The sequence below is a fragment of the Arctopsyche grandis genome, chromosome 8 (assembly GCF_051622035.1).
Source record: "Arctopsyche grandis isolate Sample6627 chromosome 8, ASM5162203v2, whole genome shotgun sequence".
NCBI classification, from domain to species: domain Eukaryota; kingdom Metazoa; phylum Arthropoda; class Insecta; order Trichoptera; family Hydropsychidae; genus Arctopsyche; species Arctopsyche grandis.
Genome location: NC_135362.1, coordinates 27,307,219 through 27,379,307, shown reverse-complemented (window position 1 = coordinate 27,379,307; position 72,089 = coordinate 27,307,219). Strand labels below are relative to the sequence as shown.

Below are 72,089 nucleotides of genomic sequence, written 5' to 3'. Positions count from 1 at the left end.
AACAAATGAATGTTTATTATTAGATTAGCCACGTTTACGCGGTTTATATTACAAATACGGAGCGAAGCCGGGTAAAACAACTAGTATTATATAAGTTTAGAAAGACTTAATTGATTAATAATTTTCGTACAAAACTTTTTCTGCTCATTAAAACTACTAAATTACTTTTTTTTTGTAAATCTACAACAAATAAAAACCATTTAACTTTATTTTAAAAATTAAATTATGTGACGTTCCATCTCTGAATGTTTTCCGGATTTAATTTGACCTAATTTATTTTTATGGCGTCACTTGAAGGATAAAGTGAATTTAAGTTCATACATACATATACTCGAAATATAAAATAAATACACGCGAAAATGAATTCAAACCGAAATAACTACCCAACATTTTAATATAATATTTCTCATTGAAAACGTGCCTAAAAATGAGACTCATACAAATGTGTATTTATTAGATTGCGTTCTCCTAAAAAATATTTTTTTGACCATCAGAGGACTTTCAAATGGAATTAAAACCGTTGTGTTGGAGAGGAAAATTACATATCCTAAATTCAGATAAGCCTGTTTACCTCTAATTAAATTTAACAAAACATTCATCTTTGAAAGCTTAGACAAACAGCTTTGAAAGCCCATAGGAATATTGCGCCTCCACCACATTCTCACATTCAGAAGGATAATTCTAATAACAAAGCTAAAGTTATGAAAATCAAACGATCCTGAACGATCTTGAGATGAACTATATTTCAAAAAGTAACTTAAGCTCATTTAATTTGTATTGCACTATTTTCAGTCTCAAAACTTTCCAGACCCTTCAATAATCTGTTCTCCATATTTTTTCTTTTAAATATTAGATCAACTCGTGAAGTCAGTTTTTCTACCATTTTTCCTCTTTTGACAGGTGCTAGGTCTTTTGTTATTTTTTTTTTAAATCTACTGATTGTACATATAATGGTTGCATCCCATTCGTCAGGAAATTTCTCTGAAGGAATGGTTTTCCTCTCGGTGATTACAAGAGATCGGTGGTCGAGTTTCTGCTATAAAATAACAATAGGCCTCTCCAATGTCCGAGAAATCGGACATTGGAGAGGTCTATTGTTATTTTAAGGAGACCAAAAAAAATAGAAATTGACAATAGTGAACCATTTTTTTAACCGTCGAGCATTTTGTCCGCCGGTCTTAGTGATTACTAAGGATAGGCGCTCGGGTTCTATTTCCCAAGAAAGAGGGGTTTGCCTGTTATCAGTTTCTATTGTCAACCCTTTTTTTTCCTCTCTAGCTTTGTAGGACAATAGGAATTGGCAATAGGCAATTTCCATGTGCCTATCCTTAGTGATTACTAAAGCCCGGATAACCAGGGTGCCGTTCATTGTTCAAATATTGTAAATGCATTGTTAAAGGTTTGCCAAACCTTTTTTACAAAGCATTTACAACAATTGAACAATGAGCAGCGCGTTTTGGGTCCGTACTATACTTTAGATCGTCGACTTAAGAGTCTTTAGTTAATATTATTAAAATGTATTATGAGCATTTATTTATAAGAATTGTAAATAAGTTTTTGTAAAATATTTAACAAAAACTTATTTACAATTATAGTAAAATATTTAAACACAGACACACATACTAACACACGAGTTCGAATTTTCACATGATAACAAAACTTCATCTATTGTTACTACATAGATAAAGTAAAAAGTATATTTAGAGAAAATGCGTATACATGGAACAATATGTACATCTTTCGGTGTGTCAATGTACTCTTAAGTCTCGCAGACCACATCTGATGATACAACTATGTATGTAGTAACGTCTAGGTTTAAGATAGTTTCACGGCAAACTTCCAAAATGTAAAATCGAGATGCGAGACAAGTTTAGACAACAACCTATGTAGTGTGTCGTACACGAGACACGTTATCGAATTTGATATCGATTCCAAAAATAATTCAAAACTTTCCAAAACATCACACGAAAAAACAATTCATTATTTGAATCGGTCGATACGACTCCATTCGGGCTAATTGTTGATTCGATTACGTACATAACATACATGCGTAAATACATATGTATAATTTGCAAATTTAAGATTCGCCAAACGCTGATTAAATACACGCCGTGAGATGGGTCGAATTTGATTACGCACTAGGATTAATTCGATTTTAAATTTCACCCATGTCTGGTTTTTTGACGTAATTCAATAATCGCAGGTAGCCGAAAATGCAATGCTAAAGTACAATGTTGTTATGTACGTATGTATGATATTAGAGCGTTTATAATTAATCGTTAATAAAATGATGTACATATGTATGTAAGCGCGTAGTAAAATGGTGTTGAGTGGAATTTTATAGTAATCAGTTTCCGTGACACTGAAACTAATTATGCGAGTAAATTTACCGAGTGTAAATTAATAGGAAAATAGTTAATTAAATCCTCCCCTATCTATACTGTGTGTATGTATGTATGTATGTTGCAAAAAGCTTGTCAAAATAACAAATGATTCGACTCGAAAGTATATCACATGCAAGTCATGTAAGGATATAATAAAAATATATATAAAACCGGATATATGTACGTATGTGTATTTTTACATTGACAAATATGGATAAAATAATAAACATTGATTAAAAATACAAACAAAATGGAATGAAATGGGCCATTAACATTATATTTACATTTTTTTATCAATATTTATTAATGACAAGATCACACAACTTACCCACTAGGGAGTCCAATTTATTGTAATAGTCGTTTACCGGTAGTCCGATAATTTTTTTTATCAATTACTAGCTTACCGGTAAATTACCGGATTTTTCAATCTCAAAAGAAACTGCTTTTAACAAGGTTTTTATTTTTTTTATTTTTTTTTTCATATATACCAGGAAAGCCTTACAGGTAAACCCCAATACGCCTTCCTGGCCAATTACAAATTACAATTACAATGCAGCATTTTTATTGCAAGTCGTTGAATTACGAGACACTGAAAACTCGCAAATTAACGAGACATCTATGAATTGTACATAAATTTTATTGTACATTAATCAAATAATGGTGACATAGTAGGTAACGGAAACCGTTTCAACAATGAAATCAGAGAAAATTGGCAAACTCTGATAGGAAACGATCGACCTGGAGTCACAAATATCCAAGTCTGACCTACAGATGTACTCAGAAAAATACTTTTCAATCGAGGTCAGCTCATGGGATTGAACCCGGCGCCTCTCAACGCTAAGCAGAAACTTAACGACCTGGTTTGTTAATCTGACAAACTTCCTACAGTCTTTCGATTGCTTTGAAACTTTGCAATTTTGCGAGGTTTATCCGCCGATAGAGATTTCAATCGGGTCCGTTAATTCGATGTTGAAATATAATCGTAATAAACACGTTTAAGAATCAAAAATTTTGGAGACGGTGACAGCTCACCTAGTGCCAAAACGAGTAAGATTTTTTGTTTGACTTTCACCCCTCACTTGTTTTTTTTCCGACGAGTGTACATAATTAATTGATTAATTGAATAAATGAATAAATAAAATATGTATATAAATATAATGGATGTTAAAATGTTTATATTATAATTTTGATAATTCGATATGCGTGCTATGGCCAACTCTCTAAAAGCTACTTTTTAACGTCTTTCTGCTCAAACTAGTCGATCTTTGTCTTTAACTCTGATTTTGACTTTTTGGTTTGATTTTGGACTGAGAGCGTCTATCTGGAAACGCGATATTTTACGAACTTTATACTATACTATTTTTTATAACCCCACTTTTTATTATTTATTATTTTATATAACAACATTTAATTAGTATTAATACACTTGTTTAATAATTAATATAAACAATATCGAATTCAATGCTAAACATATTATAAAATATGTTTTCAAAAATAAAAACTAACTTTTGATATAATGTTTTGACATTTTGATTTTCATTTCTTTATAGCATAAAAGAAAAATTAAAACTTTTTCGCTTAATAAGAAACTTTTGATAGTTGGCCGTTTTTAGTGCGGATCAATTTCTTATATTCTTTGTATAAATTTGTATAGTAAATCTGAACTTGTTAAATACACAGATGAGCTACTTTATGGCTTAAGCCAAATTGATCGTGGCAAAATCTCAAAAAAGCCGTATTCGTATTAGGCAAGTTAGACTGAAACAGACTAAACTTTCGAGAATTTAAATCGCAACTCATCTCCGCCCCAACTTCAAGCAAAAAAAACTCAACCCCAAGATAATCCAATCCAAATTTTCATACAAAACTTGACATATCTTTACATAATATATATGTATACTTAATAATAAAGAAATTGCATAACGCCAAATCAAATTTGGCGCACTTGAAACATCAACTTGACGGTCACGTCTTAAATTTAGCCGTCAATCAGCCAAAAATAGACACGTTACGGGGCACTTGAAGACATATGAATATTATATATAAATTCGCGCTTGCAACCAAAGCTTCCGGTATGGAACAATATTTTATGGCCCAAAGCATTCCCTAAATTCCTCGCCGACAAAACACCCTCGAAAAACAACCCCTTTGACTCGCACAAGCCCGACTTTTTAATATCTAACACCTTTGTTCTTATTTTCTCTCCAAGTCCTTCCGCCGACGTATTACATATACCGGTGTACATAAATCTCGAGGAAAATATGTTGAGAAGTGAAAGAAAAATTTTCGTATTATGTCGTCGCATAATTAATTTGCAAAGTTTTCACCGTCGACTGTCGAAACTGCTTGGCTTTGTCCTTAACGGAAATTCATTTATCGTTTCAAGTGCCTGATGTGACATAATATTCCACTCTTCGCTGCGTGCTATTATTATAATAATCGTATAGCGAAGTTCCCAATTAGAAAAGTTATATTGGATTGAGTTCACTTTCTATGTATGTGTATATGTATATGTGTACATACATAGCTCGAATTTAAAAGAAAAATTATAAGGAAAAATATAAGGTAAACAATGAATTGGCAGGAGGAAGTTGTCTTGGTTTCAAACACATGCACATGTGCACATGTAGACCGATATGAGCACCAAATACTGTTCCGAGCTGCTGAAGACCGATGCGGATATCTTCAAATGATCGCCAACGTCTGGATGCAGACAATGCATTAAGAAGAAGAAGAAGAATTGAGCTCAATTTCTAAATATGAAAATTTAGTTCAATGCACTTAAAGGTTTCTGAAAAACATATTTAAAAAATATTGGTGTATAAAATTTATAATTTATATTATACATATGTATGTAAAATAAAAAATATAAGGTTATAAAGATTATTATTTCTATCACATGTAAAAAAATTTCAGTCCGATTCAGTTTGAGTTCAGCGGTTTGGGAGATAATTGAATTCAAAAACTTAAATTATACGAATAAAAAATTCTGGACTGTAAAACTAGATGGAACAGATTATTGGCGCTTTAATTGATAAAATTTATACTAAAAAAAAACGCATATAAAAAAAAGTTTTTTAAAAACATACCTCTTCTATACATAATTTATATATAAAATTATTATTTTGAATAAAAATTCCAATAATTTTATTTTACTACTGCCATCTATGTATAAAATTAATGACTACGAGACGTCACCGAGATTAAAAATTTTGTGACTTGTTTCGCTTCTTAAACGATATTTTATCTCTATCGTAATGGCGGAGGATCCATTTGCTTATATTGATGACCAAAATGAGCAATATGGCAAAGCATGAAAACGATCGGATAAGAGGCAAACTTTTTCCTGAATTGTAATCGTAAGTGAAACGTAAAGGAGGTATGTAAAAAAAGGGACACATATAAGGGGAGGTACCATTAATTACTTAAAAAATTGAAAAAAATTTACGTCGTGTCGATAAGGATTTCAGTAACCGATACTAAGCTTCAGATCGATAGGACTAACGGTGTTCAAAAAATCTCAAAAATACACAGGCACACATAATAACACACTAGTATGTAAAAAGTAAAATGGAGAATCTAGGGAAAACATCGTTTGTAGGGTATTCCTAGTTTGAGGAGAATACCAATTGTCAGGGCTGTTCGGACTACTATGTATGTACATGTTCGAACATTCGGTTACCTGATTTTAAAGAGGGACACACGCTGGAATGGTAAGACTCTGGAGCAAACGGAAGTTCCATGTGGATTTCCTAATTCGTAGAATAAAATATCCCAGGCATATAAATATACTGTAACGTGGTAACATGAGAGAGAGTATCCAATGTGTAAGTGCATTTGTGGGTGAACAATACAGGCCTCGGATTAGACTAACGCGACTCAGTAAGTGCCCTGACAAAGGATACGCTGGAGTTCTCACTGACCTGGGCATGTGCATGTGTAAACAAAATACTCGCCAGGGTAGAAATTTAAGTGCCTAGATAATAGACACATTAATGGATCGGGGAAGCTGTGATGGGCAACTTGTCCTTTATAAGGATGTACACCCAGTAGATCAGATTATTCTGAAGTGAGCGGTGGTTACGTGTGGACCTCCTGGATCGTTGAATAAATGCTGTGAAGCAGCGACTTTGGCCTTTCATTTGGATCCTGAACCCACCCCTAGGTAACAATATACTATAAATAAAACATCAGATGAGCAAAGGTATGTATTTCATTTCAATTAATGTATTTTTTATACAAAAAAGACACATGCTATCTATCGCCGCTCTATATATGTATGTAAAAGTATAATTACTATTGATAATCTAGGATTTATATCTATTTTAAACGTATGAATTTTTCATGTAATAGATACATATTTACAGAGGCGACTTAACCTAAGGAGCGCTTATGCGGTGAGCCGTTCATAGAAAATTAACAAATTTATACTAGCAGTAAAATAAACAAAAATCACAAAAAAATGTGTGTGTGTATTTTCAAGTAGCTATCCGTATTATGAAATATATATATATATATATATATATATATATATATATATATATATATATATATATATATATATATATATATATATATATATATATATATATATATATATATATATATATATATATATTATTTTTTTTATTTTTTTGGTGCCATCTTATCGATTCCCGATAAATCATCACCAGCGATATCGTTGCTCTTCAGATCATGTACGGGCACTACGGAATCATCACTCCGTCCCCAAAATTGTGAATTGGGCTTCTGAATCTCTCACATTCAGAACACCAATTCGTGAGGCTTTTTTCGCTTTAAACGCCTCTGCTGGTGAGTTGTGTCCAATAGCTGCAACGCTTCTATGTAGGGTGACGGTGCAGTCTCAACTCGTGCCTCCCGGCGCATTCTCGGATGACTTCTTTTACTTTTTTGATTTTAAGGTCCTTGTGGATCTCTTCATTTGTGACGACGCGATATGCATCGGTGATAATCCTCAAAAACTGGTTTTGACATCTTTGCATTTTTTCGATATTGGATGGCTTACTGCATCCCCACAGTTGTATGCCATATGTCCATATTGGCTTCACGATTGCCTGGTATATCAGTTTTTTGCATTGTAGGTCTAATTTGGAGTGTCTTCCTATTAGCCAATGCATTTCTCTTTGTTTCATTCGAATCTGTTCTATTTTTTTTTAATGTGATGCCTCCACGTAAGCTTTGAGTCAAGATGCAGTCCTAAATATTTGGCTGACAAAGCTTGTGGAACTTGGCTTCCGTTTATGAAAGTCTGAGTGCTGACACTATTTCGTCGCAGTGTAAATGTGACCTGCATTGATTTTAGCTCGTTGAGTTTCATTTTCCAGTCCTTGGTCCATTTGCTGATCTTGTCCAGTGCACGCTGCAGGCGTTCAAATGCTTCCTCCTGCGACTCGCTCGATGACATAATGACTGTGTCATCTGCAAATGTTCCAATGAATGTCTCTTCGCTTGTCGGGATGTCAGCAGTGTATATCAGGTACAGTATAGGCCCTATTACGATTACTATATGAAATATATAGTAGGAAAATATGTACAATTGTCTGCGCCGAGCCTGGTGCGTCAACGATCTGTTTTGTCTGGTGCATTTTGCTCTCCTTCTTCATACAAAAATTCTTCATCAAAAAACCAATGGCAGAGAAAGAGAATCGTCTTTTGAGTGTTCTTTTGAGTGTTGAGAAGTGTTCTTGATACATGAAGCAGATATATTTCCAAACACAAAAAGGCTAATATGAATCAGAGCTCCAAAGTCACGAATTTTTACGATAGTTTCCGAAAGTCACCGATCCGTCTTTCTACAGGTATTTAAATGTCACGTTTGGATGTGAAAGGATCATTTTTAATTTCGTCCTAATTTTTGGAACTAGTGAACTAATCACTGTTATTGTTCACCAGCCGCCACTGCATATATTTACATCCTTACAAACATGCGTAGTTCTAAGTCAACACAATTTTACTAAGACCGAAGTATGGTATCATATATTATGTTTACACGCCAATTATAGAACCGCTTATTTGTTTCATATGTGGAACTCTATTTATAGCAAACCGTACAGAATGTTTACTATTCGCGGTTGCTGTATAATATTTAATAAGACGTCGCTTTGAACAATGCAACGGAAAATATAACATTGTTATCTTTCATCGAAGCGAAAATAGCCCATTATATAATAATATAATATAATATGTAAATTTAGTACCGAGATAGCGTTCGGATTTTTATTTTATTTTATTTACTTTCAATGATTGAAAAATTCGCAATTGAAAAGTTTTGCATGTGTGGGAAAATCTTCGGTCGAATTGTAGGAATGTTTGTGCGTGAAATTTTTTATCTGTATTTCGGCAGATGTGCGCCCGCGCGATTAGGATCAATATTTTCTTTGCGTTCGAAATAAATTCAATGTTTATCAAGTGCTGTTTCCCCTGAAAAATTTCCCTATGAATAAACATTTTAAAAACACTGAACGGCGTGTTATCTCTCCCGTTTATTTAACTCCGCTTTTAGCTGATGAATTTCCGTTTAATCGATCGGCGAGATATTCTAGTACATAAAAAATGGATTTATTTGGTTTCAATTAAAACATTTTCACTGTGAATATTTGCATAAATACAAAATTGATAAACAACACTCCATAAATACATAATATAATATAATTTAATACACATTATAAAGCATCTCGCGTATACATACAGTACATATACAATACAAGGGTATATATATATACGTATCACTAGTTGTTTTACCCGGCTTCGCTCAGTATTTGTAATATAAACAGCTTAAACATGGCGAATCTAATAATAAATATTCATTCGTTTTTTTATTAAATTTATTTGAATCGAAAAAAATATATATCAAATCGTCGTCATAGAAAGTTTTTTTTTTGATTTTCTAACCAAAAATACATACAAAGTCTCTTTCGAAATTATATATTAGATTTACAGCAATTCACCATGAGTCTCTGCTTTGACGCTTCCATAAGTATCTGTTTTGTTCAATTCTCATCCATCTTATTCCACACATTTTTCTGATTTCATCTACCCATCTCCACTGTGGCCTCTCATGGATCCTTTTACATTCTCTCGGGTGCCATTCGAGCACTTCTTTCGTCCGTCTATCGTCCATCCTTCTAAGTAAGTGACCCACCCTTTACCATTACAATTTATTTACTTTCACCATTACATCAATCATCTTTGTCATACGTCTAGCCCACATATTCTACCTCTCCTTGTTATGCCAAGCATAAAGCGTTTCATACTTAAGTGCCCTGGACCTTGTGCAGCATTCTGGTGTTCAGTACCCAAGTTTTACATCATACGTCATCACTGACAAGACACATTAATAGAATATCTTTTTCTTCAGACACATTGGCATTTTATATTTAAATACGGCATTCATATTCACCCATTGCCGTTTCGACCTCTTTACTCCCACCATTACATTAACTTTATTTCTCACCCACGTATTCTGTTTTCTATCTCTCCTCGGTATGCCATGTATACAACGTTCCATACTTCTTTATATTTAATAATTTAAATAAATCTAATATACTATTCACATTTGAAGGGCTAAATTTAAATAATAAATATTAAAGTTATTATAATTATCAATTTTCACTAAATTTTCAAACATTTTATGAATCTTAAACTATGTTAACTTTGCAAAATACGAAAACTTAATAAAACTCTGATAGGCGATGACTGTTTTGCATTATTAATTGCTCTTAAATATTTGCAGCAGCTGTAATAATACTCGAAAATAATGAGGAAATTGCATATACCGTTACGACTCAATAAGAATGCTGCCTTGAATTTTAAAGTATTGATAATACCGAAGAAAAAGCTGAAACACCTCAAAATCGTTTTCCTATCTATGAAAAATATTACATATATTAATATATTATTAATTTATTACATATTTGTGATACATATAAATTTCCATTTAATCCGTACAGTGGTTATAGAGTATAAAATAACAGCATAATATGTAATATAAATTTTTTATCATACACTATATATGTATGTATAATCTATTAGTGAAGTAAAAATATGTATATATGAGAGAAAATAAGAGCTTATAATGCAAATTATATAGGATATGGTGTGAAAAAGATAAAGTTATAGACGTTTAAACAATTAATATCTGACAAAATGAGTTTGGGGCTAAAAATCAAACAAATAAGGCTACCGGACCTTGGTAAACAGTTAGCTGTCACTGACTCCAAATTTTTTGAATTTTTAAACGACTTAGCGGACACAATTTAAATCTCTATGGGGGGCCAAACCTCGCAAAATGGCAAAGTTTCAAAGCAATTGGAAGAGTTTTAGTTAGTTGCACAAGTAAGAATTGCAATATCGGTATACTAGTATACCGGTAAACCGTCAAAAATTTTCCAAATTTCCATGAAAAATCGATGCCAATGCCGTATTGTGGGTTTGGTTGACTGGAATTTGTTCATTTTCAGTATTAAATGTGGAAATTTCAAATTGATATTATATATTCACTGGCAACACAGACTAACCAAATCGTAATAAATCCGATCAAACGGTAATTTATGTAAATTATGCTCGAAACTTTCAGATGGTCAAAACTTTAAATAAACAAATATGATTGGTTAACAATAAAAAATAAAATTTATTTATTATTACGAATTTACTTTCATTCATTTATATGTACGTCGTAATTCCCCTGAGATTTATTTTTAATTATTTACGATTCAATCTAGGTTAACCTTTTTAGGAAAAGTAACCACTAATCTACGAAAAAGATTTATTTTCATTTACCGGTAAATACCGATATTTATTTATTTATTGAAAAATCAACAGGCCTTGGATGTAGAAATTCATAAAAATAAACAATAAATATAACAAAATAACATCTGAGCCCAATTATACATTTTTACAAAATACATAATATGCATATCAAGTACGTATGTATACGTAGACAAACAAATGAAAAAGAAAAGAATAAAAACTAAAATATGACTAAACAGGACAATGCATAATTAAACATTAGGTGTTATAATATAATTGGATAAAGAATATATAATAGAAATAGAAATAAAAATTATGAAATATATATTTACAATATATACCGGTAGTAAGAAAAAATCGGGTCTACGTGACGAGCCAGAATGTTAAATTACAGAAAACGCAAGGCAAAGATCGAAAATCGAAAGATCTTAAGTCGAAAGATCAAAAAAAAGGGTGCATGGTAAACGGTACATACTTACTTAATTTGCGCGAGCAGGATACAACAGGAACAAGAGGAACAGGCTTTTCCTCCCGTATTCTGCGCGCGCACATTAATACGGGAGGAAAAGCCTGTTCCTCTTGTTCCTGTTGTATCCTGCTCGCGCAAATTAAGTGAGTATGTACCGTTTACCATGCACCCTTTTTTTTGATCTTTCGACTTAAGATCTTTCGATTTTCGATCTTTGCCTTGCGTTTTCTGTAATTTAACATTCTGACTCGTCACGGAGACCGGAAAAAATCATATAAATTGACGGTAAATTGCAATCTCTATGCACAAATGGAAATTAATGAGTTATTCGCGAAATACTCATGCATTAAAAACAAAAGCCATATTATTTATATGAGTCTAAATCACGATATATACACAAAGAAAACATTAAAATGATTACACATCGATATCGCTGATGATTTTTTCCAACTCACACTGCAGTGGAACCTAAATCGCACATCCATATAACCATATTATACCTATATATGTATACATATGTATGTATATGTACATAATGTGGGCTTCCTCTCGATTCAATCGCATTAATCCGATTGGTATGTAAACGCTTCGGCGAGCGTGTCACTGGCAACAGAAGTTTGTTTCAATCTGTCAAAGTTAGTCCCACATGCTTCATTGAATACAAAGCCTGAAAACTGTTTCGAATCGGTATTTGCCAACACTTTGAGACACCTCTTAAATTTAAAACGAATGCAGCGCAATGCACTTTATGTAGAAGCGACGGTGTCGAATCAAATCGAATGTATGCAAAAGTTTCATCCATTTTCCATGTACTATTTTTCAACCGAATAACATATTTTAATATTAAAATACATATGTCAACTTTTCACAAATGATGCTCAAAAAGTTTTTCATCTAATCTGCATATGTATATAATAGATTTTTAGAGCTAACATTTAAAATCCAGATATCCCATCAATAGCCAAGAACACGCTACTATTTAGCTTGAATTTCAAAGATGTTTCACTACTAGCACATGGCTAGTAAGCGAAAGTTTATTTATGGAAATACATATTTAACAACAGCTTTACGAAAATTTAAAATGTTGAATCGAGGGTTTCCGGAAACCATTGGATGACAAGCATTAAGAAATAGGAATGTTGGAAACCAGAAAAATAATTTAGCGGTTAGCATATAATGTTTTGAACAAAGTGGTCACGGGCTCAAATCCCACTGGTTTCCGCTGACCAGGCCTTGGATTTGTGACTGCAGGTCAATCGTTTCCTATCTAGAGTTTGCCTATTTACTTGATGTTCATTGAAACGGTTCCAACAAATTGGCAACCTTACCCATTTTCTTGCTTGGCCAACCTTGGCTCGGTTACCTGACAACTAGTTCACAGATTTTCCGTAAACCGAGGATGCGCTCCAGGCATTACGTATACGGCCATCTCTTTCTCACCCCGTCTGTTCACCAAGATCTCGTTTACTATGCCATTACGTATGCAGCCATCTCTTTCACAGACCGTCTGTTATCGTTGAACAGACGGTCTGTGAAAGAGATGGCTGCATACGTAATGGCATAGTAAACGAGATCTTGGTGAACAGACGGGGTGAGAAAGAGATGGCCGTATACGTTATGCCTGGAGCGCATCCTCGGTTTACGGAAAATCTGTGAACGAGTTGTCGTGTCACCCCTTGGCTCGGCCAAGCTTATTGTGAATCTCATGCTGTATGTGATGGTGCCATCTCCACTCAGTCTCATTAATTTGTTTCGTTCTGTGACGTCATGCAGAAAGCTGAAAGTTTCAAACGACGAGCTGTTGTAAAAACATGGTGTCGTTTGATTAGTTTGGGTTGTATTACCGCAGATTAGAATAGTGGTTAGCATATAATGCTTTGAATAAAGTAGTCACGGGTTCAAATCTCATTGGTTTCTGCTGCCCAGACCTTGGATTTGTGACTCCAGGTCTATCGTTTACAATCAAAGTTTGCCAATTTATCTAATTTTCATTAAAATGGTTCCAACAAATTGGCAACCTTATCCATTTTCTCGCAAATATTGAGTTTTCAGCAATCTCGAATTTTGCTGAATTGTATAAAATGCTACAAATTCACAAATTTGACCATAAAATGCCTCTGTAGATTTTAATTGATATGTATTTACTGAATTTCTCTGAATTGTTAAAAAAACGCTGCAAATTTACAAATTTGAACATACATACATAGTTGTCTGTGGATTTTAATTGATATGTATTTAATTTGAATAATACTAATAATACTTGTATCAAACATACAAAGGAAGGCGCATTGGGGTTACCTGTTAGGGCTTCCTGGTATAAATTAAAAATGAATAAATATATGAGTTTGGTTATTTTCTGCCACATCCAGTATTGATATTTTTAAATTTATATTTAGATGTATTATATTTCAATTGCTTTTTTTACTATACAACATTTCAAAACATGTGCCCAATTCAGATCAAATGTCATAAACATGTGCTTTCTTCTTTTAAAATTATTTTTATACTGGAATATCACGTTTTTCGGCATGTTTCTTATTTCAATATATGTATTTATATCCGAAAATAATACCAATATTTTTTATATCTTTATATTTATTTATAAAATTATACACACATTTTTATTACGACATCTGTTGTACAAAATATATAAATATTATTCAAGGCCAATTACAAATATTGATCATCAAAGAGACATACATATATGGACACATTTTTACGGCATTTTATATATTAAAAAATTATGAGATGCTGTAAACTCAAATTTTGCTTGAAATAGGACAGGATTGCCAATTTTTTTGGAACCGTTTTCAATGAAATCAGATAAATTGGCAAGCTTTGAAAGGAAAGGATCGACCTTGGAGCTAAATATCCAAGGTCTGGCCAGCAACAAATCCAGGGATAGAATCCATGACCACACAATCGAAAGCATTACACGCTAACTGCTGATCTATGTTGAACAGACCGAACAAGGTAATGAATTGTTTTGAGATCTTAATACGGGTTAGTTGAACAACCAAGTATCATATCAAATTGAACGTCACTTTTAACGACAGGTTTAAATTCAACTGAATGTTTTACATAAGATTCAAATCCTGCTCCTCTAAAACATTTTCATATAAAAGGTTCAATTAGTAAAACTTCAGTATAACAATTACATAGGAAATTATTCTAAAAGTGTAAGTAATAATAAAATAGTATGCTCCTTTTATATTCAGAAGCATTCAAGTGAAAAAAATAGGACAAGTGTGGTTTTTGTGGTCACTTTAGATACATAGGTACACATGTATGCGTATATCTTTGGACAGGTAAGCATATTGCTTCATTATGAAAGTGGTCCGAATTTTCACGTGAAAATCTTTCTTGTAAAATTCGCACGATATTATGAGTAATCGTCGTACGGCGAATTCTATTAGCGAAGAAAGCGTGTTTATTACTCGTAAAGGTAATAACGAACAATGACGTAAATAATGACTAAGGATTTACAGACAACTCGCATGTGTCTATCGTGTGCTTTTTTATGCGTGCAAATAATAAATCGACGTGTATTCGAAGAAACTATTGTGTTTGTCATTATTTTCATTTGCTATGTGTTCGATGTATTAGACAGAGCTTTGATTTAATCAATATTCGCAGATTGAACAGAATGCGAACAGCTTCCGATGAATGTACATATGTATATATGTATGTACATATGTACATACATATATACGTCAACGGTTCTACTTTGAATTTAAAATCAATATATCGATGTGTATATTTATAGGAATTTTTCAGATAAAACTTTTTTGCTCAAGGCTGAAAGCTACAAATTCACCATCATATTTAGATAAATATAATTTTGGAATTCAAACGTATTAATAAGGCTTCACCAAAATATCTAATCCAAAACTTTTCATAGATTTGCTCACATTTTACTCTCGAGCCAACCGGTACTGTGCATCCTTTTAGACATTCTGAATGCAAATTTATGCCAATCAACACTCATTTCATACACATTATTTATAATAGTTCTAATAAGGATAAGATATTCATTGAATAGGTGATCTCAGTAAATACTTATTCTACAATTAAGAAAAAACGTTCGAAATCGATACAATAAAAATAAAACAACTCCAAATCAAACATATAATATGATGACAGGTTATGAAAATTCCACGTATGTATTTGCATTCATTATTATCAATGTACAAAATATACAAAGTACGTATCAATTGAAACATGAATCATAGAAATCAATACCTATCAAAGTATGCAACTGAAATTAACCTTACTCTAAGTCAGAGGGGAGATTCATTGAAAAGTTATCCTTTTTTTTAATCATAATACCTAATAGTGATGCATTTAATTAAATTATACTATAACAAAAAAAAAATCTAAATTGATTGCACAACAAAAATGAAAAATTACCTATTTTAAAAATTTTTAAATCACAATCTTTTATAATATATGTATGTACATATATAACCATGAAATCATATCTAACACGCAGAAAGTTGGTGGTTAACGTAAATAACGAAATATTGACTCCGAAAATAGCCGCAACGGGAGTCCCACAGAGCAGCTTGCTTGGCCCACTCTTTATATATAAAATATAGACAGCAAAATTCAAAAATATGCAAAATTTTTTGCCTATTTTTCAAATGCTCATATCACTTAAACTAAAGAAAGCCAACAAAAATAATTGTTATATTCGAATTTAGTGAGTCAAATTTAGTAAAGATTGATTAGTCTCTGCTCCGGTAATTTTTGTTTTTTGTTGCTCAGTGTAATCATTCTCACACACTTTCAAAGAGTCTCAATAATTACAAGCTTTCTATAAACATTAGGTATAAACACAGATTAACTTTAAACAGTCTTTAGTTTAAATATTATGCATCAAATGTATTAACCAGCAGCGTAGTACCTAGTGGTAAGAGTTGTATTATCTCGTGCTAGGGGTCACAAGTTCGTTTCCCACTGAAGTCTCGTTGCTGGCCAGACCTTGGTTTGTCGAGGTCAGTCGTTTCTTATCAGAATTCCTGTAAAATTGGATTTCTTATCCAATTTTCTATTGCAAAAAACCTTGAGTTATTACTATCTCTTAGGTTTTGCCAGATTTTCTCCATATATGTATCTATGGATGATTATTGAAATATAAATATTTCATATTGTTACATAATAAATAATGTTATTATTCGTATTGTTTACAATGTTTATAATGTCTGACAATATATGTCAGATGCTGTTTCGATTTCTTGGTATGTTTAATTATGTATTTAATAATATATGTATTATATAATTTATCGATTCTTAATCTGTTTAGCACATTCGCCGCTTTGGAGCAATCTGTTAGGCGAATGTGAATGATTAATTGAAAAAAATAAAAATTAAATTATGAGTTTTAATAAGTCTAATTACAATACGCAATACAATCTATCAAACGATACAAAACTCCACGCATATACGGCTTCTTTCAATCAGGACACATGAACAAAACATCACATCAATTAACATACACTCAACAAACATACCGACATACTACATATTTTTCATCGAAAACATGACAATGCACGCCGAAATGAATAATGCACGATCAAAGTCTGTCATCAGAGAGCGAATGCAGCTGTCTATGCAGTCGCACGCCACTCAACAACGGCCCTCCGAAAGAGGCTCACAAAGTAAGCGGAAAATATCGCAAACGTCGCGACTTTCAGAGAACCAAATCGTCGAGGGATGACGAGGAAGACCCTCCCGCCACCCACTCGGGGATGGGGGAGAGGAGTCCCCCCACCCACCCCATTCGACGGGTCCCTTGACCCATTATGTGCGACCGATCGCGAAGACTTGAGCACACAAAGGGACCCCTCCGACGACGATGATTCGAGGGCTCTCGATCTGCGATTTTTTGTCCCGCTGCAGCAGTTAGAGGCTGTGTGATGATGGCGATGATGTCACTGTTGAGGGAATCGATCGCGGTGGCTGCGGGGAGGAAATGGAAAGTCGAACGTTGGAGCACCTACCCACCAGACGAGGGTGATATGTAATATACCGAGTTCACTATTTTACCGACCCCCTACCCCCATCTCGTTTGAGTGTAGAATTTGTATACTGTTGGGAGGATGTGCGGTGGGAATAGTCTCGGATTTGAATGTGAAGTAATTCCGAGAAGTATGAGAGTTGATGCAAGCTGACGCTCGGTGAGATTTTTCGCTTCGGTTTCAGTCGAGTGTCAGTTTGTTGCGGAATTATCTGTTTTGAAAAATTGGCTTTGCTTCGCTACACTGTACGTATGTATGTATATAATGCAAAATCGATTGAAATTTAAAATCAAACTAAATGATTGAGAGTATGAGAGAACCTGATAGAGAGTATCCACTGTCTAAGTGCATTCGTGGGTGAACGATAGAGACCAATAGGATTAGGCTAATGGGACTCAGTAAGTGCCCGAACGACGGAAACACTGGAGTTCTCACAGAACAAAAGACCCAGAGAATAGACACATAAATAGAGCTGTGGTAAGCAGTTTATCCTTTGTTTAAAATTTAATTTTGGATATAAACACGGTAGGTCAGACCATTCTGGAGTGAGTGGTGGTTACGTGTAGACCTTCCGAATCATTGAATAAATGCTGAGAAGCCTTTCATTTGGATCCTGAACTCACATCTACGCAACAGTATGGTACAATTCAAGTCGCTAGCATCTCAATTTATTTGATTATATATAAATATGCTACCTACCTATATACTCTGTTAAAATGTATTTGTAGCGAAAACTTGATGTACGTTGAATTTTTCCATAGTTGTATCAATGTTATTGTAGCCAGCAGCATAGCTCGGTCGTTAAGCTTCTGCTTAGCGTCGAGAGGCGCCGGGTTCGATCCCATGAGCTGACCTCGATTGAAGAAAACACACTTGCAAACCTTGCAACGTTTTTGTATGAAAGCCCTTAGATCCTGCCTAACACCGAGCTTCCCATGAGCTGACCTCGATTGAAAATAATTTTTCTTAGTATATCTGTAGTGCTGCTGATCAGACCTGGATATTTGTGACTCCAGGTCGATCGTTTCCTATCAGAGTTTGCCAATTTTCTCTGATTTCATTGATGAAACGATTCCCGGTAAAATTGGCTAAATGTCCTTCCTACCTACTATGTCACCACTATTTGAGATTGATTAATGTGCAATAAAACTTATGTACAATTCATAGATGTCTCGTTAATTTGCGAGTTTTTCAGTGTCTCGTAATTCAGCGACTTGTATAATAAAAAAAAATCTGCAATGTTTGTAATTGGCCAGTAAGGCGCATTGGGGTTATCTGTAAGGCCTTCCTGGTATATATGTAAAAAAAAAAAAAAATAATAATATAATTGTATTTGTAATATTTGTAATGTAATAGTGGGTTTACGTGTAATAAAACCTATGAGTGAAATAAAAAAATATATGAGAGATAATGAAAACCTATAATGCAAATTTTATGATACTAGCGGAATTGATTTGAATATATTGAATATATAATATAAAAGTTTCAAAACGATTGGAAGAATGTAGGATATAATATCCATATGTTGTCAGATCAATGAGCGGAGTGAAATTATAGCCTTGTAATCAAAAATGAAAATAAAATAATGTACAACGAAATATGTGAAGTCGTAATAAAATGAGCATTTATTTGTTTCAACCTCTTGAAAAATCTAATATCACATGAGAATAGCGTTCAAACTCTTACAACTCGAAACAAACTCCAGAAAACCGCCAGCAAACTTGCATAATATAAAGTCTAACGACAAAATCTCGCACACGAAAGGGTTAAAATAAAGGTCAAAAAGAAAAAATCAACGATACATCACGATGGATCGATAGTAAATATCAGACGAAGAATACGTTTAACCCCATCGGCGACTATCAGCGACCGTAATGTTTTCCGATACGCCGGTGAAAACAGCCACTTTGTTGTTTAGGGCACCTTTTTATCTCACGGCGTAACTTACGCCGTGGAAAATTCGTGGGGAAATCTCTCAAGACTTTGGGGAGTGTCGCGTCGATCATATCTGGCGAGGGGTCGAAAGGGGGGGGAGGGGGAGGTTAAAATACGATACGACCAAATGAATATTTATGTGGGGAAAGAGAGCGACGAGTAATGTTAACATGCCCTAAATCGAATTAGGATAGCGAAAAACGAAAAAAAAAAACAACCCCTTTTCACCTTGCATTAGTGTATAATAAAAGTTCATTATATTACATCACATGCGACATTATTATTATATATTTTTTTACGCAAATTCGATTTCCAGGATAATTGTGACTGATATTTTATTATATAATACTATCTGTCATATAAATATGTTTATGAATATTGGAGTGGTATTCATTTTGCCGATTATATAGTATATATATTATATAGATTATATATCATATGGTCTCGTATTTTTCTTTTGGATATATAGAATGAGCCCAAAAAAATTAAAATAATATCTCAACTTTATATAATTTAAAATTCTCTGAAAGAAAAATATACAGACACAAAGATATTTTCTAAAATATATTAAATCGTGATCGAGGATCAGCACTGAATAATAATCAAACAAAATCTTGGGAGGTAGAATTTTCTTACGATCAATATATGAACTTTATCTATTGAAACTTCGTATATATGTATATATGTACATACTACATAGATAAACTAAAATTTAGACTATAAGACAATTGTCTGTAGACTTGTACTCAAACAATCAAATATTTTCCGTACAAAGAGGACCACATTTCATATATTAGACCGGAGCGAAAAACACGAATTTTGGTTTTTCATCAATGGACATAATATCAAGGGAACTTTAAATAAAAACATATTGATTTTAAAACAATATTCTGTGCCTCCAACCAACGATTCATCTCGACAAAAATTTTGAAATTATTAACACTTTGAGTGAACTAAAAATATATGTACATATATATGAGAGATAATGAGAACCTATAAAGCAAATTTCATAAAATATAGAGTGAAAAAAGAAATAGTTATAGGCGTTCAAGCAATTAAAGCTAGATGACGGCGAAAACGGATATTCACCAAGAAAACGCCGAGGCGAGCGCAGTGGGCGAACAATGCCACTGAACATTTTGGGCGATTAACGTCAGGCACTATCTCGAGGGACAGATTTCAAACGCGTCTTACACGATATTTTTGCACCAACGTAATAGCGGAGGATCCATTTAGTTACATTGACGACCAAAATGAGCAATATGGCAAAGTATGAAAACGATCGGATAAGAGGCAAATTTTTTCCTGAATTCTAATCGTCAGTGAAACGTAAAGGAGGTTTGTAAAAATAGATTTTCAAGAGTAGTTTCAATTTTTTAAATTATAAATAAAGAAACTCAATAATGACCTGTTTTTATTTGAGTCGATTGTGAAAAAAATTTGTGATGTGACTGTTTCGCTCGAGAGTTTCCATACAAAGTGTATCGCACTTGCAATGTGTGTTTGTATGGGCGAAGCGTTTTCTTCACTAAATCGTCATTTTATCGTCATGTTATCTTGGTTATTTTGAAATTTAAAGTTATTCAATGCAAATCAGATCAATTGGCAAACTCTGATAGGAAACGATCGACCTGGAGTCAAATATCCAAGATCTGGCCGGCAGCAACCAGTGGGACTTGAACCCATGACCACCATGTTAAAAGCATATATATGCCAACCACTAGTTTACGCTGCTGGCTAGCATACTATATATATGTATGTATGTATGTTTAATATTATATTATATGTGTAATATAAAGCGAACAGCCTTGAAAACGATATGTCCAACTCTCTTCTGAGAATTATATATGAAACTTTTTCAATAAAATAATTGAACGCTATACGTATAATAAGAAATATTGATAAAATCAAATACATACATACATACAGTTTGAACCCAGAATCTGCAAACTGAGCTACAGTTAAAAGTGAAATAAAAAAAAAATATATTATACTAGTTATATTACAGAAAATTAATGATGGAAATCGAATTATTTACGGCACGAATTAACAAAATTATACGCCTGCAACTTTTACATTATTTTTTTACAAATCATCAGTCTACGATTCGCTTCGACGTAGTTCATGCATTTATCATTAATTTATTTCATTTTATCTTAATGTATCGTAAGTTTTTCCATTGAACGCCTTTGATAAGTGGTGTTATTCCGAGAAAAACGACGAGTAAAGGGGAGGCTAGACCATTAAGAATCGTTTTCAAACTACAATATACTTAATACTACCACTAATAGCTACTCTATTCAACGGAGCAAACACTTTTCAGAATTCGATTTATACATAGAATTTTTTTTTTTGAACAAAGTTGAACGAATCAATACTGAATCTTTCATCTGGAAATTTAATGTGGCTTTATTTCATACGAACGTGTCAGGTTTTAGCATGACATTCACGCTCGCAGGTGTAAACGTACCAGTAGCGAACAGATGATAATAATTCTCACAAACGACAATATTGCAAGCACATAACCAACCACGCATTAGGTATCTCGCCGAATGGAACAATATCAAATTTGCATGTTAATAGCGAATGCTGAATCAATTTGTCGATCTCTCTATTGATGTACGCGTATGATATGCATGCCGATGTATATTACACACATTGAATTATACAGATGGGGACAAAAGATGATTAAAAATAATAAAAATAAAACATCTTCAGAAGTTTTTACATAAATACACTTAAGCACATACGTATTTATGTATTAACCTATGCTTCACCTGTATGGAATAACGCCTCGAATACTAACCTTTCCAAGCTCCAAGTAATACAAAATAAATCTAATTTAAATTTAATTTTAACCTGAGAGGGTTTATTTCCTACTGATTTCACTCCAATTAATATTTTGGGAAATTCAGAGAAATATCATAATCTTATACACGTGACGGTGGCTAAGTGTCCTTGTCAACGATTAAAAACAGTTCCTTCCGAGAAGGGCTTATTTTTTAATGAACCCATTGTCAAATGATAAGGTTCATGAACGGCAGACTTTAATTTTTCTAAAATTATAATTTTCAATTTTTTTATTGAATTTTTGCATATTTATCTCGGAAAAATTGAAATCCAAATGACGACTTACACAGTTTCATGGAAAAACTAATAAGATCTCGGTTAAGATGTATTTAAATTAAGTCTGACTGGACTACATACATACGTATGTACATATGTATATCTTTTAATATGCAAAGATGAATGTTTCTTGTCCACCATATAAATCAACCGTTTTAAATTTAGAACAATCAAATTTAAGAAACTTCATATCTCTTAAATATAATACTAACATGAAAATACTAGCCTTAAACAGATTTTGGAAGAACTCACATAGGGGTTTTTATGACTTTCATCCACCTGAGCAGTGCCGAGCTATTTGACTATCTATATTACCAAGCTTAATACCAAGTTATGTATGAAATTTGGTAAGCATCCGTCATCATTGACGACAGTGGGATTTTTTCCTCTTAGAAAGGTCAAAAATGTTGTGCCCACTATTCTGTCCACACCCCTCAACGTATCAAGCCGAAAATTTATATTTGTATTCTTTATGTACTAACTTAGAGCTGATAAGGTTTTGATCAGAATTTGTAAACTGGAAGTAGTATTTAGATTTAAAACAATATTTCATTATTTTATTTTGACCTTTTAAATTAATTTAATCTTCTTGATATTTATTGTGTATTATAAAAATAGTGATTTTAAGTTAAAAAAAATTGAACAAAATCCGACAATCGGAAGTAGAACTTTTGTCTTGTGCAAGTTTTCATACATTTGCAATCTCAATTTGTATCGAAAATGCTCTCTTAGCTATTAGTATTTCATAATGCTGCCGATATGTGTGAATTTGTATGTACGGTTCAATATAGAATTTTGTTTTGTGACTTTCTTATATTCCTCAAATACATATGTAAATAAAGTCATGGTTTGGTCACACCCGAATTTTTTTCAATATGGAAACGCCAAATATAGACCAGAGACGTATTTTGGAGTAGTTCGGAACCCAGGTCGATGAGCACGAATACAAAAGTGCCTGAGCAACGCCGGGAAAGTGAATTGCAATTCTACAGTTTTCATTACACATATGTACATACATGTATATATGTATGTATGTATGTATGAATGTAGCAACAGCAAATCTCACGATACCTTAGCTTAAACTACATATACATATGTATAAATACATATACGGACTTTGAAAGCCCTGTCGACATAGTTTCATTTAACATTAACCAGTCTGAGTTCCCTCTGGAGAAAGCCTGAAATGGCAGTCAGTAATAAAATATTTAGTTGTAACGTTCGATAAAAGAATGAGATGGGCACCTCACATTGAGACAGCGAAATGCAAGGCGATGCGGGGTATATCCTCAATATACCCAATATTTAATCGCCATAGTTCTTTATCAACTCAAAATAAAATAAAATAATATCGCGCGCTCATATTACCATTAATAACCTATGCTTAACCTGTATGGAATAACGCCTCGAATACTCACCTTTCCAAGTTCCAAGTAATACAAAATAAATCCCTAAAAATAATTTATAATACACCCATATATACTAACTTGGGGGTTGGCATATTAAGTTATTAAATAAAATTAAAATTAAAAGAAATGTTTAATCGACGCCCATTGGTCGGTCAGGAGTTCGATCCCCACGCGGTCAATTTTTTCAAATGGGTCTGGTTCACTGCATCGAAAGTCGAAAGATCGAAAAGCAAAGATCGAAAATCGAAAGACCTTAAGTCGAAAGATCGAAAAGAATGTAAACCTGGTAAACGGTACTATGTATCTAATATATAATCGTCTATCACTACGTACTCATCAATTGCCAATTCTATTTACGTTTTACAATTTATCTTATTTTTATTACATTGCTATATTTTATTCTGTGTACTTTCCATGTTCCTTATTTCCATGTGCTTTATTTTCCTACTCTTTTCTTATTTTAAATGTTTGAGCTTTTCTTTTTTTTACCTATATGTGAAAATTATTAATGGTTTACTTAACATAATTATATTTTTTTTACTATCAATCTATGTAACTTAATAAACTGTAAATTTTCCAAATAAATAAATAAATAAATATAATTTGGAAATATCCAATATTTAATCGCCATAGTTCTTTATCAACTCAAAATAAAATAAAATTATATCGCGCGATCATATTACCATTATTAACCTATGCTTCACCTGTATGGAATAACGCCTCGAATACTAATCTTTCCAAGCTCCAAGTAATACAAAATAAATCCCATATATATTAACTTGAAAAAACTGAATGCCATATATAATATTCCGTTTGTTACAGACATTACTAACAAACTAACCAGTAGATTCGATGACAGAATCACTAATAACCATACTAACACACTTGTGAAGAGTCTCGGTGATTACAACAAAATGTCTATACCCTTCAGGTATAACACACAGATTACCTAAACACAATCTGCTTTAGGTTATCGACTTTAGAGAGTCTTTAATTAATATTATGTATTAGATGTATTATGAGCATTTATAAGAATTGTATATAGGTTTTTGAGCTCTTTTTCCTATTATGCTGTACATTAACATTACAATAATATAATAATATGATTACAAAATTAAATCAAAATTGTAAAATAGAAAATAAAATAGATATAAGATGTATTGTGAACATAATTTTGTAATAATAAAAAGCATTTGAAAATCAACCAGTCTGTGCGACGCCGGGTAATTCAGCTGATATCAAATAGCGCACAATAGAGACGAAAATTCGCACCGAGAGCGGGACGGTAAAGCAGTTGCCTGCCGTAGCGCGACAGCTTTTCGTCTTTCCCGCTCGAGGTCGCCACCGTTGCCACTTTTCATCTCGCGCCGTTTCAGCATCCGTGGAGCATGCGCACGGACAAACCCGTGAAAAACCTCGCGGAGGACGTTCGCGAGGACACCTCCTCCCGACCGAGGACACAAAACACCACTCGATCCTCGAACAAAACGGCGCCAGGACGCGCCGGGGACTCGGTCGACTCGGAAAACCCACCACCGGTGCACTTCCGGTCGACAATGCTGCAACGGTGGACCCAGCTAGCCGTGCGAACGTCGTAGGAAGCGATCGCGGACCACCGATCAGATGTTTTAAAAACACGTGTCCGAATAATGCCATCATTGTTGATATAATAGTATCATAGTAATTACAATTCAAAACAAAAAGTGATCGGTCTCGGTTTCGTGCTAGGAATTTTCAAGCGAGTTGATAACGAGTGAGTGTGTAGGAAAATGTCGTTCGTTCGTTTTAGCGGCAAAACGCTCGACGGCGAACTTCCATCGGCTGATGGATTGGAGTTTTCCCGGAATTTTCCCACGCTAAGGCGGTGACCGTGTGAAGGAAATTCCAAAGAATATTACTGCAATGCAAAGAAATACACGTTGAGCGAAACAATCGAAGGGAAACTCGCAGGAGGCAAACAATCGAAGATGAAGAAGAAAAAAAGGGACTTTTCGATAGTTTCTTTTTGCGTGTGGTTCTTTGCCGTAATATTTTTCAATTTCGAATTTGTAAGGTAAATTTATAACTACATACAATTATATTTAATTTATTTTTCACGATTTTCAAACCATATTATATACATACATATAAATTAACGTATAGAATATAATCAAAAAAATATAAATATTGATCAAAAGCAAAGTTACTGGTTTAAAAGATTAATATTTTATGATGCAATTTAATTTATATACAATTTAATATATACATAAATATATGAGCCGTTATATTTAATAGTGGTGGAAGTCGAATATTCAGTTCCAAAACACACTTTTTCTATTTGACTTAATTCGCAAATTTTTCTTCTATTAATTTGTACAGAATATCAGAAAAGCTGAATAAACTTATTGCAGGCCAGCAGTATTTTTAATTATTGTTAAACGCGAAACATTTTATTTAATATTTTTGCGAAACATTTCTCAAAGTTTAAATTATTTTATTTATTTAAAGTTTGGACCATTGTAGCATTACAGGAATTCCTAATGCGCCACAATGGTCAAAAATATAACAGAAAAGAAAATAAACAAAATAATAACTAAAGAAATTAGACATGACAAAAACAAAACATATAAGTATATACACAAACAACTAATAATAATAATAATAATAATAATAATTACAAATTATAAAAAACAACAAAGAAGGGAATGTATTATAAAAGAAAAGAGAGAAAGAAAAATAAATATAAACATATGTTTATACATAGACAATAATACATGTATACATAATCATAAAAAAAATTATAACGGCTCATATCCATTTTTGCCATGATAGTACATATGTATATGACCATTTTTACCATTTTTGCTATGATTTTGCCATTGCCATTTACAGTAGTACACTATTATGATAATAAAATATCTACATCTAGAATATATTTACAAATTAATCAAAATTAATTTTGTAAAGTAATCAAAATTAATTATCATAAAGTAATCAAATCAAAAGCAAATTTAATCTAATTAATTAAAATTTTAGCAGTTCGCAGCGTTCATTAGTGTCCGATCGTCTAGAAAATGTGACTCAAACAATATCGAGAATTTTGGAAGGTTACGATATCAGACTAAGACCAAACTTTGGAGGTGAGTCTTCTCGAGATGTTTCTCTCTATTATTATTATTATTCATATTTAAATATTTAAACGTGTTTTAAGTCAAATTTTGCGTCCTTGAGACGACCTTGAAGTTGATTTAGATTCATTGTCCATAAAATTAAAATCTAATACCTTGAAATTACGGTCTCTTAAAGCGGAACTTTTCTAATAATTAACATTTCCAAATAATCAACATAGTGGTGAAAGTTACAATTTGATTTCAAGACAATTTTAGTTTAGGCGAGATAAAGTGAGACTTTCAACACCACTTAATATACATATGTAATATTGAAAATATAAAGCAACCTTAACGTAATTTAGCCTCAAAATATAAATAATTGTCTACAGGTATTTTTTTTATAAATGAAAATATTATGTATTTATATGCGTCACCTTTTGTCTTTTATTTCATCACAATTTTTTTATATTTTTTTGTTTTCTTTAGAGTTTCAAGTAATTGAAAGCCTCTATATTTGATTAAATTTAAATTTAAATTTAAATCTAAAAGAATACATACATATATATTTTGTAATTAATTCAAAAATCATTAGCTAATACATATGTTTATAGATTTCATGATATTGGAATATATAAAAGACTTCAAAATTTATGTTTAATTGATTTTTTTTTATAAAATGCTTAAAATCTGACAATTTTTCCAAAATTCCGATAATCGCAATTTGAAAATTTCGCGAATGTGCCTTTATTCAAAAAAAGGTTCTCAACGACTAAACTAAACTGTTCGAAATATAATTAAATTGAAACATTGTAATTAAAAGCATATTATATTAGCTTTCAAAGCGTATTTGAAGAAAATTACTACATATTTAATCAAACTCGTCTAAATCATTTTCAATATATAACGTCCCGACAAAACCACGCGAGACATACAAAAATAAATAAAATACATACAAAAACAAGTAATATAAATATTGAAAACAGGTCTAATGTAGAAAAAAAATCCTATAGAACACAGTAATTATAAAATAAGAATCTTTATTTATTTTGAAAGTGTACTTTTATATTTGTGCTGATCCTTCGATATTATTTTTAATTTAGGACATGTAATTATATTTTACTAGTGTTTTTACACGGCTTCGCTCGGTATTTGTAATATAAACCGCTTAAACATGGCCAATCTAATAGTAAACATTTTATTAAATTTATTTGAATAGTTTTATTTTATTTAAATTTATTTGAATATTCATTTGTTCGATGACATCACGGATTACGTATTTTCGAATAACATTACGTATTTTCTTACATACTTACAAAGTCTCTTTCGAAATTATAAATTAAATATGTCTATTCTTGTTATTCAAGTTTCAATAAAGTGTAAATAAATTCAAAGTACACTTTCAAAATTAATGAACGATTCTTATTTTATTATCACTATGTTATTATCACTGTGTTATTATCACTGTGTTTGATATTTATGTTACTTGTTTTTATATTTACTATCTTGTTTATGTTTTTTATTATATACATATACATATGTATATACCAGGAAGGCCTAACAGGTAAACCCCAATGCACCTTCCTGGTCAATTGTAAACAAAGCAGCATATCTATAACATAAATCGTTGAATTACGAGACACCGAAAACTCTAAATTAACGAGACATCTATCAATTTTTACTTGTACATAAATTTTGTTGTACATCATGAGGGCTGTACACCCGAAACCTTAATTTTGTTGCCGTTCCTTTCTTCGATATATATATATATATATATTGAGTGAATGCGACAATATATACATATATCAATATATACATATATATATTGAGTGAATGCGACAGTTTCGCCTCGACTAGATAATACGTATTTTAAATCGACAAAATCGAGGTTTCGTATTCTCCTATTTTCTCCTCCAAAACTGGATCAATTTTTAAAAAAATTTCATCATCGGTATGAGAAAGATATTTTCTGTGCAACGATGCGCGAATTTTTTTAAAATTCGACCGTTAAATAAGTACGCTGGACTCTTTTCGTGAGTGTAAAAAAGAGGCGACTTTATAGATGTTTGGCTGCTCCTAGCTCCTATAAAAAATAACTAATCAAAAAAATAAAACGATACATGCATCTCAATGGTGGATATCCATAGCATATTAAAAAATAATTTCTCTAGTGCCATAATTGAGGAAGGGAGAAGTGTAATGCTGCGTACGAACCAAACCAACGACGATTTTGGGCCAACTTTTAAAACCAGTAGCGTACAAAATATCGAAATAAAAATTAAATTGAAATTAAATATCAAAATTAAGCTAAAGAGCAAGATTGAGCTAAAATTAGATCATCGTTGATGTTTTGAATTACGACGATACGCATTTACAAACAGAGAAATATTATAATTTCTCTGATTACGAGCGAAAAAAAACCTTGTTATTATTTCTTAAAAGTCGTCACGATATACTACTGTGTTTCGGCCGTTGATGAAATACTTAATAAAAAAACTGTCGATGTCGGTTGTCGGTGATTCGTCAAAGGGTTTTTTTTTCTTTCGTCGAAATAAAATTAATAATCACACATTATCCGATAAATTTTACCTCTGAGATGGATTTAATTATTTGATTTATTTCGACGAGAGAAACAATTGAAGACTAAAAAAATTTCGATTGATGTACCGACAACGCAACAGATAGGCGACGATCGCTCGATCACCCATACTAATACATGATATATTCTCAGTAACTGTGCATTACGGGGAAGTAAAAATAATAATTCTTTGATTTTTTTTCGATCTTAGTGCGTATCTTCGTAAGTCAAAACATCTTCGACAAACAAAAGTCGAGGTCATGTGATTGTTGATGATCTAATTTTAGGTCAATCTCGAAAATTTATTTAAATTGGGCATGTTCTGTTTTAACTTTCAATATTTTATTTTAATTTTAATATAATGATTATAATTTTATTTTGATATTTGAATTTAATTTTAATATAATAATAATAGTTTTAATTTTGATATTTAATTTCAATTTTTAAATTTAATTTTTATTTCGATATTTTGTACGCTACTGGTTTTATCCTGCTGGTCGAAAAGTTGGGCCAAAATCGTCGTTGGTTTAGTCCGTAAGCACCATAATACGTTTGTATGGACAAGACGCTGGCAATCCCTCTTAATCATACACAAATAGTGGTGACATATGTAGTAGGTAGAAAGGATTTTAGCCAATTTTTAATCAATGAACTCGCAAATTAACGAGCCGAGCCATCTATGAATTGTAAATACATTTTATTGTACATGAAGCGACGTTCCTTGATCGATCCTATTCGCATTCGAGTGAATCTCAAATGCGAATATGGAATACACATGTGTACGTGTTTACAAACGACGTGGACATGTCGTCGGTGTGAACAAAATCACGTTTCATTTGTAATTCCCATAGAGATGCGGCAGACGTGACGTGAATACCGAACAGATACAGATCACCACAAATGTCAATCGAATTTTTTTCCAACCCTCCGCAATAATTTCCCAGACAATTTTCACGCTACAGACGCATCGCCCACCACCCCTCCTCTCCCCAGCCCAATCTTTGTGAAGATTCGTAATTCTATTTTGCCAACAGGAGAACCGCTCTTCGTCGGCATGGACCTGACAATAGCCAGCTTCGACGCGATATCTGAAGTGAACATGGTGAGTGATTCGATATTTATTATTATTATACGTTGCGAGAGGGTGCTAGAAAAAGTCTGAGCACATTTTTAGATGAAAATATTCTAAAATGAATTCAAGCGTTCATCCGATTTCAAGAATATGTATGTACTTTATCTATGTATATAACCGGTCTCCGTGACGAGACGAGAAATCGAAAGATCTTAAGTCGAAAGATCAAAAAAAAATGGTGCATGGTGAACAATGGTAAAAGACCCGTATATAACATTTTTTTTTACTACAAAGCATGTTACTATTAAAACGTATTTTCAATTATCTTCCGGACAAGATTGAATGATTGAATTAATCGGCTATTCAATTAGAAAGAGTTGATTTATAATAGATTAAACGATTAAATAAACATATACAAAACTAATTGAAAGCCATTGAGAAGGTTGCATTTTTAGTGAAAGACTACTGAAAAGCGGTTTTCTGCTTTATCAGATGAGTTCTGAATTGTTTAAAACAAACCAGATAAAATCAGAATGTGATAATATGAAAACTTTCATTTATAGTAATTCATATCTTGCTAAATTATTTTTGGAACCTTCTTTATGGCTTTTAATTAGTCCTATATACATATGTTTATTTAATCGTTTAATCTATTAAAAATCAACTCTTTCTAATTATATTATTACAATCTGATTTTTTTTAAACAATTCAGAACTCATCTGATAAAACAGCCTCCGATAGAAAACCACTTTTCAGGAGTAAAAATGCAAATAAAAATAAAGTAAAAATGCAAATGAATGCGAATATATACATATATATATATATATATATATATATATATATATATATATATATATATATATATATATATATATTTTAATCGTTCAATCTATTACAAATGAACTCTATCTAATTATATTATCACATTCTGATTCGTTTTAAGCAATTCAAAACTCACATGAGAAAACAGCTTTTGTCAGAATATCGCTTTTTAGCAGTTTTTCATTAAAATGCAAATAAATAAGTTTGTTTACAACTTGAAGTATTCGACTTGATTTCTAAAATAACCACATTACAATAATAAATCGGTAGTGGAAATAATTAGAATATTTCTTTTTTATTTTTGTAACCAAAAAGTCCAATTTATTTCGCAAGTGCATAAATATTGAAATACCTTTAGATAAAATATTAAAAAACTCACATTAATAAATAAAAAAACCTTTGACGATCAGGTCTCGGACGAAGATTAATACAATTATTTTATGTGTTTGTTACAGTGAAAGCATATTTCAAGTGATAATATATTTTCACCAATTCAAGCAGTGAAAATGTATCAAACAATGAATTTACAACGTTTAATCTTAAATGAATGGGGCCAACCCTTGCTTAACCTTACCTATCCTAACCCTTAAATAATACCAACCCTAACAATCTAATTTAAATGAATAAAACCAACCCTGAAAATGTAACTGTCTATTCTTTCACTGAAACATCAGTGAAAATATATTTTCACTTGAAATATAATTTCACTGTGACATATTCATAATTTTTATATTTTATGTTTTTACAATTTCGTATTTTTATGTTTTTATATTTCATGTTTTTACAATTTTGTATTTTTATATTTGTTTTATCCATATTTGTCTTTTAATTAATATATAATATAATAATAATTAAATTCCTTTTTATATAACCATAGTTTCGACTTGGAGTTGATCTGTAAAGTCACTATGGCAAATTTGTGAATAAATAAATAATCAAAAGCAGCGAAAGACCACAATTTTACAACGTCAATATCTATATATTATATATAAAAATGAATGTCTGTGTGTGTGTCTCGAATAGGCTCCTAAACCACTGAACTGATTACGATGGAATTTTCAGGATTTCTTGTATGCATTTTCGGGAAGATTACTGTGAAAAAAAACGGGAACGGAAACGGGAAAAACGGGAATGAGTGTCATTGCAACGCAATAATTTCAAATGTGTTCGCTGCCTTTGTTTTTCCGAGAAAGAGAACGGGAACAGGAACGGGAACAAGAACGGGAACGGGAACGGGAACGGAAACTGCATGCGTTATTATGGCATTGCAACGCATGCCGGGGTTCAGCTAGTAAACAATAAAAGATTCAAGTCACGTAAAAACAAGTACGTTAAAAACTACATAAATCTTTTCAATCACCTGATACAATACCCTCGTTTGTTTTATTTTATTTTGTCCGCAGGCCTATTATCGGCTTTTCAGGGAGGGTCGGAAAAGTAATGGGGTGAGAAACGATAGGGGGGGGGTATTAGGGGGTAGAGGGATAACCTTACGTTTTGCCAATTCAATGCTGAAATTCGTTAAGCGATTTTTCACCTGAACGACGGACCTCGAGTACCTTTCTACCTGTACGTGTATACCTGTGTGTAACCGGGGGCTCGAGTGCTCCCAGGTACAAAATAAATTAAGTCACCGAGCGAAACAGGTCACAGGATTTCCATTAGACGACAAACATTTGTAGAGAGACGGAGGCGGGAGGGGAAATCCGTGGATGGGGGGGGGAGGGAGCCCCAGGATAGGAAATTAATCCCTGCTGTCTTGTAAGAAAATATAAAGTTTCCAAGAACGTTTGAATATTTTAACGAGGGAGGAATGCGTTGCCAAGGCATATCGTGTCCTAAATCAAAATCAATATTACACCTCATAACTACGTACACACAGTCTACAGTGAAATAAAATATGTTTACAAATATCGAATCAGGGTGCATTGTTCTTTGTATAACACACCAAAAGTCTTTTTGGTGATTCAAGAAAGAAGCAAACTCATTTTCACTGAATCGACAAGAAAATAATGCATTCAAACAAAATTTAAAATTTTAGAGAAATTTGTATTTCTTCTTCATGAAGGTTTTATTAAAAAAAATATATTTAATTTAAATTTCCCATTATGCCATCTTGGAAAAGCAATTAAACCTATTTTTAGTTTTGCGAGATATTTCTCGAAATTAACCTTTGAAGGACGGAGTGTCGAGATCGAACGAGTGTCCCGAACCGGGGTCGAGTAATAACTAGAGGTAGGATAGCCAAGGGGCCGCTCAATGTTCCATTGTTGTAAATCCTTTGTAAAAAAAGTTCGGCAAACCTTTAACAATTCATTTACAACATTTGAACAATATACAGCTCCCTCAGGGTCCGGGCTTTAGTAATAACCCAGTATTTTTTAATCAAAATACAACTTTTCTCGATACAAATGGGTTCAATATATATCTTATTAATCATTTTATACATCAACATAAAAAAGTTTCAGTCTTGTAGCATGTTTTTGACTATTTTTGTATTAAAAAATAACGACAACCATCGACAAGCAAACGAAAATAGATAAAGCCAACAACAGGCGACTGCATGACTCAATAGCCACGCGCCAAAAGCGATGAAAACAATATCTTACGAAAATATAGCTGTCTCTTTCTCTCGCATTGATTCATCGATCAATATGAATATGCAAGCGAATACATGACTTATCGCTACCTCCTTTAAATGATACGTACTTTGGAACCTAGAAATGTATAAATGTATTTTTTACGATGTACCCCTTTTCTAAATCATACAAAATTTATTAAAATAAATTTCTTGTAGTTCATTCTAGAAATACAAGATATATAGGATGTATAGCTTTGAAAACCACATGGTTATTACGAAAAACGTAAAAATTGGGGCACTTGCATACCCCACTTCGGTGAGGGAGGGCTAAGAAAAGTGGCCAATTTCAAATATGCTTAACCTAACTTAACCTAACCTATCCTAACTCTTAAATAATACCAACCCTAACAATCTAATCTTAAATGAATAAAACCAACCCGGAAAATGTAACTGGTTATGATTTCACTGAAACATCAGTAAAGATATATTTTAACTTTAAATATAATTTCACTGTTACATACACAAATAATTCAATTCGACAATATATGCATTTTTGAATCACTTCAAAAGTTTTCCAGTCTACGGGGTCTCGGATTTCCCCTTTAACATCCGGCTTGATATCGAAACCGGCTTTTGTGAGGCTTCCAGACTAAACATCGTCTCGTATTATAAATATATAAATAATCCTTTGAAACGACAGGTAAATTTCAGAATCTTATACATATATTTATATGTAAGTACATATGTATACATACATATATTGTACCACAAAAGTGTATAATATCATATAATAATCTTATAGTTTTGAACTATAAGATTATTAATCACATACAGAAATGTGAAATGTTATGCTACATTAGAAATGTGTTCAGTATTTTCTTTCAATTAAGAATCACAATATCAATTTCAAAAATTATATCGAAATGATTATCGTCTTGGTTACAACAGTAAAAATGCCTAAAATTTCTTACTTATGCGGAACTAACTACATATATGTATATTCCTAATAATATTCGTACTCGATGGCTACGACCTCAACATGAAAATTTGACATACAATTCATTTTCAACAAGGCTATTTACGTTATGCATAAAATTTCAACCATACTAGCATTTCATCTAGCGATGTTATAAATCGAAAATAGACCTTTAAGGGCAACTTCACACAACTTAATATTCTTTTAGATGCGAATTACTTCAATGTCAACTAACCCCCGTATGTTGGTTAAATATCAAAGTGATCTGAATAGTGGAATTGGTTCGAAATTAGCTCACAAATTTCAGACGGCCAGGAAGTTCATAAAACTAACCAAGTGAAAATTACGAAAAACTGCACAAATAAGTTTTATATTGAAATAAGATTACCTGAGGTAACAATTTCAATTTCAAGCAAATAAAAATAATGAAATTCACAAAAACCTGTTTGTTTGGTTTACTTGTTAGAAATTCACTTGCATACTAACCCTAATTTTACTTACCCACTTACTATTGAGTCGGTCACCGTGATTTGACAGAATGTTAAATTACAGAAAACGCAAATATCAGAATGAAAAGATTGAAAATCGAAAGATCTTTCGACTTCAGATCTTTTGATTTTCGATCTTTGCCTTCCGATATTTGCGTTTTCTGTCATTTAACATTCTGTCAAGTCACGTAGACCCACTATTGAGTATACTTTTATATTACATATATACCTATACATATGTGCATACATCATATGTGTCATGAAAAGAACCAAACCAAGGTGGCACGAGAACGCGCCAACCTTCAGTAACAGTAACAATTTTATAAACATAACAGTACATTAAATATAATAGAGACATATAATAAACAAATAGAAAATTTTTAGACTGTCCAAAAGGACAGTCTAAAAATTTTTTGATGATAATTTCGACCAAGATTTCGCTATTCCGTGTAGTCGATCCAATAAACTCGATGTTTTTTCAGAAATTGTTCAAGTTATCATCTTCCCCAGCAACAGAACATATTTTACATACATACATATATACATATATACTAGGAAGGCCCAACAGGTAAACCCCAATGAGCCTTCCTGGCCAATTACGAAAAATGCAGCATTTTTATTACACAAGTCGAGACACTGAAAAACTCAAAATCAACGAGATATGTATGAATTTTAAACTTATCATTAATTTTATTTTACATAAATCATACTCAAATAGTGGTTACGTGGTGGGTAGGATAGATTTTTTGCCAATTTGATGGAGGAGCCGTTTTAACAATGAAATCAGAAAAAATGGCAAACCCTGATAGGAAACGATCGACTTGGTCACAAATATCTAATTCTGACCAGCAACTTTATAGATAATAATCTATATATGTATATAAAATTGAATGTCTGTTTTTCTGTCTGTCTCATATAGGCTCCTAAACCACTGAACCGATTACGATGAAATTTTCAGGATTTGTTGTATGCATGTCCGGGAAGCTTACTGTGAAAAAAAACGGAAAAAACCTCGTAATAATAATATTCGTAATTACAATTTTACCGACGCGAAAGTTTGAAGCGCCATTGCGTAGTCAAGGAAATGTGTGCGTTGGTAACCACGTTACCATTTGGTTTATGACGACACGGCGTTAAAGAGACGTTAGTAGAGCTCCGACCATCACTTGAAACGGGAACGAGAATTGCATGCCTTATTCTGGCATTGCAACGCATTCCGGGTTCAGCTAGTTCAGAATAAATTCTTTTCAATCAAGGTCAACTCACGGGATCGAACCCGGTGACCTCTCGGCGCTAGGCAAAAGCCAACAATGCTGGATTTGAAATCACTTCCTCAACACTGTGACTCGTCTTGACTTGCCGTATCAATTTGAAAAAAGTAAGACCTTTGAAACCACGCATAAGCATCTATCCACCACCTGTTAATTCAGAAAGCAAAACTCAACGTGGGAATAATTCAATAGGCGCGGAAAGCACGCGAGACCCGTGAAAACCCCGAACAAAGAGGAAAATCGATCTGGAAAAGCGTGGAAACGTCCTGGAGCTGTGATAACCCTCATCACAGTTGATCGTGTCGCGTCGTGCAAAACGAGGACACTTCACAAAGCCGTGTGGAGCTTCATTAGGGCGAATGCGGTTCCACAGTTCGGAACTGAATTTTGCACACGCACGCCACAACGACAATTTAAATTTCAACCGACCCATTCATTCTCTATAACATCATAATCCCGGAGAAGATGAAACCTCCCCGAGAGGCGAGCGGGTAATTTGTCACCGTTGAAAGTCGACCATCCATCTGACGCACCGTAATTGGATTTCAAGTTTTTTATCCTCAGACGTTTTGATAAACTGTTGCCCGCCTCGAGGGGCGAATTATTATTACTATATCTGCCCACGTCACAGATGAGATAATTAAATATTGTGAAACTTTACAAGTAAGGTTTTTTATACATATATGTATATATCCAGCAGTATGGCTCAGTGATAGCAGAGTTGTAGAATAACCGGTACGGCGCCCCGCCACCTTTTATCGGCAGCGGCACGTGACCCGGCATAAAAATTTCAAAAATCAAAATAGTGTTGCGTAGGGGCGGGTGGAGGATCCAAGTAAAAGGCCAAAGTCGTTTCACAGCATTTATTGATGATTAAGGCGATACACGCACTGGCAGTGCTCAGTCCAGAATGACATGATATGATATTATTTTTATCCACTTTTTTTGTATTTGTCTGTCCTTGGGAATCTTCAATGAAAAGATCCTTGAATGTGAAATATGGATTAAAAGGGATTTTGTCAATATTTATTTTAATTCTGATTGGATTAGTTGATCCAGATTGGTGGTTCGAATAATTAATCTTATAGATGATCCGATTATTCCAGATCATATTCCAAAAATAAAATATAAGGAGCCAATATCTTTATGATTTGTTGAAAAAAATCATTTTTTCATTTATAAAATAAAATTATTTTTATCCACTTTTTTTGTATTTGTCTGTCCTTGGGAACTCATAATTAACATGTAATGTATAGTTTCAACAAAAATATGTATAGTATAAAATTAACGACGTTTATATTAATTAAACTTAAATTATTAATACAATTGAGTATTCGGCGCCACCTAGAGAAATATTTTTACATTTATTTAAAAATTATTTTTACATTTCTTTGGTGCCACCCCTGAAATTTTATGTAGAATGCGGGCGATCGCCATGAAACTTTTAAAAACTGTCAAACTACGATGTTAATTGAATAGTAGTGTTGCGTAGGGGTGGGTGGAGGATCCAAGTAAAAGGCCAAAGTCGTTTCACAGCATTTATTGATGATTAAGGCGATACACGCACTGGCAGTGCTCAGTCAAGAATGACATGATATCGCCTAAGTATCGCCTTATAAGGGATAGATCTCTCAGGACATCTTCGGCGTCTAATTTGTTTACCTATTGTTATGGTCACGTACGGATATGTCTTCCCACAACGTTCGGTACCACGGTACATGTCAATTCTGAGAAAGGATTAATAACGGTCATTGTTTAGCCTATATGCACATAGGGTCTAGATATAATCCTGGAAGTAAGTGCAAGCACTTAGCTAATCCGTTAACAGATAATCCTTGAACGGTCACACAGTCTCTGGGATTCTATTCGCTTAATCCGCGGCGTACGTAACAATAGTATAAAACTTTAATTTTTTCGAAAAGTTTTACAATATTTTTGACCCAAGCTCGACGACAAGGAGCGCTGTCATGCATAAAAATGCTGTCAGGATCAAGGATACCACCAGGCTTTATGTGAGGCACCATATGTGTCTTTAGCACATTTAAATATTGGTCCCCATTAACGAAATAAATGGGCCCTGGACCTTTTTTTCGCTTATGACGGCTCAAACCATTGTCTAGGGTGGATGATTAATTGTGCTATCGATACATGAGGATAGGTTGAGTTCTTGGGGGCTGCGACAAACAAACAAACGGCTTTGTGTCATGAACTGCAGGATACATTCATCGCTCGAAGATGCATTTCTTTCATAATGCAAAAAAAGTTCAAAATCGAGCGTACCGGCACCTCAAAATTCAGCACCACACCACAGAGTATGTTTAGCATCAAGTGATTATTGGGTTCGAGCCCCCTATACTGCCGGTCAGACGTGAGTCCAAATCGATCGTTTCTTATCAGAGTTTGCCGTTTTTATCTGATCATTGTTGAAACGGTTCCTTAAAATTGGCAAAAAAATCATCCTACCTGCTGTCACAAATCTGCTGTATTATGTATGTACAATTTGTAAAAATTGATGGTATATATCTGTGTAAAATAAAATAAAATATATATATACATATAATAATATTTACATACGCATACATACATATATCGTGTAAAAAATCAGCGGGATGTGTGATGCGATGCGGTTTTGGTGAAAATTTACGGCGTATTTAGGTCGCAAACTGACCCATTTATGAGCTGCTAAATGGACCATCTCGTCAGTTGCAGCGTAAAAGCGGCTTTAAAATCGTTACACGATTATATAAAAGCCACTTGGCTTTTGAATTCAAGCGACGAAATAAATAATTTTGAGTGAGGACGCAAATTGACAGTCTTTACTTGCTTGAAATTGAAAATAGGCAAGGTGCAAATGAGGCAAATATGCAAATCACCAAAGTAGGTTTCTTTGTTTTGAAAAGTCGAAAGCTTTAAAAGAGAAAGTAGCACGAATGTACATACATATACAAAGCGTAGTGCACTGGTAGATTATTATTACTATCGCATACCAGTAGAGAAGTCAGCTGAAGTCAGACAGCTGGTGAGAAGTGAGCTGGTCTCTTGTTAGAATTTTCCGATTTTTCTAGCTTAATTACTGTGACGGTTTCAATAAATTTATATTCTTCCCTTCAGTCTCTCGAAAATACCAATTAAATCTTATAAATGCTACCTACATATTGTACATATTTTTCGCAAATTTGCTGTGTATCAAAAATGTATTGATTGTCCATACATGTCTCTATTGTATTATATGTACTGCTGTTTTAAAAATTGTTAGTACTTATGCACGAAGATAATCGAATCATAACCAACAGCATAGATCAATGGTCAGCATGTAATGCTTTCAATTGTGTAGACACGGGTTCAATCCCTGGCTGTGTTGCTGGCCAGACCTTGAATATGTGACATCGATGTCGAATATGTGACACGTTTTCTATCACAGTTTGCCAATTTATCTGATTTTCATTGTAACGGTAGATCAGTGGCTAACGTGCAATGCTTTCAATTGTGTAGACACGGGTTCAATCCCTGGTTGTGCTGCTGGCCAGACTTTGAATATATGACAGGTTTTCTATCACAGTTTGCGAATTTATCTGATCTTGATTGAAACGGTTCCAACAAATTGGCAACCCTGTTCTACATATTTCTCGCAAAATTCGAGTCTACTTTATCAAAATGTATCCAAAAATTTCTCTATGATGCTTTGTAAAATTACTCGATGTTTATAATTGGCTAGAAAGGTGTATTGGTGTTTAAATGTTAGGCCTTCTTGATATATGTATTTATGTATGTATATACATAAGGTAATTCCTGTCATGGAATATATGATGTATGTATATAATAAAAAAATGTACTTTAAAGCAGTTAACAAGCAGGTTACTTGCATATAAAGTTAATTCCATTAGATCGACTTGTTTGAAAATGTCAAACCTTAAAAACCACGCTGTATTTAGCATAGCTAGATGCACTTGCACGACCTAACTTGCTTCATTACAAGCCTTCAAGTTAATATTTCTCAATTCAATAGAAAAAACTTACTTAATGAATCATAAAAACATTCTATAACGGAATAAAATCAAATTCGTGCAAAATTACCACCTTTGCTACCGCACCGATCCGTCAGTCTTTGAGCTATATCTCAACTTGCATCGCGCGGATTTCAACCAAACTCACAACATAAGCTAACGAGACAAATTTACAGCTTAATTGTGATTTTGGTCTAAATCGTCCGACCGCAACGACCACTGCCAAGGTTTACATTTATATTATACGTATTGTTTCGGTGTAGGGCGGCGCAGCCCGCTGAACGATGTTAATTGAGCAGGTTGGCTGCCACTCTTGAGCACGACGAGCTGCGGTTGAGCAGCACAACCACCACCCCCTCATTGCCCACCCACTCCTAAAATACTCCACCCTCAGCCCGTGACGTCACCCCTACTCCCCCCCCCCATGACGAACAGGAGAACTAGCGTCGAATAGCGACCCCCCATCCCATCATTGTAGAAACGGATCGACTATCGCGTTCATTGAAATCCATCAGGTCGAACGATATACCCATGAATACACGCGTATTCAAACACAAAGGTGACAATGGAGATCTGTTTTAATAACGCTAACGTAGTTTTAGCATCTAATCGATTAGAAACGTTTAATTATTTAATCACACCAATTACATATTCCATACATATGTACATACATAACCAGCAGCGTGCACTAGTGGTTAGCATAATATGCTTTCGAGCAGAGTAGTCACGTAGTAGTTCGATTCATATTCGAAGCATAGTAACATGTTATGCTTTCGAATAGTAGTTCGATTCCCACTAGTAGCTGCTGGCCAGATCTTGGTTTGTGGCTCCAGGTCTATCGTTTCCTATCAGAGTTTGCCAATTTGTCTGTATTTCATTGAAACGATTCCTGCAAATTGGCATCTCCTTTCCAATTACTCTTGCAAATCTCAAGTTATTCAGCATCTTGAAGTTTCCCAAACCGTATAATAAATTTCTGCATAAATTTCTCCATATATGTCACTGTGGATGATTTTTGTATGAATTCGCTTTGTATAAATGCTTGTACTGATTGTATTGTATCTGTATTAGTAAACTCGTTGCTTTGGAACGATCTGTAAAGGCGAGTGTACATACATACATACATATGTACATACATTTTGGATTGAAATTAAAATAAAAAATCAAATAATGCTCAGATTCGTCGAGCCTGAAATTAATTTCAACTTGTCAGAATTTAATGTTTATGATATTGAGCAAATTTAATGGCATGGTGTAGTACGCTTTTAATAATGCAATGTCTGGAAAAGAATCACCGAAATTACAATCGAGCTTAAAAGCGGCGTTTATTTGCCAAAAAGCGTCCCAAGGCGCTTCCAAAAAGGAAGAAAGAAATATAGAAACCGCACAAAAGCTCTTTCATTGCCTTTCCACACTTTCCTTAATCAAGCTCCGTGCGATAAAGCTTATTTTTAGAAATGCCTAATAATAAAAACGAAAACATATTACGTATATTAAAAAAAAGTACGAACATAATAAATTATTTTAATCAAAATTAAATCATAACGTAATAAATATTGCTCATGTTTTTATTTTCAGGACTACACCATTACAATGTACCTGAACCAGTATTGGAAAGACGAACGATTGGCTTTCAGCACCGAAGAGGAAATCCTGACACTGTCGGGCGATTTCGCTGAAAAGATATGGGTTCCAGACACTTTTTTCGCCAATGACAAAAATAGGTGAGCTAAACAGAAAACCGACCCAAAGGAAGATGTTCAAAATAACCTTGCAAATTTATTTATTCATTATTAAATAGCAAATTGCTAATGAATTATTTAACAATTGACAATTTTAAACTAAAACTAACAACTATAATATAACATATGTAGTTAACGAAATTAAACAAAACTACAATTAATAAACCTAAAACAATATATAATATAATTCCAAACATTATAATATATTTTATTAAACTTATGTACATATATAATTACATCATCTTCCACAGAGGTATGCATTAACACCCCTCAAGTAAGCACTAATATTACTAGCACCTCTAATGCTCTTAAGAAGGGCATTGTTACACCAGTTTTTGCTTTCTTAACTCTACCTATAATTAATTTATTCCTATTTCTAGTTTTTTATACATATATGGATGTATTATTTTATCGAGGTAAGCCAGTTATCAATAGAATTTTTGTTATTAATCCACAATAATAGTAGAAATATGATTTTTCTAAGTGGAATTTTATTTAATTCTTATATAAAGATAATTTAATATATTATCCCTATTAATTCAATTCAGATTCGTGTAAATACGACTAAACACTAGTACGAGCTTTTTGCTCGCAATTTTACCGATTTAAAGTTCAGCACACTTCCAATTAATCCTTTTAAACGAAAACAAAAAATAGTGTGGTTAGAACACTATCTCAATAAACATGTTTCAATAGAAAAAACTCATTATAAAATAGTAATAACAGTGGGAAAAAATCCCAAGTGAAAATACGTACTTTTGACTTTTGATTTGAACTGGACGACTACTTGGAGAGATTTGAAAGCTGAAAAGCACTACAAATGGAAGATAAAATACCCGAATATAGATTCCAATATTCATTTTGAATAGAAAATTGACAGATTTTGAGACATCGACCGAACAACGCCAAGATATAGAAAAATCGCACGATTTATAAAACACATATCTCCGAATCTCGAGCCAATCAACATTTATTACCACATTCGTGTTCACTGGGCATAGATCTATAAGAAAAGTCATATCTCGTCTCTGAACCATTTTTCGTGTCGTTATGGTGTTATTTAACCTATTAGTGAAATAAAAATATATATGAGAGATAATGAGAGACTAAAATTCAAATTTTATAAAATATGTATAGTGTGAAAATTATAAAGTTATACGCGTTTAAACAATTAAAATGTGACAAAACGAGTGGGGGGCGAAAATTCAAACAAACAAGGCTATTGACTATTGACAATGGGTTAGCTGTCACCGTCTACAAAATTTTTGGATTCTTAAACGTGTTTATTACGATTATATTTCACCATCGACCTAGCGGAAGCAATTCAAATCTCTATCGGCATCCAATCCTCGCAAAATGGCAAAATTTCATCTCCATCGGAAGAATGTAGGAATTTCGTCAGACCGATTGGCGAAGTGAAACTAGTAAAAACCTTATAAATACAGCCAAATTTCTTAAACAATGCGTCCTAATTGGGACACACGGAGCCGCAAGACGCTTATCCTGTGTCTTTATGCGGGCGTGAATGCGTCCCGCAGTGAACATTTGTGTCTCAGTGTGTCCTCGCTAGTCTGGATGTCGCGGCGCATAGTGTCTTCGTGCACGCGCCGTGTCGCCGTGTGTTCTCATTTTCAAGCAAATTCCCATAACGGACATGATATATTTTGATCGTGGACTTTGTTCACCGTTGTACGAAATGATAAACAAGAATACCTACATACATACATACATACATACGTACATAATATAATATAATATACGGTGTCGAGGCGGAGAGCCTTTTCTTGTTAAACTGTTCAGAACTCGAATTTACATTTAAAACCTAACTTTTCGCCTCGACTCGAACAAAGTTTCTCAATTTTCACTATTTTATAATACAACACGGGAAATTTCACATCTGCTCACTACCACCCCATCCGAGAATACGATAATTCTCATTCAAAAACCTACTCAACTTGTATGTAGGTAATAATCTATTGCACAATGTACATATGTACATACATATTGAATTCACTTCAAAAATAAAAAATAAAATCATTTAAATTTAGCATCTTGCAATTTAGATTTTTCTAACTACACAGTGCTTTATTCTTATAATTATGATGTAATAAAATAAAATATGTCGTGCATACTCTCTCGCCGCTTTTGGTATCGTAAACCTTTTCAAGTTTTCCTTTCGAGTGTATAGCCTTTGAAATGCAAATTGTAAAAGAAGTATATAAAATACGTGATCACCCTCTCGCTAAATTTGTATACACTCTTAGAAAAGTGTGGAAAAATCGATCGTCACATTGAAAATTCAAAATAAGAATAAACATATGTATATATGTACATACATACATACGTATCCGTTCAAATGGCTCATATTTCTAATAAATGAAACATCGGGATATATAATATATTACAAACTGTGTATGAACATATGTATGTATACATGTAGCTATGTACATACATATATAGAAAATCCATCATATAACTACATACTACGCTCAAATCTAGAATTACACCGTAGATAGTCTAATTAATCGCGTAAATCGAGACAAAGCATTAATAAGTACGCAAATACATACATGTATACACAGAAACCTACATACATATTTTTATAAATATACGCATAAGAAAAAAATAATAATAAAAAAAAAACAATAAAATTATAAATAAAAAATAGAAAATTAAAAATTAATTGAGAATAATAGTTTAAATTGAACTAAAAGTAAAAAAACAATAAACATACGGATAGATTATTTAGTAAAATATTGAACATATCGATGTGAAATATTGAAAATATTGATATGGTTTATATCGGTTCTACTATAAACCATAGCATGGATATATAAATAAATACATACGAATATGTTTATTACTCCTTGCCTAATATACAATTTCAATCTAAAAGAACCGACAGAGAAAAAGTTCAATAATTCAAGGTCACAAGGTTAAGTCATTGTTGGGTATTGTTTCTGCACCGCGGCGCACTGTTTCTACGCCGACATCATACAAAATGCTGATGAAATGTTTTTGATATTTACATATACATATGTAAATATGTATATACATATTTTTTAATTTATACCACGAAGGCCTTACAGGTAACCCCAATACGCCTTTCTGGCCAGAAATATTGTACATTTGATAAAAGTTTTATACAAAGTAAATACATATCAACTAACACCCACAGAGACATCTATGATCAACTTTGTAAATTTGCAGCATTTTTAAACAATTCAGCGAAGTTCGAGATAGCCGAAAACACGAGATTTTGCGAGAAATTGAGTAAGGTTCCCAATTTGTTGGAACTGTTTCAATGACAACCACTAGTTTATTCCGCGGTAATACAACCCAAACGACATAAAAACCATTTTTTACAACACCTCGTCGTTTGAAACTTTCAGCTTTCTGCATGACGTCACAGAACGAAACAAATTAGTGAGACTGAGTGGAGATGGCACCATCACTTACGGCATGAGATTCACAACAACCTTGGCCTGCATGATGGACCTCCACTACTATCCTTTGGACGCTCAAAATTGCACCGTCGAAATAGAAAGTTGTGAGTATCGATCGCGGGTGTACCCAGCAAGCACCGTACAACGATCATAAAATAAATATCCACAATTATTGATGTTTCTTATGAATCTTTCAGATGGTTACACGGTGTTGGACGTCGTGATGTACTGGAAAGAAACACCTGTTAGAGGTGTAGAAGAGGCCGAACTGCCACAGTTCACGATAATCGGCTACGAAACCAACGATAGAAAGGTATTAAGATATTCAAATTAGTCTACATATGTACCTACATATATACATAATCTCCCCAATTGACATTTGACGTTGTAAACGCTCACGAATTGTTTAATAAACATAAACATATTTACGCATCGCATTACCATAAGAAATCGATAAAATGCAAGAACACCTCTCTAATGCGATAAAATGGAAAATATTAAAATGCGAGGGGTGCATAGTAATACGTGCTTTCCACCCTCCCATAAAAGACTAAATCCCTCTTCGCTCCCCTACCAAAACATAACAATTAAAAATAATCTAGATGGGATCAGAGCGTGATTAAAGTCCTAGAATGAAAAATTGTATTGTCGGTGTTCGGAAATTGTTTTTATAAAAAAAACAACAACAATCGGATGTGATCAACTCAAGACTTTATGTATGCTATGTATTTGAGGAATATAAGAAGTATAAAAAGCAAAATTCGATACTAAAACATTCACGCATACCGACCATGAGACCATTTTCGATACAAATTGAGCGCAAATGTAGGGAAGCTTACACAAGACAAAAGTTCTACTACCGGTTGGCGGATTTTGTTTAAATTCTTTTTATTACTTAACATTACTATAAATATTATAAACGTAAAATATCAAGAAGACAGACATAATCTAAAAGGTCAAAATAAAATAATGAAATATTGTTTAAAAAAAATGGCTACTTCCGGTTAACGAATTCTGACCAAAACCTTATCAACTTGAAGTCAGTTCATAAAGAATACAAATATAAATTTTCAGCTTGATACGATTAGGGGTGTGGAAAAAGTCGCGTCGTCACAACATTTTTGACTTGTCTAAGAGGAAAAAACCCCACTTCCGATTTATGAAATTTGTTGATTTATTTTTATTTTCATCACATTGACACAAAGATCATACTTCAATTTTCTCGTGTAGAGCACACTAGTTTAAGAGGTCGAAGAACAATCGAACAAGAGTAAACTTACACTTCCGGTTGACGGGTGCTCACCAAATTTTATATATATGTAACTTGATATTAAATTTAAACTTCTACATAGATGTAAAATTTCAGTTCAATACGCTGAAAGGTTTTGGAGTAAAACTTAAAAAGCCTTGATTCTCTAGAGTAAAAGTACTTCTCCCGGTTGAGATGAAAATATTTACAAAATATCAGTAAATAAGTATATTATATGTTTGATTCATTTAGCGGTTTAGGAGATAATTGAATCCAAAAAACATTTAAAAAAAGAGGACACCTATGTATAAGGGAAGGTACCTCTTCTGGCCAACTTGATAAATTTGATAAAAAAAATTACATCGTATCGTAATTATAGTGACCGATACTAAGTTTCAGTTCGACAGGATTAATGAAGTTCAAAAAAATCTCCAAAATGACGTGAAAAGACAATGAAAACGTGATCAGTGATCGATTCCGAGTTCGAATCAGCCAAAATCTCAAGTTCGAATTTTCTTATGTCTAAAAATCTTCATCTGTGGTAATACGTACTCAGATAAAGTAAAAATCATTCATAAACAATGGTTTCGTTACCAAAAGATTTTCAGAAATTATATGGCCAAACGTTGTACCTCTAGCTAAGACAAATGTCGCACAAAGACAACCCAATTTACCCAACGTTTCGACAATTTAGGAAAAATTAGCAACCGGCATCTACCAAAGACTTTCACTGAGCTTTCGCCTGCAAAGAAACATCGGATACTTCGTATTTCAAACATACCTTCCGAGCATCCTGATCGTCATGCTCTCTTGGGTCTCGTTTTGGATCAACCACGAAGCAACGTCAGCCCGAGTAGCTTTAGGTGAGCGCACAACCTCTAACCTATTCATAGCCTCACATCCAGCATCCCATGACTGAATATTGTTCACCTTCAGGTATCACCACCGTGCTGACGATGACCACCATAAGCACCGGAGTGAGGAGCAGCCTCCCCAGGATATCTTACGTGAAAGCCATCGACATTTATCTGGTGATGTGCTTCGTGTTCGTGTTCGCCGCACTTCTGGAGTACGCAGCAGTCAACTACACCTACTGGGGCGCCAGAGCCAAGAAGAAAACCAAGTCCAAGTCTAAAGACACAGACGACAAGAAAGCATTGAGTATGTATACAGTTAGTTTAAACAACGAAATCGGTTCCGAGTCGACTGGCCGGTTTCAGAAAGCTCTCCTTTAAACATGCTCAAACTCAGCAATGAAAGCAATCGTTTTGAACGGTAAAAAATCAGAATCAATTTTAAACGGGAGAGCGTTCTGAAACTTGTCAGCCGATTCAGCACTGCCTAGTTGGTAGGTGTATTATTAGTGCCGACAAATACTAACAGGCAATCGCGAAGAAGGTAGAAGTCCCGGGAGTAGATCTTTGCCAGGAGAACGCGAGATCATCGAGCTGCAGGACGTTCGGATGAGCCCCATCGCCCCCATAAGGCGCAGGCCTGGGACTGCGCCCCCTCACGATCCAGCTCGCTTTCCACCCAGCTTTCGTATGGCCAGAGGACCAGCCGCCACAGCCTACCACTCCACGAGATCGGCACACGGATTACGCTACAGAGGTGAGCTGAAAGTTTCACCAAAACAACGATATCAATTTATACAAATATTAATACGCATTCATGTCATAGGTACGACTGGTAGCAAACCCAAAATGCTGCATGCGCTTCGTCGTGGAGCATCAGTCATAAAAGCCTCCATGCCGAAGATCAAAGACGTCAACGTCATCGACAAGTATTCCAGAGTGATTTTTCCCGTTTCGTTTCTGATATTCAACGCAATCTATTGGGTATTTTATGTGATAGAATAAAACGACTGGTCCATCTGAAAATAAAATAAAACGGTAACCATCAAATAACGTGGTAAAAAATTAGACGATTGGTATCTTGAAAATGAACACTTTATGTTGAAAATGAAATATTCCACAGCTACAAAATAACAAAATGTATACATACATATATTATATATATATATATATATATATATGTTTTACATGGGTCTACGTGACGAGACAGAATGTTAAATTACAGAAAACACAAATATCGGAAGGCAAAGATCGAAAATCGAAAGATCTTAAGTCGAAAGATCAAAAAAAATGGTGCATGGTAAACGGTACATACTCACGTACACACTCACTTAATTTGCGCGAGCAGGATACAACAGGAACAAGAGGAACATGCTTTTCCTCCCGTATTCTGCGCGTGCACATTAATACGGGAGGAAAAGCCTGTTCCTCTTGTTCCTGTTGTATCCTGCTCACGCAAATTAAGTGAGTATGTACCGTTTACCATGCACCATTTTTTTTTTGATCTTTCGACTTAAGATCTTTCGATTTTCGATATTTGCCTTCCGATATTTGCGTTTTCTGTAATTTAACATTCTGTCTCGTCACGGAGACCGGTTTTACATATATTTATATAAGTTTAAGCTTGGACCATTGTGGTATAAGAGTAGTCCCTAATGCGGCACAATGGTCGAAAAAATACAGAGATATGATAAATATATGTAATAAAGAAGGAGAAATGAGAGACGTGTGAAACTAGGATAGAGTGCAATTGGACGAATGAATGCGACTTTGCCTAAAGAAAAAGATTTTCGATCAATGTATTTTGCCAGTGATGATGTATGGATGTGAAACTTAGTTATTGAACGCCAAGTTGCTACACAAAGTCCAATGTACCATAATAGAAATATGGAAAGTTGTATGCTTGGCATAACGAGGAAAGACATGAAACGGAATACGTGGGTGAGAAGTATGACAATGGTTGTGGATATAGTGGATAAAGTGAAGAGATTGAAATGGCAATGGGTGGGCCACGTGGCTAGAAGAATGGACGAAAGTTGGACAAAATAAGTGCTAGAATGGTACCCGAGAGAATGCAAAAGGGTAAAAGGAAGACCGCAAGGAAGATGGATAGACAAAATTAGGAAAATATGTTTAGTGAGATGAATTAGATGAATGAGAGCGCAAAACAAAGACGAGTGGAAGCGTTTTGGAGAGGCCCTCATCCAGTAGTGGATGATGGTGATGATGACATATATACAGAAAAAAATACACGTGTACATAATCATGAAAAACAATAGCATTATTATAATAGCAGATGAAGTAAAAATATCAAACAATAAAATACACAGTAGGGAATGTCTTGCATCTACAATCAGCACCAATATATGTATGTATGTATATAAGAACCAGCCCCAAATACAACACATCTCAGCGAGGCCCAACATAAGAAAATAGATCAAAATTCCATTCTTACATCATGTGCAATTATTAAAATAATGATGAGCGCAAGCTACCAGACAAATACATAGGTTAAAATAATCTCCAATAACCGAAGTGAAAAATGTCACATTCAGGCACAGCAGCAACGATTGCATTAAAAGGTCGGAGAGCTCTTGGAATAGGAGCCATCCGATAAAGGACTGTGCGGGCAGGTGTGCAGATTTTATATGCATCAAATCATGATGCACATCATTTATATACATATATATGAATATAGTATTTGTTTTTCTTGAAGATAATATCATTTAGATGAACTGAACACGTCAAATATTTTAGAAAAACATTTAAAATATGTTGTTATAGATATTCATCGAAAAAACGTTTTTAAAAATTTACCAATACAAAGGTCGTGATTACTTCTTTATATGTATATTTTGTATCGAAATGTTCATTTTCCAGATGCAATTCGTCTAATTCTCTCACTGTGTATAGTAAAAATTTTCGCACACTGATGGCGCAAATATGCATATGTAATGAATAAAAGGGGTGAATTTATTATTGAATGTTTCATATACATTATATATAATACGAATATCTTCATATATATGTAGGTATTATATATATTTTATTTTTTATTTCGAAATTTCGTTTGATTTGAAAACATGAAGAGAGTCCATCTTGTCGACGTCACTAGGTTTAAAAATTGAATTTAGACATGTGGTGCTTAATATGAAACTATGTAAATTAAATGATGTCTACATAAGTATATGAAACTATATATTTTTAATATTATTTAATTTGGTCGTAATCTAATTGATATTGATTGATTGTTATCACTTAATGTATTATACATATTATATGATGTTATATTTTTGCTTGTCTTTGTTATAAATTATATTATAGCAATTACAACGGTGCAATTTGAAAATCTTGAATATTATAAGTTTGCAAATGTTTCCCATTACAAATATACATTGTATTTAAGAATTATACAAATATATATTTGTTTAAATTTCATCGTTGTAAATGCTAAATGTGATTTTTTCGATTGATATATTGTATGTATATTTTTTTGAAACTGTTCACTACAATAGATTATTGGACTACTTACTACATATTTCATTTAAATATTCGTAAATGTTAGCAAAAACAGTAGGAAAAGTTTACAATTTTATTTAGAACTATTAAATTAATGTTATGTATCATATAAATATACTGGAAAAAATAGAACTTTATTGAGTATCGTTGAATTTTATCAAAGATTTGATATTGTATTAGAATAAATAAATAAGTTGTACAGTAAGCTTTATTTTGGACTATTAACGATATAATTATTATTATTGATGTTCCTATTTAGTTAATTAAATGACTTTATAATATTATAATTATTACTGTTTAAAAATTCGATTCATTTTATATGAATGTGTTTTTCATTTAAAATTTTATTTACATACATATATATTTATCGTAAAAGTTTCACATTCAATATTCAAAGACCCACTAGCAGTAGTTGAATCTAAATTTTATGGTAAAATTGTTAAAAATATACTCAAACATTATATGTATTATCTTTATCAGTTGTAAAAACAATACATACTCAAAAGTGCATGTCTAAAATATTTGGTAGACTTAAATGAAACTTTTACGATATAAAGTTTGATGTTAATACACAAAATAATAATGAAAAAGCCAAATAGTAATTTAAGAATATTGTATATGTATCCGTTTTTTAGAAAGATTTTTTTCAAATGATATTACTTGTATTATTAATTTTCAGAAATAAAAAAAGTGTTCCAAATATGAAACAAAATCCTAAGAATTGTATTATATATATTAAATTTTCGCGGCTATGCAATAATAGTTTATCAATAATAATTGTATGTTAATATTATGAATATTTATTTAGATGAAGTACATAATATGCCAGAAAGTATGCATACATACGCATATTCATTAGATATCATCGTTGTGGAGATAAAACTAATTGATAATATTAATTTTAATTTTATCTTGGTACATACATATGTATGTACATATGAACATTCAATAAAATACATATACATATATACATTTATATGTTGCAATTTTTTTCTCATACGTACACATATGTATATGAATTTTATCTCCATTATGGCGAAAATATATAATGACTATGGCATAATTATAATATTTATTTGACGATTTATCAACATATTGATGTAAATTAAGAAAAAAGAAACATGTAAATATATGTAAATAAATAAATGTTCTAATGGGTGTATAAATTTCATAAATATTATATGTCTATGTTCATGATAATACCTAATACTATTATATATGTCACAGTGAAATTATATTTTAAGTGAAAATATATTTTCAGTGACGTTTCAGTGAAATCGTAACCAGTTACATTTTCAGGGGTGGTTTTATTCATTTAAGATTAGATTGGTAGGGTTGGTATTATTTAAGGGTTAGGATAGGTCAGGTTAAGTAAGGGTTGGCCCTATTAATTTAAGATTGGGTTGTTATGGTTTAATGTATAGAGTTAAACGTTGTAAATTCATTGTTTGATACATATTCACTGCTTGAATTGGTGAAAATATAATTTCACTAGTGAAAATATAATTTCACTATTGAAAATATAATTTCACTAGTATATTATATTATTTTCACTTTAAATATGTTTTCACTGTAACATATAAATATAATAAATGCAACATCAATCAATTGCAGAATATGAGATCGGCCCAAAGAAACGAATCTTTTTCGGAAAATAACGCAATGTAAATAAAATATTTTGTAGGATATTTTTCTTCGATAGAATTGGAAGCAATTTTTCATGTCGAGTAATTTTCCGCAATTTCACAAATTTTTTTATACAAATAGATTATATTGTTATTTAATGTCATTAAGTTTAACGACTTTGCTTTTCTATCGTATAATATGTACAAGGATATTACTTTCTAAAGCTATTTTCAAAAAAGCACTCACGAGGATTAGGTCCATTACATAAAACTCCACCAAGTTATAATAATCATCGGTAATTTAAGCGCACGTGTGTATATCTGTATTATATAAACATAGAACTACGTGCACTCTAACTTAGCTAAAGATCGAAATTTACCGTCAAATTTTAATAACCGGTAAACGGTATATGATTTTTCCTACTACCGGTATACCGGTAAATGAAAAAAAGAATCCTTTTCGTAGATTCTAAGCTGTATGCGGTTACTTTTCCTAAAAAACTTAACCGATGTAGATTGAATCGTAAATAATTAAAAATAAATCTCAGGTACATAGATAATAACATATACATAAATAAATAAAATTAAATTCGTAATAGTGAATAATTTTTTTATTTTTAACCAATTATATTTGTTTATTTAAAGTTTGGGCCATTTGAAAGTTGCAAACATGATTGAAACTACCGTTTGATCGAATTTATTACGACTCGGTTAGTCTGTGTTGCCAGTGGATTTATCAATTTTAAATTGGCACATTTAGTACTTAAATTCCAGACAACCTAATCCACAATACGCCGAATGGGGGTTGCATGATTCGTTTACCGATTTACCAGTAAATCGCCAAAATTTCGCCATCGACATAATTGAGTACATATACAGGCATATTTTTGTTTTGTATTATATAGCATTAAAAATCAATGAAAATGGTGTATTAAGGTCTGTTCATACTTAACAGCACTGTTCATACTTAACGACTCCGTTTCAAATATGTCATTTTATTACATTTCTATTCATATCTACCTACACGTCGCGGTCACGTCACGTTCACAGCACTTTGGCCGAGTGCAAGGCAAAATCGGCTTACTTATACATTACAGGCCATGACGATACTGCGCAATATTGCTTACGTCGTATTGTCGAGTACTTACAATATGAATGCATACACGTGCATTCGTAGCTACGCGTCAGAATACAAGTCAGCAAAAATGTTTCGGCGTTTATCGAACGAAAAATTATGTATAATCGCGTTTTTGTTGGAAGAAGAAGCTCAAGAAGGTCAATAAAAAAGCACGGAGGCGTTTTGATGTGCATCCCATGTTAAAAAATAGAAAAACCGAAGGAGAGTTTTGGACACTGTATAAGGAGCTTGTGGATGATGGACAAATTTTTTTTAAATATTTGCGCCAAAACCATGTCGAAAGATTGAACAGCTGTCAACTGTCACTATCGATAATTGGTCCAAAACAGCAAAGCGGCAGACTCATGGCACGTAATTCGCGTGTATATTTCCACGATGGCCAAAAAATCGGATACGATACGTTGATGGATGTTGCTGTAAGGTATGAACAGGAAATGTCGGGTACTGCTGTAAGCCTGCCGTGGCGTAAACGTGACGGTTGGTATGAATATACCCATACAAAATGTACCAAAGAATACTTTTCGTATGGCCAGATACCTGCTGAAGTCGGTACGTGCTGACTAGGTATGAACAGACCTTTATGAATTAGGTAGTATTTAGTCTAAAATCACTAAAATTTTTAGCAGAATGAATTAGAGGTATGCAAGGCAGTAAACTCATCATACATATTTCTCTTTAATTATAGGTCTTGAATTTTGATACAATGGTAACATAGTAATAGTAGCGCATTGTAATAAGTTGTAGCGAGCAGCGAGACTTCTTTCAGTTTGACATATCTCTTGTAGCAACACTGCTGCATTCGTAAGAGTGGCTACACTGATGCATGCTAAACAGTGGCAACACAGACCAACCAAGTCGTGATAAAACCGATTAGACAGTTGTTTCAAATGTGATAATTAATTATTACGAATGGACTTATTTGAACCTATTTGTATGACACTTTTCACCTGAGATTTATTTTAAATTATTTACAGTTCAATCTATGTAGATTAACGCTTTTGTGAAAAGTAACCACATACAGATATCTTATCTAATCGTTCACTTTTTTTCTCATTTTACGGTAAAAACCGGCTAACCGATAATGGTAGAAATCAGTTACTGTTTACCGGTAAATGTAATTTAGCGGTTATTTGCAATCTCTAAACTTAATGAACGAAATGACTTTGAAATCCAATCGACTTGTATTAACCAGGCAAATTACTGTAACGTGGGAACATGATAGAGAGTATCCACTGTCTAAGTGCACTCGTGGGTGAACAATAGAGACCCCGGATTAGGCTAGCGAAACTCAGTAAGTAAACCGATAAACCGATAATGATAGAAACTAGTTACCGTTTGCTGGTAGATTTAATTCGACGGTAAATTGCAATACCTAGTTGCGATTGCATTTAATATATACGAAAAAACGTAGTTCTGCGTCAAAAATTCTACCTTCAAATCTACACTTCGACCGCGTATAACGACTCAATCTGTGGAACAAGATAACAACAAGCGAGGGGAGGCGATTGAATCCAAAGCATCATCCCCTTTCCGCAAACCACCGTTTCCTGGCGACACACACACACAGAGGGTGTCGGTTAGCTATGTATATGTATGTAGTTAATTCAGGGGTTGCATTTGCGACCTCCATTTATCTTGTTAGCCGCATAATGTGCATTACGGTGCGATTAGTGACAATGGTCGAGGTGTTCGAATGATAAATTGGAAGTGCATCTACCACCTACAACTCCTCCCCCCTCCACCCCACTTTCCAACCCCCACCGTTCCTGCATCCCCCGTTGCAACGGCATCAACATTTTATAGGGTAGGAGGAGAACGGATGAGGGTTGAGCCACCCCGTGTGTATCGTAGCTGGAGGGGGGGGGGGCGCGTTCGCATCAGTAAACAACTATAGTATTCATGAGAAGTTATCTACCGTGTTCGTACATGCAACACGATGATGTAACTCAGAAGAAAGGGTGTTTGAGAAATGGTGCTCGCAGCATTAAGTGCAGATTGAGTGTGGCATACATTTGTCAGTCGCAGATTAGTCTGCAGTTTATCGGTGATGTCTGTTAACCGAGTTAAATTGACCGTAGATTGTTTAAGTCGGTCGGTAGCATCCCGAGTAGACGTGTGCTGACGTATCTGTGTATGTGTGTGTGTGTGTGTGTGTAGACAAATAAATGGAAAACCGGGCTAAAAGTCATGCACTCGGTAAAAGGTCAGAATGCTTTATTCGCCTTTTGTGCAGTGAATGTGTTTAATTTGATTAAGTAATTATGTAGATGTGATTTACCGTCAAACATTGAAAGATTGAAAAGGATTGTTATAGGAAGGGATAGTGCACTAGTGGGACAGCACATTTAGCCCTTTGAATGCTGACTAACGCCGATCGGCGTTTTGCCAACAAGTCCACGAGCCTGAAATACGTACAAAGTAAACAAGAATACCACCCGCTAAGCGTTTTCAGGTAGCATTGAAAAAAAGTAAAAATGCATGGGTCGTGTAATCCGTGGCATTAGGTTTTCAACATGTATAAAGCTTCGTCTACACCGGAATTTCTGAATTTTTAACCATAGCAGAATTGGTGTCCAGTCAAAACCGCAGATACCAGCAGAATTACCCGATGGAAACTGCTGAGTATGTTAGATTGTGGCTTGGAATTTAGATTGTGAGCATTACATTTTAACAACAATGAAGAAGATCGAACTAGTTTCAGAAAAATACATCCATTAATAGACCTCTTTTGTTTATTTTATATTGTTATAAAGTATCCTTAATATATATATTTAAATAACGCGCTCATTGATGTTCAATAAATTTTTAATAATAATTTTCAATAATTCAATAATAATCTATTTTGGATTTTCATCGATGGACCTTCTGGAAAGCTTTCGTTATATCAAGAGAACGTAAACTAAATTAAATCTGATGTTACACAATGTCTTGTGCCTCTAATCGATTGTACTCGGCAAATTCTATTCATTGGGTGAAGGCGCATTCCCTTTTGAATTATAATTCTATTATGCTTATCAATATAATTCTATTATGCTTATCAAGTTTCACATTTCAACGACGCTGCGAAATCTCCTGTAACATCGCAATTTTTTTCGGTATTCTTCAAAGATTGTTTACACTATTTTCAGCTTCAATATATCGCTGGAAGAAACTGATTATGTGTAATTATATTCCTTAAATAATTCCTTATTATCTGACACACGATGGGAAGCGAAAATAGCAAGTATCAAAACAGTACGTTACGATGCTTTAATTAATTTATCTGAAACTGAAAGCAAGGATCCGGGTGTAGCTCATGAAGCAACCACATTAGCGGGACAATTAAAAGATTTCAGCTTTCTTGTTTCATTAATTGTTTGGTACTTTGTTCTTTTTCAAATAAACGTTGTTTTTAAATATGCGAAATTTGCTGACACTGCCCGATACTGTACCAAGTGGTGAACGTAAAGTCAACAAAGTCGACAAAGTCACAAAATAAACTTTCCAGTTTAGAAACTCTATCTACTGAAAATGTTGAAAATCTTGATTTTTCTGCTTTTATTAAAGATTTTGATGAAAGAAAGGAAAGTTCACTTCTGAAATATTATTTTCTTTTTTTATTTTTAAATCCACCTGAGGTTAGGAAACCTTGTAAACCACTTTGATGCCAGTTCCAAGCCTGGAAAAAGGAGGATGGTAATCAATTTAAAAAAAAAATCTAGGAGCGCTTAGAAAACATTATCCGAGGGTGCCATATGGTGTAAGGCCATTATTACCCACGACCAATCATCAATGATTCGCATTAAATAAACAAATTGTATGTATGTCAACTATTCGCGACAGCGTACTGAGCTTGGACGAAATTCGTACGACAATTGGTCACTGACGTTTATGTGGATATGTACAATATTTACCATATATATTGCCATATGGTTAACAAGGTTTCCCAACCTCAGGTGGATTTAAAAATAAATTAATAAAATAATATTTCAGTAGTGAACTTTCCGAGCCTTTCTTTCAGCAAAATCTTTAATTAAAGCTGAAAAATCAAGATTTTCAGCAATATAATTTTCAAGTAGATAAAGTTTCAAAATTAACATACGTGGTGTTATATTGAATTTTTGATTATTATCGCTGTACCTCCATGTGCTGTACTATCTGGATGCTTAGTATAATACATTGTGTAATCGTGTATTTTCTTATAACTTTTTTTTGTGAAGTGAGTTTCACTTATAAGAATGATATAAACTTTAATAAATGTGTTTACTTCCTGGCTATGTTGTACCAGGCCATTGGCGTTCCATATGGCGATTCGCGGGAATTGACTCATTACGGAATTTTGGAGATGACTGTTGTTATGAGATTCAGCATTATGTCCATCCTTTCCATTAGTTCCAACATAATTTGCACATTGTTGTTGTTTTTGTATTATTGGTTTGATCTGTTATGCTATTTTTAGTTTCTTGGTTTCTGTTTTCATTGTGGTTGTGTGGCTGGTTATTTCCTAATACCTTTGCATAACTGACTCCGGGTTCAGTGTATTGATTGTTTTTGTTCTGTGTTATGATTTCTGTTGTTGTTTTTTTTATCTTAATGGGGGTGACTTTCTTGTCCTCATTTCTTGATATACTTTGCAGCCTTTATAATTAACAATACGCAAGGAGCATCACCATTTCTCTCTTTCCTTTCACAGATTTGGGTAAGATGTTCACATGCGCATTCTGTGAATCCTTTCGTGTGACCGTATCTCTGGCAACGCGTACATTTCAGAATTTCCATATTTTTTCGTAGCGGTTCTATTGATACTACTGTATTTAATAATATAACGCCTAAAGTCACTTATATTATTATAACGTTTCTCTGATTCTATGTATTACCTCGCATGAATGGTACCATATTGAAATTTTGCTCAGTCATTCGAACGGTTGTTTTCCGGGGTTGGGGCAGCCAGATGCTGGAGTTCTCAGGTTTCTGTTGAAATTGATATGATTTAATTATAGATAAGGTGAGTATGAATAATACCAAAGGTACATAAGGAGTTTATAACTGTCAAGGTTTCCAAGGTTTTTTAATTTTCAAACAAAAGAACAAAAAGAAAAATACATATATTTTTAAATTCCATACATAAAGGAATCAATATGGAAAATATGTTATTTTAAAATTAACATACAAATATTACTAGCCCAAATAACCTTTCATAAGAATGAAATCAGATTTTGTCATTATATTACGAGCATATTTGGGATAGCTATGTATTTTATATATTATCTTAATGCACTATTTAAATAAAGCGATAAAATAACATCAAACAAATATATATTTATCATAAAAACACAATCAAACTAAAAATTAAATCCAATCAAACCATACCTGGACCAGTAAGTGATTTCTCTACTAAACAACTTTTTGTATTTAATGTAAAGAATTGAAAACATATGTATGTATATACATATATGTACATACATCCACGCGATTGTTCTGATATATAATGAAGTTAAAATAATTAAACGATCAGTAGCTTGAAAATGAACACTATTTATTTATTTATTTATTGAAAAATCAACAGACAACAGATGTAGAAATGCATAAAAATAAAGAATAAATGTAACAAAATAACATATGAGTCCAATTATAGATTTTTAAAAATTACATTAAATGGTGAATAGAGACAAATGAAAAAGAAAAGAATAAAAACTAAATAGAAGATTCGTGTAGAAATACGAGTTAATAATAGTACGAGATGTTAACTCGCAATTTTACCGATTTAAAATTCAGCACACTTCCAATTAACCCTTTTAAACAAAAACAAAAAATAATGTGGCTAGAACACTATCCCAATAAACATGTTTCAACAGAAAAATCTCAATATAAAATAGTATTAGCAGTGGGAAAAAATCCCAAGTGAAAATACGTACTTTTGACTTTTGATTGAACTGGACGACTACTTAGAGAGATTTGAAAGCTGAAAAGTACTACAAATAATAGATAAAATACCCGACTATAGATTCCATTATTCATTTTGAACAGAAAATTGACAGATATATGTACATCGACCGAACAACACCAGGATATTAAAAATCGCGCGATTTAAAAAACACATATATGTATCTACGAATCTCGAGCCAATCGACATTTTTTATTACCAGATTCATGTTCACTGGGCATAGATCTATAAAAATAGTCATATCTCGTCTCATAGTCATATAGTCATAATAGTCATATCTATCAACCAAAAAAAAAAGTCGTCATTTGTCGAACAGTGTTATTACACAATGGGCCTCACAATGATATTCACGCCTGGTTTTTGTAAATATATTTATCATCATTTTTATACATCGGGGAGATTTACCAGATGCAACTATTTATTCCACATCCAAAAATAGGCGACAAATTTTAACAAAAATTCAACTTTACCCAGACTTCATAAACTGGGAAACGACTTTGGCCAATTCGATCTTTTTAATATTCCAAGTAAACAAAATTTAAAAAAATTGTTACATTCTTATTTCTCAAATATATTTTATTTTAAATGCATTTTATTTTATTATTATTTCATTTATTCACTTCGCGTATTTTCATTGTTCTAAAACTCCTATTTTTCTATTCTTATATTAATCTTTATTTTTATTAATGTTTTATCTATTGTATTATGGTTTTTAGCTCCTTGCGGCCGTATATGTATATAAATAAATAAATGTTTATTTATATAATTTTATATTATATCCTAAATTCGTGGTTTGGTCAACAATTGATATTCAAATATAGCGAAAATAATCGTAATAGACACTTTTGAAAATTCTACAATTTTGACCATCTTGACGTCTTATGGTAAGTAGCCTTATATATTTTCCTTTACGACAACCTTCTCGTTTTCTCAAATTTTATTCTCCATATATTAAAATATTATTAATAACTAATAGAAGCGACTACTTCTATTACTGTTTGAATTCGTTTTTTATGTATTGTATGAATAAATACATGTAGATCAGTGGTTAGCATGTAATACTTTGAACCAAATGGTCACGGGATCAATCCCAGTCCGGTACTGCTGACCAGAACTTGGATATGTTACTGCAGGTCGCCAGTTTCCTATCAGAGTTTGCTAATTTGTCTGATTTCATTCAAACGGTTCCAAAAAATTGGCAACGTTGTCCCATTTCACGCAAATTGTGAGATATCAACATCAACATCTCGAATTCGCTAATTTATAAAAATATTTGTCAAAATTATCTATAGATGACTCTATGATGCTACTTAAGATTACTCTATATAAATTGTTCATCGATGTTTATAATTTGCCAAGAAGGCCTTGTTAGGTCTTTCTGATATATTATGCATACAATAAAATATTTATTTTATTTCTGTATAATTAATATATTTTTTGTTTCTTCTTTGTTATATTTTCGACCATTCCTATAGTATCAAAATGGTCCACTCTTAATAAAATAAATAAATAGAATTTATTTATTATAGTTTTGAATACTTTTCGCAGCTTTCACTCAACTGGTATATTTTAAAAGAAAACGTTTATTTGAGGTTAAATTTTAAATGTTAAATGTTTTACGAACGGATTTTTTCGACTTTCATTCGTCCAAGCAACGCGAGTAATTCCACTGCTATAACATAAAGAAAATTTCTAGATATCTTCAGTATATTGAAGGGTAGTTTTATGTTGAAAAATAGAGAGGGGAAGGCAACGTGAGTGATTTTTCATTCGTTCCCTGCAACGCACACGAAACGCGATGCATCGTATTGACTTTTTCGAATTTAGGGGAGAGGCCAGGGTTACCTTCAGGAACCTGCAGGACTCGTCAAAGCATTGTTGATAGGTGTGGCCATAAACAACGAAATGTTTAGGGGAGAAAACCACCCCCTCACGGCTTGCGGCCACCCCGGCCGGGATACGCAGCCAGTCGGGAACGTTGCTTCGTTCGGGAACGTAACGTTTCCCGGAGCACACACATCTCGAAATAAGTGAAAATTTTCAACATAAAATCCGCACAGTGTCGTAGGAGATTCGGGAAACGGGACAAAACAGCGCGAAAAAAATATGCTAATCCTGAAAATCAACACGTTTCTGTGGTACATTTTCAACTCGGTTAAAATATTGGAGGGTGTATCGCGTCTCGTGGTCATCAAATGATCGAACGATCTGTCGTAAACTGCTTTCCCGATCGAACATCATAAATAAGGTATTTAACGCATTTGAATGTTTAAATAATTTTTAATTAACATATCAAACTCACTATATGTCTGTTATATGAACATTTTATATTGTATATTCTTTTATTTTTTTAATATGAAAAAATAATATTTAGATATAATTATGTGTATACTTATATATACATACATACATATGTATATATATATATTATACATACGTATATTATACATACATATATTGAATCTATAAATATATCGCGTAGGTGTTCTCTTTCATACGGCTGGGTTTGCCGCTCTGCGACTGCGCACTCGAGCACAAAGATCGATCAAAACACAAGTCAAAACGTATTGTAATATAAAATAAAATACTTTTTTAATATATTTCTGATTTGATATTAAATTAAAATTAGCGAAAAGTTGCATAGATTCGTCGCAATGGCGATTCCGGCGATGCGTATTTCAATTCAACAATTCTTCTATATATGCATAAATGTGATACGTTTCATGTCGATTTTGTTTCGTTCAATAGTTCGAATGATTTTTTAATTAAAATTTGATTGTTATTTTCTTAATGAGTTTTTAAGTTTATCGATGATTTTTTTTTATAATTTTTTTACAATCTCGATGATATGTTTTAATTTGTTTTATGATATAAATTCAGCTTTTATGAAATTGGAAATGTGTAAATTACCGGTATAAATAGTTTAGTGCGCATTTTAGTTACAGGTGCGACGACCGCCATCTTGAATTCGTAATAGAACGGTTAAAATCGAGAAAGAAAAAGTCTATTTAAGATACGAAACTGAGTTTTTTCTTCAACTATATCAGTTGAATTGATTTAATAGACGTATACAAATTTTGGGGGGCTTTGATTTTTAAATTGAGTGCGAATTTGACTGAATATTTTACACTTTTCCACGAGAAATCCATTTTTTTTCAAATTTCATACATATTTGAGGTAGTTATAAAACATTCTTATTGATTCAAAATTTCTTTGCACAGTATAAAATAGTCAGTAATCGTATTAAAAAATTGACGTTTTATAATTAATACATTTTTCAATTTGAAGATGGATTCCGAATATTAACAAAAAAAATCAATTTAATTTTATATACATATGAACATATGTATGTATGTTTTAATAAGCAAGACATATACATATACTATTTGAAACATTTTTAATATCATAACTATTTGATTTTAGTTTTAAAAAAGATTATTGATTTTTGTTCGACTTTGAATTAGTAATTAAAAAAAAGAAGTAAACTCATATATACTTATATATGGAGCTTATATTATATTTATACATTAAAGCGTATAAGAATGAATGAATGAAAACTTTGAATTATGACAATTAAAAAAATAGCGAGTTATATGATTGAAATGCTTTTGTATAAATGTGGAAAATTCCAGTGGGAAAATTATACGTATTTGAAGTCGTAACCAAGTAGGGTAGAAGAAAGAGGCGAAATGTGACTTTGAAAAAATGTTGTAAATATATACGTAAAATTATATCACAACGTCTACGGCTAAGAAAGCATCAATGGTTTCGTAATGAAAACAAATATGTGCCAAAAAAATAAAAGGAATGGAAGAGAAAAAAAACCACAATTCGGGTGCGCACTTGCGCAAAGCGCGTTTTCATTGAAGTTTTCCGAATCGAAGATGGCCGACGTGCGCGTTTAATGTGAAGAGCATAATAAATTATTGTTTAAATATGACCTCTTAATATTCAAAAATATACAGGCGTTAAATATAAACGCATCTCCAAACCTCAACATCAGGTCAGCTCTCTTAAACCGAAACGAAAGGTAGTATTTTAAGGGATGTATGTATGTATGTATGTGAATAGGCTCACCATTTTGAGATTCTCTGAAGAAAAATTGTATATTTTATATTAATAATCACGCATAAGCTTCATGTGTTTTTTTTTATTTTGTTCGCAGTGAGGAGATACAAATGTGATACGAAGAAAAAATCATCGAACTCATATTGCTAGAATCATATTAACAGTAATCACAGGTGGTGTTTCAGTGTTATATCGGTTGTCAGTGTTTGAAATGTGATCTAAAACTTGGCAAGAGGTGGTACGCCATGGTTTGCGACCTTGGCGTGTCCATGGGGGTCCTCCATGGACGAACAAATCAACTAACATCCTTCAGGATATCGTCGTCGTCGAGCACCATGCGATTTGTCGTCGTGCTTTTGATCTTCTCCATCACTACAGGTAAAAATTATTGATTGCTCTTTGTACGGAACGGAGTGGTTTTATCGACATTTGGGAATAAATATATCGTTTTTTAATAATTTAAACGTAACATTTTTGTATTCTTCTATAGTAGCTGATTATTTAATACTAGTGTTGTATCCGATGAAATATCATCACAATAATTTATTAAATTCAAATTAATTTTCAATAGATGGCGAAATGTTTTGTTTTTGTCATGTCTAATTTCATTAGTTCTTATTTTGTTTCTGTTATATTTTTGACCATTGTGGCGCATTAGGAATTCCTGTCATGCTACAATGGTCCAAACTTTAAATAAATAAATAAGAAAAAACTACCTATGTAGCTACATATAAAAAATAGAAAAATTAATTACTTAATTACTAAATTTAATTAATTATATATTATAATTATATATTATAATTTTAGTAATTAATTAATTAATTAATTACTAAAATGTTCAATAGATGGAGCTAAATGCTCGTGTATTTTCCAAGAGGAAAAGTCGATAACAAACAATATATATATATATATATATATATATATATATATATATATATATATATATATATATATATATATATATATATATATATATATATATATATATATATATATATATATATTTATATATATACACATATAAAAGTTTTTTCTTGATTCTACCACCCAAACCTTATATAGTTTCATTAAACCTTAGTCTATTTCGAAATTGTATGTATATTAGACTATTGTTGTACCCGATTAAATATCATCGCATGGGTGTTGTTGGTATTTTAAGTTATTAAATAAAAAAATTAAAATAAATGTTTCGGTGCTGTGTTCGATCCTCACGTGGTCATATTTTTTTCAAATACCTTTAAAATATATTTAATTTAATATTTATATTTAATTGTTTAATATAAAAAAAGAAGTGGCAAAAACTACCTACCTACCTACATATAAACAATATAAAACACCAATAGAACATTTAATTAATTAATAAATTAAATAAATGTTCAATACATGGCGCTAAATGCTCAGAGACTTATTGCCCTAGAAGAAACATTCGTAGCAAACAGTATATATAAAGAAGTTTTTATTGTTCTGTTATTATTATATGTTCGTATTATATTCATATGTTTTGTTGGCAGTGTCTTAACTATGACGTACATAGGTCGAATCTAAATGACTATTAGGGCGAAATCACACAGCGTGGGATGTAGGAAGTGGGTTTTTTTTAGATAGTTTTAAACATATAGAAAAAATAATGCGTTCATGGTATTATACCTGGTATCGTCTTTTCAAAACGAAATATTTGAGCTGTTTCATTGAAATTCTATAGTAGTGTTTATCCTTGCTTGACAGTGATCGATAACGATGTATTCCATATTTGAAGAACTTGTCGATATTTTACCGAAAATGTTTCAAAGGTTTTGGTATATATCACTGTCAAGCAAGAATAAACACTACTATAGAATTTCAAAAAATCAGCTCAAATTTTTCGTTTTGAAAAGACGGTACCAGGTATGGTACCATGAATGCCATATTTTTTCTATATGTTTAAAACTATCTAAAAAAAAACCCACGTCCCACATCCCAGGCTGTGTGATTTCGCCCTTATAGTACGGCGAGCGTTATCGCATACAGTCATACACACACAGAATAGCGCTATTATATATATGATGAAATATCCGGATGCAAACATGATATCTTAGTACATATTTTTAAGTGTCGTTTGAAGATTTGTCATGTTAGAAATATATTTTTCTATTATTTTGATTTTTGGTTAATTATTATTATATGAATTGTACCTTTTTACATCAGATCGTGTTTGTATAAATGCTGTTACCGATCTTTGACTATGGAAATCAAAGCACAAATAAAATGTTATATTTCATTGACTGATTGACTAAATTTAGCTCGGGATAATATGAATGAAGTTGTTATATAATATATAAGCCGTTTATGTACCTATTCGGACAAATTATGTAACAGAATACGCGAAAACATTTGATAATGGATGTAATATGTTTTGATGTATGTATATGTATATGTAGGTGTATTTTTATCCAGATATTTATATCAGATAAAATTTTCATACACGTATTATTTCAGCACGAAGTCAATACTAAAAAGGTAAGAGGAGAAAAAAATATTACGTCGAATCTGGATTTAGCCAACTTCATTGACCAAATTTAGCTCGGAAAAACATATAGGAAAATGAGATGAGAAAAGAGGAAAAACCCACGCGTTTTTCGGGCGCCGAGCGCCGAACGCGAGCAAAATGTGCGAAGATTTTCTGTGATTGATGAACGATTATGTAACTGTTTCAAGGGCAAGTGCACAATCAAAATAAGAAACTTTCACATTTTCTCCGTTTTGACTTTCTTTCCTTCGTCCCCGTGAACTGGATTGCAAACGAAAATATCAAACACTGGCGTAATGGCGCCGAATGTAACGTACACGTGAATGTTTTCGGAAAACTTTCATTCATAAAGCTTCATCCACACTATGTAGTCATTGACAAGCTTTGACAGCTTCGTATAATAGAAGATTAGCCGTCACTTAAGCATATCAGTTTCATATGGCGTAACCTGTTGCTGAACGTAAGCCTATGCATTAAAGAAAGAGAGAAAATTACGTACATATTACAAGAATGAGCTTTGAAATTAAAAAAATAGACCATCATTTTTTTTCCTCAGACAGTATTTATAAAGCTTTCTTAATGAGTCTCAATATGTCAAAAAAAGCTTTCAGCAAATATTTATATTTTGTGATTGCAAGCTTCTGAAGACGTGTTGATAAACATAAGTTGTTTCTAATTTCCACTATGCGCTCTAAGCTTGAAGTCTGATACACATATAAAAAGCAACAAGTGTCAACATTCATGGCTCAACACCATGAATGAAGCTTCCAATAAATATGAAATTTAATCTAAAAAATTCTGATGTGACCAACCCACGATTTCATCTATGTATTTGAGGAATATAAGAAGGTTAAAAAACAAAATTCGATAATCAAACATACATACAAATTCACACATGCCGGCAATGAGAGTATTTCAATACAAATTGAGCGCAAATGTAGGGAAACTTACGCAAGACAAAAGTTCTACTTCCGGTTGTCGGATTTTGTTCAAATTTTTTTTATTACTTAAAATTACTATAAATATTATACAATTTAAATATCAAGAAGATTAAAATAATTTAAAATGTCAAAATAAAATAATGAAAAATGATTTTAATAAAAATTACTACTTCCGGTTTACGAATTCTGACCAAAACCTTCATCAGCTCTAAGTTAGTACATAAAGAATACAAATATAAATTTTTAGCTTGATACGTTCAGGGGTGTGGACAGAATAGTGGGCACAACATTTTTGACCTTTCTAAGAGGAAAAAATCCCACTTCCGTTTCATTAAATTTTGTGATTTTTTTTTATTTTTACTTAAAATCAATATCTTTATTATACACAATAAATATCAAGAAGATTAAAATAATTTAAAAGGTTAAAATAAAATATTGAAAAAATAATGAAATATTGTTTAAAAAAAAATGCTTCTTCCGGTTTACGAATTTGTTTATTTGTTTATTTTTTTACGAATTTGTTTATTTACTTACTACAATCAAGTCATCGTGACAACAGATATACTCCGGGGCGTCACTATTAGGCCTGGACCCCAGCGCCTTGTCCATACAAAAGTATTAGACTTCTCCCTTCCTCAATTATGGCACTAGAGAAATTATTTTTTAATATGCTATGGATATCTACCATAGGCATGTTTCTATTTTATTTTATTTTTGAACAAAAAAATAAAGAAAATAGAAACATGCCTATGGTGGATATAAATAGCACACTAAAAAATAATTTCTCTAGTGCCATAATTGAGGAAGGGAGAAGTCTAATACGTTTGTATGGACAAGGCGCTGGGGTCCAGGCCTAATAGTGACGCCCCGGAGTATATCTGTTGTCACGATGACTTGATTGTAGTAAGTAAATAAACAAATTCGTAAAAAAATAAACAAATAAACAAATTCGTAAACCGGAAGAAGCATTTTTTTTTAAACAATATTTCATTATTTTTTCAATATTTTATTTTAACCTTTTAAATTATTTTGGATTAAATTAATTTAAATTATTAGATGGAAAAATAATTAAAATATTTGTGATCTCAAATTAAACAATCCCTCAAACAGACCAGCATATTTAAGATTGAATAAATCCAAGTTAGCATAAATCTGGTTGAGGAGCCTGATACATCTAGCAACAGGCAACGAAACCATCAAATTGGTACGTGCCCCAGGAGAAGAGAACAAACTACGAAATCTACATATTGTATCTGAATTAGCTGGGAACATTGAAGCTCAATTTGCAAGAATTTGAGGATTTCTCACCAAACCAACCAGTAACTTATAGAAATGTTTCCCCAAATATACTTCACGTAGTGACTTGAGGGAATTATAGCTCAGTGCTCACAGGAGGCACTAGGATAGAAACCGTAAACTATCATGCAGATAAATCTGACAAACCTCTATATTATCCTAAATATAGAAACGTCCTCTTTACTATCCCAAATATAGAATTCAACTATCCCGATCGTCTTTTTATTTCATTTATTCATTTGCAATTGGGGGATTCCAACGTCGTAGATTCATACAAATCCTACTGCTTTTGAAAACTGCTGCCACTAAATTTTCAGCCTTTCACAAATTGAGCTACTGTTACCCTTTAAAACCGTTCTGGGTCACTTTAGCAGTCTTTTACTCATCCGTATTTGGAAAAGAATCCTATCGGTAAATATTCTGAGAAAATACTTGGTTAATCACTACTTTTTACTACATATCTACGTAGATATAAACATATTTTCTCCATGATGGAAAGGAAGCCCACTGAAGAGGTCCCAAGGTCATTCAGTAAAGCTCAGAATCCACACTTCAGATCCATATTCCAGAATGGATTTTATACATCCTCATAGTTGCCTTTCTAGAGATACATGCTTTGACTTTAGGTGTTATTGGAAACTATTTACATCCTCGATATAGCTCTGTCCTATAGTTAATATAATGTTGACTTTCAGACCCATTCGAACCCATTCTTCAATCTATTTTCACTGTTGAATCTGTATTTCACTGTTGAATCTGAATCTGTTGAAGCGATCAACTATGTACATATGTACATATGAATAATATATCGATTCCATTCACATGTGTATGTACATTTGTCATATATATTTACTTACTACAAATTTATAACAACTGTGTAAGAGTTTTTTTTACTTAGAACATATTTTCTTTTTGTATGCCGACGATATGTTTCCTGAATATCTCAGAGTATCGAGCTTAAACAAGCAATTTATTAATAAATAGTACGTTCATAAATACATATGAACAACATTTTTGCTAGTAATAACATAACGATTCGAAGAGTCAGAAATGAATGCCAAAATGTTACGTAAAGTCTGATTCATTCTGAGAAAGAATTATGGAAAGTTACATGCTTGCTATGACGAAAAAAATCAGAAAACGAAGTATGAATTAAGTAACTGACAAAGTGGCTATAAGAGGGGATGAAATGTGGACAAAAGAATTGGTCAAATGGTACTTATGATGAGAGTGTAAAAATGCGAAAAGAAAATGTGAATTAAGGTAGATAGAAAAAGTAAAGATTTTGGGGCAGGTCAAATATGACATCTTAACCTGCTTTAACCTGCTTATACGTATTTACAAAAACCGCATTTTTTTTGTATTTAAAATTAAAATAGATACCCAAATAAATTTTCTACAACATTTATAATAAAAATAGTAAGCTCATTAACGTCAGTAAACTTCTTGTTTCAAAAGTCATTCCTTGTTTTGAAGATAGGTACCACTATAATCCCCTCACTCAATTAAAAATGTTTTTGTGTAAAAATCTTGAAATCTTACACAAACATATCCTTTGCTTAACCACCATACTTCATTGTAAATCAGCAAATATTTGTGATGTGCCTCAACTAGTTGCAAAAGAGTTTAAAACGTTCTTGTCCGAAGCGCTTCACATCTAATAGAAATAATAATTTTTTATATATCATTTTAAAATATGGAAATCACTACATTTTCAAAATTCACAATCGTAATATTAAGATCGACTGCTTGGGACCCTGGGAAAGACAGGATATTGTTTGAAATCGGTGGGACTGGTTTCACCAGTTCTCGTTAAATTAACTCTTCATTTCTATAATTTGTAATCAATGTTGAATTAGGTTAATAATTTTATGTTTCCTACAGATACATGTATATGAAACCAAATCCTTTTAAATTGAATATTTAGGATAATAATTTAATTCAAAATAATTAATTTGAATTTAATAAATATTTAATTAAAAGCCGGGTCGTGACATAATAGACAAATCGGAAAATGTTTCTGGAATGATTACTATGATGATCTTAGTACCACGCCGACGAGACAAGTATAGAAACGGAAAGTTCATGTAACGAGAATTGATGTTTCGCAGGGGACCCGTTGGAAATAGAGGAAATTTTTATTTATCGTTCCCGTGATACAACGCAAGTTTTCCATTACATAGATATAAAATTTGTATATATTTTTTAAAATTTCAATCGCACATGTAGACTCGACTTTATATATCGCTCTTAAGCGACGAGTGAACTAATACAGATACAATACAATCAATACAAGCATTTATACAAGTGCGAATTCATACAAATATCATCCACAGTGATATCTATGGAGAATTTTTTGCAACATTTTATTATACAAATTGGCAAATCTGATAGCAAACGATCGACCTGGAGTCATAAACCAAGTTCTTGCCAACAGCTACTAATAGGAATCGAACCATGATTACTCTGCTAGAAAGCATAATATGCTAACCAATAGTCCACGCTACTGGTTAATAATAATTACAAACAACAGCATTTTTCGTCAGAACCGAAGTTGCAACCGAAACCGAAATAGGAATCGGGAATTGGAACTCAAATAGGAATCCGAATAGGAATCGAAATTGAAATCGAATTCGCTGTTGAAATCAATATAATAACTCTTGATAATTCTAAAATTTGTTTTTTTAAAATCTCCATATTTTGCGATACATCGATTTAACTTTCGATAAAAGAATGAGATGGGCAACTCACATTGATACAGCGAAATGCAAGGCGATGCGGGGTATATCCTC

The 72,089-nt window shown here is 32.7% G+C and overlaps 1 protein-coding gene across 1 annotated transcript; it reads left to right on the top strand.

The window, feature by feature from the left end:
- Window positions 1–17,940: 17,940 nt before the first annotated feature.
- Window positions 17,941–49,286, top strand: Lcch3 (Ligand-gated chloride channel homolog 3). The gene is made up of 13 exons (XM_077436741.1): window positions 17,941–17,995; window positions 18,241–18,293; window positions 18,371–18,382; window positions 25,359–25,792; window positions 27,128–27,231; window positions 30,811–30,878; window positions 42,569–42,714; window positions 46,125–46,282; window positions 46,376–46,491; window positions 48,122–48,290; window positions 48,364–48,588; window positions 48,826–49,038; window positions 49,108–49,286. The coding sequence occupies exons 1-13, from the start codon at window positions 17,941–17,943 to the stop codon at window positions 49,284–49,286; spliced, it is 1,932 nt and encodes a 643-aa protein (XP_077292867.1).
- The last annotated feature ends 22,803 nt before the right edge of the window (window positions 49,287–72,089 follow it).

What these genes read in the sequence shown, in the direction of transcription:
- Lcch3 (XM_077436741.1), top strand. Translation starts at nt 17,941, where the DNA reads ATGATTGAGAGTATGAGAGAACCTGATAGAGAGTATCCACTGTCTAAG. An exon ending in CGATATCTGAAGTGAACATG is followed by an intron (nt 30,879 to 42,568) that starts GTGAGTGATTCG and finishes TTTTATTTTCAG; the next exon opens with GACTACACCATTACAATGTA. An exon ending in ACACGGATTACGCTACAGAG is followed by an intron (nt 49,039 to 49,107) that starts GTGAGCTGAAAG and finishes TTCATGTCATAG; the next exon opens with GTACGACTGGTAGCAAACCC.